General features: G+C 43.3%; 2 protein-coding genes across 3 annotated transcripts; one reads left to right on the top strand and one right to left on the bottom strand.

Moving 5' to 3' along the window:
• Window positions 1–13,769: 13,769 nt before the first annotated feature.
• On the top strand, window positions 13,770–37,914 carry LOC110525310 (hyaluronan and proteoglycan link protein 1). Of its 2 annotated transcripts, none has more exons than XM_036979441.1 (4): window positions 13,770–14,068; window positions 29,070–29,420; window positions 34,787–35,089; window positions 35,304–37,914. In XM_036979441.1, the coding sequence occupies exons 1-4, from the start codon at window positions 13,969–13,971 to the stop codon at window positions 35,591–35,593; spliced, it is 1,044 nt and encodes a 347-aa protein (XP_036835336.1). In that variant the 5' UTR covers window positions 13,770–13,968; the 3' UTR covers window positions 35,594–37,914. The 2 variants fall into 2 exon arrangements, with proteins under 2 accessions (XP_036835336.1, XP_036835335.1); XM_036979440.1 differs by having other exon boundaries at window positions 29,070–29,441.
• A 5,429-nt stretch (window positions 37,915–43,343) lies between these two features.
• On the bottom strand, window positions 43,344–69,531 carry LOC110525309 (mucin-19). Its single transcript, XM_021605320.2, has 8 exons — window positions 56,644–69,531; window positions 56,379–56,492; window positions 55,387–55,500; window positions 52,926–53,084; window positions 52,394–52,476; window positions 46,007–46,151; window positions 45,435–45,656; window positions 43,344–45,349 (listed from the first exon to the last, which is right to left on the bottom strand). Exons 1-8 carry the CDS (start codon window positions 69,284–69,286, stop codon window positions 45,144–45,146), a joined length of 13,686 nt encoding a protein of 4,561 aa, XP_021460995.2. The 5' UTR covers window positions 69,287–69,531; the 3' UTR covers window positions 43,344–45,143.
• Window positions 69,532–71,519: the final 1,988 nt, after the last annotated feature.

The following is a 71,519-nucleotide window of genomic DNA, read 5'->3' as shown; positions in this document are numbered from 1 at the left end:
AAAGTATAATCTTTGTCCCAATGTGCGGTTGCAAACCGTAGTCTGGCTTTTTTATGGATTTTGGACAGTGGCTTCTTCCTTGCTGAGCGGCCAAGCTGTTTAAAGACACAGTGAACTTAGCGTATGTAAACTTCTGACCGACTGGAATTGTGATACAGTAAATTATAAGTGACATTATTTGTCTGTAAACAATTGTTGGAAAAATGACTTGTCTCATGCATAAAGTAGATGACCTAACCGACTTGTCAAAACTATAATTTGTTAACAAGAAATTTGTGGAGTGGTTGAAAAATGAGTTTTAATGACTCCAACCTAAGTGTATGTAAACTTCCAACTTCAACTGTACTATCATAAGCAGTCATACGTGGTGTAATAACTCATGTTGGGCTCTTATCAATTATGGTGATGCTCCCACGGTCCTTGGCCAGAATGTTCGACATCTGTGGCCAAAGCAGAGCCGTATACTTCCATGCCCCCAAAGAAAACTCACAGTGGCCAAGGGAAAGAGCCAGGATTTCAGAAAGAGGAAGAAAGAGAGAGAAAGAGAGAAGAGAAGGGAGTTGGGAAAGCCAGGGAAAGGGAAAGGGGACTTTACACTGGGATCTTATAGGTGTGTTTTATGCCTTCTTGCGTGTTATGTGTATTATATATTATAAACTGGGTGGTTCGAGCCCTTAATTCTGATTGGTTGACAGCCGTGGTATATCAGATCCTATTCCACTGGTATGACAAAACATTTATTTTCACTGCTCTAATTACACAGGTAACCAGTTAATATTAGCAATATTAGCAATGCGTTGCACCGTGCATAACAACATCCCTTAGCCGTGGTATATTGGCCATATATCACACTCCTCTGACCCTATTGCTTATTTACAAGCTTTGTCGAGTATCAAAGACTGATCGGTGCTGTTATTGGAGGGAGTTGTGGGTACTTGCGCTCCATCCATTTGCCTTTGTTCCTCATGGAGTGGTGCTTTTATAACTGTAATGTATGGTTGTGTGTTTCCATCTGAAATAAAACAGATGAGCCAAATGAATCTTTAGCATTTGTTGCATTTGATATGATGTGCAGTGACAAGGAGCTGGCATGGGCATAGGACACTCCTGTTATTTCCACCCTGGATGCCAGGCATTGCGCACAGATGGCACATGAATGGGGACGCAGTGCCAAGGCAACTCTACCGTGCGTCGAGCCATCCTTAATAAGGATCAGATGACAAAGTACGTCCATTATAACATGGCGTAACAAAATACAGTGTTTTTGTTCCTCCCTGATCTGAAGCGAGGCTGAAACCATGATACACCATCTGTGAGGCGTCTCATCGCTTCTGCTCATGCATGGGTCCAGCCCTCTCCAAACACACTAAGCTCATCCTCCCCTTTTTGTCCCCATCCTGTCCTCATGTTGAGAGAAGCAGCACGTTGTCTGAGCGTTATTAACCAGCAATAGTCCTGTCCCCAATCACGTCGTGTCTGTGACGATGATTAGAAGCACATGTTTGGCGGTGGCTAAGATGGACACCCTTTCCTAGTTCAGCCTTGACCTGCTCTCCTCAGTTCTGTGTGAAGGCTTATGTAAAGAACACCAGGGGTCTGAGACGACCATTGTCCTGTGGCCCCCGATGGCAGGATCCCAGGAAACTGCTATATGTATATTAACGGGAACCATACCACACTGTCAAGTGCAGGAAGCACAGACCTCAGCCAGCTGGGAATCCGCTTATGGCCCTGACACTAGGCGAAGGGTCGTTGAGTGGGACATTCCATATATATCCTTTCAGGTCAGCATGTACTCTCCCACACAAACACTCCCACAAGTACACAGATGGACAAGCTAATGGACACACTAAGAAATACTTACGTATGCATAAACAATGAGTTATTGCAGGTAGTCATAAACACACATACACGTCGCACACACACATACACACCTACACATTCACATGCACACATACCCAGTACCCAACCACACAAATGACTCTGCCTATGCACTGTATATAACTGCCCCAACTGTCAAAGTGCTGATGACTACTTTCCATTGCAGCCTTTATTGCCACTTCGACTAGAGCTGGTTGAATTGTGTTTCCGTTGGACTTTTTCCCATTGCTAAGCAGTGCTATTAAATCAGGGGCGTTCAGCATTATTCATCCATCCAAATTAATGCATGAACCCTTTTTCTTCACGTATAGTTTTGTACTCTGCAGTCCCATACATATTCTGTGCTGATTACATCATTTGGGTCATGTCACGTCACATGGACACTCTGCAGGACATTTACGTTACTCGTGCTGTTGTCATGTCGCCCTAGCTGTGAGTTCATCTTTTAAATGGGTGGCTTTTTAACAGTCTTTCATCAGGTCTGTAATAGGTCAATTCGCCAGCACTGAACTTCTACACAATAAGTTGGTTTTCATTGCACTGTTAGGGAGGGATCTGTTTCATGGTCAGTGATCTTTGGCTTGAACACTCACATGAAGATCAATGTTGATGCAAAAAATCTGTACAACAGAAAGAAAAATGCCTGGGAAAATCAGATTTTTAAGCATTGACCTAATTTAAAATTCATGAAATGCCAAAGTAACCGAGAACGGCAATGTTTAGGGAACAGAAGTGATTAGTTGCGTCCTTAAACGTTGATTGTGTGTCCAAATATACTTACACCATTTTTCCAATAGAAAATTTGTTTGCAGCAATAATCTAGCAAAACAATACTGCTGAAATCTGCTCACATCCAAAATGAACTGGTTCAATGGTAAGTTTGGCTGCATAATGGTGGCTGTGTTTCTTGGATCTACGTTTGTCCCTGAGGTTTGTCTGCAAGTGTTTCCTTCACTGTGGGTGAAAAGTATCTCAATCATAGCTGTGCTAGCTAGCTAGCCTTCATTAGAGGAAAACACTATGTTGTGGTAAAATCCCCCAGAGTCATACATTATATCTACTTTCTAGCCTGGAGCAGGACTGAAGTTCTGCTGTACATACCCTACAAACTGCCAATCATTCTCCCCGTAAATACTTTGGAATTGCTGAAACTTAAACTACCACAGGACCAGAGTCTGTTGAAAGAATAAGCCTCACATAGTACCAAAACTGTCTGCGTGCATGCGCCACCGTGCGCCATCGTGCACCATCTTGCATAAATGGATTTTGTCCCCCCACACCAAACGCGATCACGACACGCAGGTTAAAGTATCAAAACAAACTCTGAACCAATTACATTAATTTGGGGACAAGTCGAAAAGCATTAAACTTTTAGCCAGCTTGCACTTGCTAGCTAATTTGTCCTATTTAGCTAGCTTGCTGTTGCTAGTTCATTTGTCCTGGGATGTAAACACTGAGTTGTTATTTTAAGGTCCTCTACTCCAACAATTAATCCACACATAAAACAGTCAACTGAATCGTTTCTAGTCATCTCTCCTTCTAGTCTTCTATTTTAGCCCTTGGCAACGCAGATGCTTGTTGGCTGCGTGCGAGCAGTGTGGGTGCAATAATTTAATAATATAGATTTCTACATTTATTTTGCAACGCTCGCGCACGCGATGCAAGCATTAAAGTCTGCCTGTCGGGCAGTAATCTATGTGATATTGCAACTCATGCACCGTACATTGAATTCCCTTCCATTTTAGGTCAATCTCAACTGAATCCCATGACTACCACTAACTTAGGTCCTGTGTGGCTCAGGTTGTGAGCTCGATTCCCACATGGGACCAGTATGAAATAATATGAAAACGTATGCACTCACTACTGTAATTCGCTTTGGATTAGTTTACGTTCGGGGTTCAGATCTTATGTAAGATATCTGGTGGATGGCGATCTAGGTGGGGAGGATGTCATTAACTAGGGCTTTAGTCTATACAACAGGGGCCCATAGGGTCTTCTGTGACAGGGGCATTGTCACATTTCAGGGGGTGTAAAAGAAAGATAGAGAGAGAAAAAGTTTCAATTTCCCCAGCTGTAGACACTCTTATGATCGAGGCCCAGGGCACCGTCTACAGGGTGTTCCTCCAATTCCAGTGCAGCTGTCACTCAAGTACCATCCGGAAAGCTGAGAAAACTATTAGAACAGACCACCCGCCCTCCTGACACCCCTCACCAACCACTCCTCACGCCCCTCAACCCCCCACTCACGTCTGTCACTCCCCCCCACACCCCTCACCCCCCTAAGTCCTGGAGGTGTTTCTTTGTTCAGTGAACTAATTCCTGGAAGTATTTCTTTGTTCAGCAAACTAAGACCTAGAGGTGTTTCTTTGTTCAGTGGACTAATTACTGGAGGTGTTTCTTTGTTCAGTGGACTATGTCCTGGAGGTGTTTGTTTGTTCAGTGGACTGTGTCCTGGAGGTGTTTCTTTTTCAGTGGACTAAGTACTGGAGGTGTTTCTATGTTCAGTGGACTAAGTCCTGGAGGTGTTTCTTTGTTCAGTGGACTAAGTCCTGGAGGTGTTTCTTTGTTCAGTGGACTAAGTACTGGAGGTGTTTCTATGTTCAGTGGACTAAGTACTGGAGGTGTTTCTTTATTCAGTGAACTAAGTACTGGAGGTGTTTCTAGATTCAGTGAACTAAGTCCTGGAGGTGTTTCTTTGTTCAGTACATTAAGTCCTGGAGGTGTTTCTTTGTTCAGTTCATTAAGTCCTGGAGGTGTTTCTTTATTCAGTGGACTAAGTCCTGGAGGTGTTTCTTTGTTCAGTGGACTAAGTCCTGGAGGTGTTTCTTTGTTCAGTTCATTAAGTCCTGGAGGTGTTTCTTTATTCAGTGAACTAAGTACTGGAGGTGTTTCTTTGTTCAGTACACTAAGTACTGGAGGTGTTTCTATGTTCAGTGGACTAAGTCCTGGAGGTGTTTCTTTGTTCAGTGGACTAAGTACTGGAGGTGTTTCTTTGTTCAGTTCATTAAGTCCTGGAGGTGTTTCTTTGTTCTGTTCATTAAGTCCTGGAGGTGTTTCTATGTTCAGTGGACTAAGTACTGGAGGTGTTTCTATGTTCAGTGGACTATGTCCTGGAGGTGTTTGTTTGTTCAGTGGACTATGTCCTGCAGGTGTTTCTTTGTTCAGTGGACTAAGTACTGGAGGTGTTTCTTTGTTCAGTGGACTATGTCCTGGAGGTGGTTGTTTGTTCAGTGGACTATGTCCTGAAGGTGTTTCTTTGTGCAGTGGACTAAGTCCTAGAGGTGTTTCTTTGTGCAGTGGACTAAGTACTGGAGGTGTTTCTATGTTCAGTGGACTAAGTCCTGGAGGTGTTTCTTTGTGCAGTGGACTAAGTACTGGAGGTGTTTATTTGTTCAGTGGACTAAGTCCTGGAGGTGTTTCTATGTTCAGTGGACTATGTCCTGAAGGTGTTTCATTGTTCAGTGGACTAATTACTAGAGGTGTTTCTCTGTTCAGTGGACTAATTACTGGAGGTGTTTCTTTGTTCAGTGGACTATGTCCTGAAGGTGTTTCTTTGTGCAGTGGACTAAGTACTGGAGGTGTTTCTATGTTCAGTGGACTAATTACTAGAGGTGTTTCTTTGTTCAATGGACTAATTACTGGGGGTGTTTCTTTGTTCAGTGGACTATGTCCTGGGGGTGTTTCTTTGTTCAGTGAACTAAGTCCTGGAGGTGTTTCTTTGTTCAGTGGACTAAGTACTGGAGGTGTTTCTATGTTCAGTGGACTAAGTACTGGAGGTGTTTCTATGTTCAGTGGACTATGTCCTGGAGGTGTTTGTTTGTTCAGTGGACTATGTCCTGCAGGTGTTTCTTTGTTCAGTGGACTAAGTACTGGAGGTGTTTCTTTGTTCAGTGGACTATGTCCTGGAGGTGGTTGTTTGTTCAGTGGACTATGTCCTGAAGGTGTTTCTTTGTGCAGTGGACTAAGTCCTAGAGGTGTTTCTTTGTGCAGTGGACTAAGTACTGGAGGTGTTTCTATGTTCAGTGGACTAAGTCCTGGAGGTGTTTCTTTGTGCAGTGGACTAAGTACTGGAGGTGTTTCTTTGTTCAGTGGACTAAGTCCTGGAGGTGTTTCTATGTTCAGTGGACTATGTCCTGAAGGTGTTTCATTGTTCAGTGTACTAATTACTAGAGGTGTTTCTCTGTTCAGTGGACTAATTACTGGAGGTGTTTCTTTGTTCAGTGGACTATGTCCTGAAGGTGTTTCTTTGTGCAGTGGACTAAGTGCTGGAGGTGTTTCTATTTTCAGTGGACTAATTACTAGAGGTGTTTCTTTGTTCAATGGACTAATTACTGGGGGTGTTTCTTTGTTCAGTGGACTATGTCCTGGGGGTGTTTCTTTGTTCAGTGAACTAAGTCCTGGAGGTGTTTCTTTGTTCAGTGGACTAAGTACTGGAGGTGTTTTTATGTTCAGTGGACTAAGTCCTGGAGGTGTTTCTTTGTTCAGTGGACTAAGTACTGGAGGTGTTTCTTTGTTCAGTTCATTAAGTCCTGGAGGTGTTTCTTTGTTCAGTGGACTATGTCCTGGAGGTGTTTCTTTGTTCAGTGGACTAAGTCCTGGAGGTGTTTCTTTGTTCAGTTCATTAAATCCTGGAGGTGTTTCTTTGTTCAGAGGACTAAGTACTGGAGGTGTTTCTTTGTTCAGTGGACTAAGTACTGGAGGTGTTTCTATGTTCAGTGGACTAAGTACTGGAGGTGTTTCTTTATTCAGTGAACTAAGTACTGGAGGTGTTTCTAGATTCAGTGAACTAAGTCCTGGAGGTGTTTCTTTGTTCAGTGGACTAAGTCCTGGAGGTGTTTCTTTGTTCAGTTCATTAAGTCCTGGAGGTGTTTCTTTATTCAGTGAACTAAGTACTGGAGGTGTTTCTTTGTTCAGTACACTAAGTACTGGAGGTGTTTCTATGTTCAGTGGCCTAAGTCCTGGAGGTGTTTCTTTGTTCAGTGGACTAAGTACTGGAGGTGTTTCTTTGTTCAGTTCATTAAGTCCTGGAGGCGTTTCTTTGTTCAGTTCATTAAGTCCTGGAGGTGTTTCTATGTTCAGTGGACTAAGTACTGGAGGTGTTTCTATGTTCAGTGGACTATGTCCTGGAGGTGTTTGTTTGTTCAGTGGACTATGTCCTGGAGGTGTTTCTTTGTTCAGTGGACTAAGTACTGGAGGTGTTTCTTTGTTCAGTGGACTATGTCCTGGAGGTGTTTGTTTGTTCAGTGGACTATGTCCTGAAGGTGTTTCTTTGTGCAGTGGACTAAGTCCTAGAGGTGTTTCTTTGTGCAGTGGACTAAGTACTGGAGGTGTTTCTATGTTCAGTGGACTAAGTCCTGGAGGTGTTTCTTTGTGCAGTGGACTAAGTACTGGAGGTGTTTCTTTGTTCAGTGGACTAAGTCCTGTAGGTGTTTCTATGTTCAGTGGACTATGTCCTGAAGGTGTTTCTTTGTTCAGTTCATTAAGTCCTGAAGGTGTTTCTTTGTTCAGTGGACTAAGTACTGGAGGTGTTTCTATGTTCAGTGGACTAATTACTAGAGGTGTTTCTTTGTTCAGTGGACTAATTACTGGAGGTGTTTCTTTGTTCAGTGGACTAAGTACTGGAGGTGTTTCTATGTTCAGTGGACTAATTACTAGAGGTGTTTCTTTGTTCAATGGACTAATTACTGGGGGTGTTTCTTTGTTCAGTGGACTATTTCCTGGGGGTGTTTCTTTGTTCAGTGAACTAAGTCCTGGAGGTGTTTCTTTGTTCAGTGGACTAAGTCCTGGAGGTGTTTCTTTGTTCAGTGGACTAAGTACTGGAGGTGTTTCTTTGTTCAGTTCATTAAGTCCTGGAGGTGTTTCTTTATTCAGTGAACTAAGTACTGGAGGTGTTTCTTTGTTCAGTACACTAAGTACTGGAGGTGTTTCTTTGTTCAGTGGCCTAAGTCCTGGAGGTGTTTCTTTGTTCAGTGGACTAAGTACTGGAGGTGTTTCTTTGTTCAGTTCATTAAGTCCTGGAGGCGTTTCTTTGTTCAGTTCATTAAGTCCTGGAGGTGTTTCTATGTTCAGTGGACTAAGTACTGGAGGTGTTTCTATGTTCAGTGGACTATGTCCTGGAGGTGTTTGTTTGTTCAGTGGACTATGTCCTGGAGGTGTTTCTTTGTTCAGTGGACTAAGTACTGGAGGTGTTTCTTTGTTCAGTGGACTATGTCCTGGAGGTGTTTGTTTGTTCAGTGGACTATGTCCTGAAGGTGTTTCTTTGTGCAGTGGACTAAGTCCTAGAGGTGTTTCTTTGTGCAGTGGACTAAGTACTGGAGGTGTTTCTATGTTCAGTGGACTAAGTCCTGGAGGTGTTTCTTTGTGCAGTGGACTAAGTACTGGAGGTGTTTCTTTGTTCAGTGGACTAAGTCCTGGAGGTGTTTCTATGTTCAGTGGACTATGTCCTGAAGGTGTTTCTTTGTTCAGTTCATTAAGTCCTGAAGGTGTTTCTTTGTTCAGTGGACTAAGTACTGGAGGTGTTTCTATGTTCAGTGGACTAATTACTAGAGGTGTTTCTTTGTTCAGTGGACTAATTGCTGGAGGTGTTTCTTTGTTCAGTGGACTAAGTACTGGAGGTGTTTCTATGTTCAGTGGACTAATTACTAGAGGTGTTTCTTTGTTCAATGGACTAATTACTGGGGGTGTTTCTTTGTTCAGTGAACTAAGTCCTGGAGGTGTTTCTTTGTTCAGTGGACTAAGTCCTGGAGGTGTTTCTTTGTTCAGTGGACTAAGTACTGGAGGTGTTTCTTTGTTCAGTTCATTAAGTCCTGGAGGTGTTTCTTTGTTCAGTGGACTATGTCCTGGAGGTGTTTCTTTGTTCAGTGGACTAAGTCCTGGAGGTGTTTCTTTGTTCAGTTCATTAAGTCCTGGAGGTGTTTCTTTGTTCAGTACATTAAGTCCTGGAGGTGTTTCTTTGTTCAGTTCATTAAGTCCTGGAGGTGTTTCTTTGTTCAGTTGACTAAGTCCTGGAGGTGTTTCTTTGTTCAGTGGACTAAGTCCTGGAGGTGTTTCTTTGTTCAGTTCATTAAGTCCTGGAGGTGTTTCTTTATTCAGTGAACTAAGTACTGGAGGTGTTTCTTTGTTCAGTACACTAAGTACTGGAGGTGTTTCTATGTTCAGTGGACTAAGTCCTGGAGGTGTTTCTTTGTTCAGTGGACTAAGTACTGGAGGTGTTTCTTTGTTCAGTTCATTAAGTCCTGGAGGTGTTTCTTTGTTCTGTTCATTAAGTCCTGGAGGTGTTTCTATGTTCAGTGGACTAAGTACTGGAGGTGTTTCTATGTTCAGTGGACTATGTCCTGGAGGTGTTTGTTTGTTCAGTGGACTATGTCCTGCAGGTGTTTCTTTGTTCAGTGGACTAAGTACTGGAGGTGTTTCTTTGTTCAGTGAACTATGTCCTGGAGGTGGTTGTTTGTTCAGTGGACTATGTCCTGAAGGTGTTTCTTTGTGCAGTGGACTAAGTCCTAGAGGTGTTTCTTTGTGCAGTGGACTAAGTACTGGAGGTGTTTCTATGTTCAGTGGACTAAGTCCTGGAGGTGTTTCTTTGTGCAGTGGACTAAGTACTGGAGGTGTTTCTTTGTTCAGTGGACTAAGTCCTGGAGGTGTTTCTATGTTCAGTGGACTATGTCCTGAAGGTGTTTCATTGTTCAGTGGACTAATTACTAGAGGTGTTTCTCTGTTCAGTGGACTAATTACTGGAGGTGTTTCTTTGTTCAGTGGACTATGTCCTGAAGGTGTTTCTTTGTGCAGTGGACTAAGTACTGGAGGTGTTTCTATGTTCAGTGGACTAATTACTAGAGGTGTTTATTTGTTCAATGGACTAATTACTGGGGGTGTTTCTTTGTTCAGTGGACTATGTCCTGGGGGTGTTTCTTTGTTCAGTGAACTAAGTCCTGGAGGTGTTTCTTTGTTCAGTGGACTAAGTACTGGAGGTGTTTTTATGTTCAGTGGACTAAGTCCTGGAGGTGTTTCTTTGTTCAGTGGACTAAGTACTGGAGGTGTTTCTTTGTTCAGTTCATTAAGTCCTGGAGGTGTTTCTTTGTTCAGTGGACTATGTCCTGGAGGTGTTTCTTTGTTCAGTGGACTAAGTCCTGGAGGTGTTTCTTTGTTCAGTTCATTAAATCCTGGAGGTGTTTCTTTGTTCAGAGGACTAAGTACTGGAGGTGTTTCTTTGTTCAGTGGACTAAGTACTGGAGGTGTTTCTATGTTCAGTGGACTAAGTACTGGAGGTGTTTCTTTATTCAGTGAACTAAGTACTGGAGGTGTTTCTAGATTCAGTGAACTAAGTCCTGGAGGTGTTTCTTTGTTCAGTGGACTAAGTCCTGGAGGTGTTTCTTTGTTCAGTTCATTAAGTCCTGGAGGTGTTTCTTTATTCAGTGAACTAAGTACTGGAGGTGTTTCTTTGTTCAGTACACTAAGTACTGGAGGTGTTTCTATGTTCAGTGGCCTAAGTCCTGGAGGTGTTTCTTTGTTCAGTGGACTAAGTACTGGAGGTGTTTCTTTGTTCAGTTCATTAAGTCCTGGAGGCGTTTCTTTGTTCAGTTCATTAAGTCCTGGAGGTGTTTCTATGTTCAGTGGACTAAGTACTGGAGGTGTTTCTATGTTCAGTGGACTATGTCCTGGAGGTGTTTGTTTGTTCAGTGGACTATGTCCTGGAGGTGTTTCTTTGTTCAGTGGACTAAGTACTGGAGGTGTTTCTTTGTTCAGTGGACTATGTCCTGGAGGTGTTTGTTTGTTCAGTGGACTATGTCCTGAAGGTGTTTCTTTGTGCAGTGGACTAAGTCCTAGAGGTGTTTCTTTGTGCAGTGGACTAAGTACTGGAGGTGTTTCTATGTTCAGTGGACTAAGTCCTGGAGGTGTTTCTTTGTGCAGTGGACTAAGTACTGGAGGTGTTTCTTTGTTCAGTGGACTAAGTCCTGGAGGTGTTTCTATGTTCAGTGGACTATGTCCTGAAGGTGTTTCTATGTTCAGTGGACTAATTACTAGAGGTGTTTCTTTGTTCAGTGGACTAATTACTGGAGGTGTTTCTTTGTTCAGTGGACTATGTCCTGAAGGTGTTTCTTTGTGCAGTGGACTAAGTACTGGAGGTGTTTCTATGTTCAGTGGACTAATTACTAGAGGTGTTTCTTTGTTCAATGGACTAATTACTGGGGGTGTTTCTTTGTTCAGTGGACTATGTCCTGGGGGTGTTTCTTTGTTCAGTGAACTAAGTCCTGGAGGTGTTTCTTTGTTCAGTGGACTAAGTCCTGGAGGTGTTTCTTTGTTCAGTGGACTAAGTACTGGAGGTGTTTCTTTGTTCAGTTCATTAAGTCCTGGAGGTGTTTCTTTGTTCAGTGGACTATGTCCTGGAGGTGTTTCTTTGTTCAGTGGACTAAGTCCTGGAGGTGTTTCTTTGTTCAGTTCATTAAATCCTGGCGGTGTTTCTTTGTTCAGAGGACTAAGTACTGGAGGTGTTTCTTTGTTCAGTGGACTAACTCCTGGAGGTGTTTCTTTGTTCAGTGGACTATGTCCTGGAGGTGTTTCTTTGTTCAGTTGACTAAGTCCTGGAGGTGTTTCTTTGTTCAGTGGACTAAGTCCTGGAGGTGTTTCTTTGTTCAGTTCATTAAGTCCTGGAGGTGTTTCTTTGTTCAGTACATTACGTCCTGGAGGTTTTTCTTTGTTCAGTGGACTAAGTCCTGGAGGTGGTTCTTTGTTCAGTGGACTAAGTCCTGGAGGTGTTTCTTTGTTCAGTACATTAAGTCCTGGAGGTGTTTCTTTGTTCAGTTCATTAAGTCCTGGAGGTGTTTCTATATTCAGTGGACTAAGTACTGGAGGTGTTTGTTTGTTCAGTGGACTATGTCGTGGACTATTTGGGGCGGCAGGGTAGCCTAGTGGTTAGAGCGTTGGACTAGTAACCGGAAGGTTGTGAGTTCAAACCCCCGAGCTGACAAGGTACAAATCTGTCGTTCTGCCCCTGAACAGGCAGTTAACCCACTGTTCCCAGGCCGTCATTGAAAATAAGAATTTGTTCTTAACTGACTTGCCTGGTTAAATAAAGGTAAAATATAAAATAAAAAAATGTCCTGGAGGTGTTTGTTTGTTCAGTGGACTATGTCCTGGAGGTGTTTCTTTGTGCAGTGGACTAAGTACTGGAGGTATTTATATTTTCAGTGGACTAAGTCCTGAAGGTGTTTCTTTGTTCAGTGGACTAAGTACTGGAGGTGTTTCTATGTTCAGTGGACTAATTACTAGAGGTGTTTCTTTGTTCAGTGGACTAATTACTGGAGGTGTTTCTTTGTTCAGTGGACTATGTCCTGGGGGTGTTTCTTTGTTCAGTGGACTAAGTACTGGAGGTGTTTCTTTGTTCAGTTCATTAAGTCCTGGAGGTGTTTCTTTGTTCAGTGGACTATGTCCTGGAGGTGTTTGTTTGTTCAGTGGACTATGTCCTGGAGGTGTTTCTTTGTTCAGTGGACTAAGTACTGGAGGTGTTTCTTTGTTCAGTTCATTAAGTCCTGGAGGTGTTTCTTTGTTCAGTGGACTATGTCCTGGAGGTGTTTCTTTGTTCAGTGGACTAAGTCCTGGAGGTGTTTCTTTGTTCAGTTCATTAAATCCTGGAGGTGTTTCTTTGTTCAGAGGACTAAGTACTGGAGGTGTTTCTTTGTTCAGTGGACTAAGTCCTGGAGGTGTTTCTTTGTTCAGTGGACTAAGTCCTGGAGGTGTTTCTTTGTTCAGTTCATTAAGTCCTGGAGGTGTTTCTTTGTTCAGTACATTAAGTCCTGGAGGTGTTTCTTTGTTCAGTGGACTAAGTCCTGGAGGTGGTTCTTTGTTCAGTGGACTAAGTCCTGGAGGTGTTTCTTTGTTCAGTACATTAAGTCCTGGAGGTGTTTCTTTGTTCAGTTCATTAAGTCCTGGAGGTGTTTCTTTGTTCAGTACAGTAAGTCCTGGAGGTGTTTCTTTGTTCAGTCCATTAAGTCCTGGAGGTGTTTCTTTGTTCAGTGGACTAAGTACTGGAGGTGTTTCTTTGTTCAGTTCATTAAATCCTGGAGGTGTTTCTTTGTTCAGTGGACTAAGTACTGGAGGTGTTTCTTTGTTCAGTCCATTAAGTCCTGGAGGTGTTTCTATGTTCAGTTCATTAAGTCCTGGAGGTGTTTCTTTGTTCAGTTCATTAAGTCCTGGAGGTGTTTCTTTGTTCAGTACATTAAGTCCTGGGGGTGTTTCTTTGTTCAGTGGACTAAGTCCTGGAGGTGTTTCTTTGTTCAGTGGACTAAGTCCTGGGGGTGTTTCTTTGTTCAGTGGACTAAGTCCTGGAGGTGTTTCTTTGTTCAGTGGACTAAGTCCTGGAGGTGTTTCTTTGTTCAGTTCATTAAGTCCTGGAGGTGTTTCTTTGTTCAGTTCATTAAGTCCTGGAGGTGTTTCTTTGTTCAGTGGACTAAGTACTGGGGGTGTTTCTTTGTTCAGTGCATTAAGTCCTGGGGGTGTTTCTTTGTTCAGTACATTAAGTCCTGGGGGTGTTTCTTTGTTCAGTGAACTAAGTCCTGGAGGTGTTTCTTTGTTCATTGGCCTACGTCCTGGAGGTTTTTTTTGTTCAGTGGACTAAGGACCGGAGGTGTTTCTTTGTTCAGTGTCCTAAGTCCTGGGGGTGTCATATCAACAAAGGGGACAATTTGAGGGCAATATAGTTTACCTCTTCTGCCCCTCTGAGAGGCCAAAGTGAAGGAACATAACGTTGTGGGGAGGTCTAGGAGAGTTGTTCATAAATGACGTGGCTGAGTGAAGCCTATACAGAGCTATGTCAAGCCAGAGCGATGGGGAGGGGGAGTGGTCTCAGCCATGCTGGGCTACAATAAAAGAGACCTCATATCTGAGGAGTCCAAACTGTCCAGTAGCACCACCGGTGGCTGCTGTTCCAGGGTTACTGGCACATCTCATAAAAGAAAGAAAATAAAGAAAATAAAGAAAACAAACAAAGAGCTTTTGATTCTGATTCCTTTGTTACCTTGCTAATTAGTGTGATTTTTATTTTTGCATTTCCAGTGAAGAGGCCCCTTGGTGTGAAAAAAAAAGAAAGAGAAAATGATCACCATGCTTTGCACCGTTTTTCTTTCCCTGACCCTGGCCTGCAGTGTGTACAGCGAGACCAACAGCCCTGCTTCTCCACCAGCCTACACAGCAAGTAAGATTCTCTCTCTGTGTGTGTGTGTGTGTGTGTGTGTGTGTGTGTGTGTGTGTGTGTGTGTGTGTGTGTGTGTGTGTGTGTGTGTGTGTGTGTGTGTGTGTGGGTGCAGGGGTGTGTATGTAGTGTCTGTACATGTGTGTGTGCTATGGGGCCTCAGTAAAGTGGTACCATAGACTTATAACAGCAGGGTAATTGTAGTGGTTGGTAATAGAAGCCTCTCTGGGCTGTCATACTCAGTCTGACTCACCATGCTGGCCACTGGCTGAGCACAAATCAGCCTGTCACTCACAAGGGCTCACTGTCCACACGTCACAATCTACTAGTTTTACACTGCATATTTGGACAAAACTATTATTTTCAGAATTTAAATGTGGACCAAACCCTCCTTTTTACTCTGAAAATTAGTCACTGTTTCCATTGTTCAAAATATTATTATTAGTATACCTTTATTTCAACAAGGAACACAGACTGAGGCCAAGGTCTCTTTTACAGCTGGTCCCTGCGTATACATGTTTACACATACAGTTTAGGTACAATGAATAAAAAAAACTAAACATTACAAACAAAACGATCACAGATAACACACAAAAAATACAGCTACAGATTACATTTACACTAAGGTTATTCTACTAACAGCACAAGAACTTGCATTACCCGAAGCAGTTGCAAGCAATACAAAAATAAAAATGCTCCAATAAATGTTTAAAATGAGCAAGGGGGACAAGAGTCTCAAGTTTAAGTTTAGTCTGCAGGCTATTCCATAGGCAAGGAGCGTAACAGGAAAAGGCAGCCATACCCAACTCTGTGGAAGTCACATGGGCCTCAAGTGTAATCCATGCTTGAAACCTGGTTTTAGGAATTCTAATTCTAATATTGATGAGTGATGATAAATAAGAAGGTAGCTTATTCAGAAGTGCTTTATAGACAAACACGAGAGCATGTTGTTCTCGTCTCATGGACAGCGAAGTCCAACCCACATTTTGATATTAAACACAGTGGTGAGTTCTGTAGCTAGCACCCGTAATAAACCTAAGTGCAATATGATAAGTAGCATCCAGCGATTTAAGTGTTAATGTCGTAGCATGAATGTAAATAATCCCCATAATCCATAACAGACATAAAAGTAGCTTCCACAATTTGTCTTCTATTTGTAGAGGACAAACATGTCCTGTTTCTATAGAGGAAGTCTAGCTTGATTTTGAGCTGTTTACAAAGTTCGTCAATATGCATTTTACAAATGGACTTATAGGTCAGAATTTGTCAAAATTGTGTTCTGATAAACTGCAGCTATGTGCTTATTATGTCTACAATCAGACCACTTGTTATTTTCTTTCCCACACTGCATTCCTATTAGGAGAGAGTGAGAACGGGGAAATTGGAACAGCACTTTTTCAGACTGCACCTGCTCCAGCTACATCCTTAAGTATTATTTGAAATAGCACCTGTAGTTTAAGTCAAATACTGTGGGATATCTTACTGCCAAATGCAATAGTCAAATACCACTAGAAACACATTGATCTAGCTCAAACCAGAGTCTCAATGGACAAGGTTAAGAGTAGTATGAAATGTAATTTCTTCAGTCTGTCAGGCTGACTCAGGGGATATGAGCAGTAGCACGGCAGACAGAGAACCACGGCCAAGTAGGAAAAAGGCACTTTCTCAGAATCTGTAGATGAGATACTGTCCTGTCTGTGCAAAAGTTTGTTCTACTCATGTGGGCTGATGATGTCAGAAATGTGTGTGTGTGTGTGTGTGTGTGTGTGTGTGTGTGTGTGTGTGTGTGTGTGTGTGTGTAGCCCCATGATGTCATAACCTTGGCTCTGGCCGGCACCCAGTCCAAATCTATACAGTAGATCTTTATTCTAACACTATGGAAAAAAAGCCTTAATGTACACTTATGCCAGGGGCATTGCCTGCTCCACTGACTCACCAAGGCCTCTGAGCCTGTGGGAATCCTTAGTGGTACATGCACAGGGTTAAGATTAAAAGCCACAGTAAAACATATAGAGCTGAACTCTAGCCAAATGACTCTCCCTTTCCCACTGAGGTAATGGTCTGTTAACTCTGGAGATTTTTGGGGGCTGGTGCTTAGACAGGACTGGGGATTGGACAGTGCTGGGGTTTGGATAGGGCTGGGGCTTGGACAGGGCTGGGGCTTGGACAGGGCTGGGGCTTGGACAGAGCTGGGGCTTGGACAGGGCTGGGGCTTGGACAGGGCTGGGGATTGGACAGAGCTGGGGCTTGGACAGAGCTGGGGCTTGGACAGGGCTGGGGATTGGACATGGCTGGGGCTTGGACAGAGCTGGGGCTTGGACAGAGCTGGGGCTTGGACAGGACTGGGGATTGGACAGAGCTGGGGCTTGGACAGGGCTGGGGCTTGGACAGGGCTGGGGATTGGACAGAGCTGGGGCTTGGACAGAGCTGGGGCTTGGACAGGGCTGGGGCTTGGACAGGGCTGGGGATTGGACAGAGCTGGGGCTTGGACAGAGCTGGGGCTTGGACAGGGCTGGGGATTGGACATGGCTGGGGTTTGGATAGGGCTGGGGCTTGGACAGGGCTGGGCATTGGACTGGACTGGGGATTGGACTTAAGTAGGGTTTTGTTGGAACTGGGCCTGGGATGGGACTTATACAGGGTTGGGGGTGAGGTTGTGGCTTTGACGTAGTTGGTGCCTGGGAAGGGGCTTGGGCTCGGGCTTGTTTGGGAGGTTGGTGCTGTGTCAGGAGGGGGCTGTGATGCTGTTACAGCAAGTGAAGTTTAATGTGAAAGTTTAAAGTAACTGTCCAGTTTTTCCACATTTCTATGAAATATGACCTATAATTACTTAAAATATGAGTGAAAATGTTTCCTTTCCCAAAAGTATAATGAACTATTTTAAAAAGCAGATTTTCTGTGTTGTAATGATACGGGCCGACCCCAACAACAGAATGGTGTGGACATATACGGTCATTAAAAATATTATTGCGAGTAGACCGCTGATTGGCCATCTCAGCCAATGAGGCACGAGACATCATTCTCTATGAGGAAATATCAAGCATTTTTTAAATCGTCTATTTGAGATACAAGTTTGAGCTGTTTTTTAATAAATGTTTTATTTATGCTTTGGCCACAAATACCAGTATAGGATGAGTCAACAACATTATTTGGGTATGAGTTAAGAGAATATTAACTTTGAAACGGGAGCTTTTCACTGAACAATTACTTCAAGACAGGTCTGATTTATAAGGCGATGGCAACAGCCATGGTGACATCATAGTACCATTCCCAGAGTATGTGTGTGTTTAAGAGAGTTGAGGTGTGTATGTGTGTGCATGTGTTCGTACACACCTGTGTCCGTGTATATGAGAGTGAGTGCACGTTTTTTGGGCACGTGCGGGGGTGTGTGTGTAGGCGTGTACCTTGGTCACAGCTGCCTGTTAACTAGATCTCCCTGTTGTCTGAGGAGCATAGCTGCAGAGCTGCAGGATGTTGTAAAGGATAGCATGTCTAGCTGGTCGGGGTGGGTGTGGTTTTACACTGGATGACACACATGTAGTTACAGCTGTGTAACATACTCTCTGTATACATACTGTTGCTCCTTCAATGTCTCAAAGACCACAGTAAAACTAAGTTAATGAACACTAGGTTAGGATAACATTATGAAGTGCCTGTAGACTCTAAACATGTATGTCACATGGCAACGTTGGACCATTATGATGTTACTGTCAATGTATTACTCTCTCAGATACAGCTGTTTTCAATCACTCAGTACTATAACATTTTACGGAGTGAGAGAGAATTGTATATGATCGTAAAATGGCAGTAGGTCATGGCTACCACGGTACTTTTTATTGTCATGCACATGTGGTCATTTACTTATTCTCTTTCCTCTTTTTCATTCAACCCCCACCCTCAAAACCCTTAGTTCTAAGGGCCCGGGGCTGGGTTTCTACCAAGCTAACATGTGGATGGTCATACCCAGATCATTGAACTATTTTATTTAACATTTTTGGACCCCTATAGGTACAAAAAATAAATGAGAAAAACCTATTTGATGAAGCATTGAATTTGGCCTTATTGCTGTTAGCCCCGTAGAAACACACTGAAGATGGAGCAGACGGAGAAGGATGACGTCTTACGACATGTATCATGTTTATCTTAACTTTTTTTGTACAGTAAGTTCATACTATTACCACATATGACTGCGAAGCACTTCTGGACATCAGATTGCCAGTTACTAATCCTTAATTTCGACTTCAACAAGAGTCTTCTGTCATAGAGACTTGAAAGCTGCTATATTATATGTCTTACTGCTGAAAAGTGGCTGGATGATGAAGCTATGCACGTAGTACTCAGTGGATTCTCCATCCAGTGGCAGGATCGGTCGGTGGATTTAGGGAAATCGAAAGGAGAATAAGTGTGTTTTTTTAAATAAATAACAACTGGTGTGCTACTTCCAGTGCAAGGAAATCTCTAGCTTTGGCTCACCTGATACCATCCTACTGCAACAACCCTCACACGGCAGCCCCTCAGGGGTGTGTGCTTAGTCCCCTACTGTACTCCTTGTTCACCAACAACTGTGTGGTCGCACACGACTCCAACACCATCATCAAGTTTGCTGATAACACAATGTTGATAGGCCTGATCATCGATGGCGATTAGTCAGCCTACAGAGAGGAGGTCAGCGATTTAGCGGTGTGGTGCCAGGACAACAACGTCTCCCTCAACGTCAGTAAGACCAAAGAGCTGATCGTGGACTATATGAGAAAGTAGCCTCCCGAGTGGCGCAGAGGTCTAAGGCACTGCAGTGCTTGAGGCGTCACTACAGATCCTGGTTTGATCCCGGTCTGTGTCGCAGCTGGCCGCGACCGAGAGGCCCATAAGGCGACGTACAATTGGCCCAGCGTCATCCGGGTCATGGGAAGGTTGGTGCCTCTTTAATTTGCTCTAAATCTCTCTACATCTGTCTCTTCCTCTATTTGAGAGATGAGAGAGGGCTGTAATTTTCATCATAGGTACACTACAACTATGACAGACAAAGTGAGAAAAAAAATCCAGAAAATCACATTGTAGGATTTTTAATGAATTTATTTGCAAATTATGGTGGAAATAAGTATTTGGTCAATAACAAAAGTTTATCTCAATACTTTGTTATATATCCTTTGTTGGCAATGACAGAGGTCAAATGTTTTCTGTAAGTCTTCACAAGGTTTTCACACACTGTTGCTGGTATTTTGGCCCATTCCTCCATGCAGATCTCCTCTAGAGCACTGGACAGTGTTTTGGACCCACTGGATTTGTAAATTATAAGTGAAAAAATCTGTCTGTAAACAATTGTTGGAAAAATTACTTGTGTTATGCACAAAGTAGATGTCCTAACCGACTTGCAATTGTTGGAAAAATTACTTGTGTTATGCACAAAGTAGATGTCCTAACCGACTTGCCAAAACTATAGTTTGTTAACAAGAAATTTGTTGGAGTGGTTGAAATACGAGTTTTAATGACTCCAACCTAAGTGTATGTAAACTTCCGACTTCAACTGTATCTACCTCAAGTACCTCATACCTCTTCACATTGATCTGTTTTTTGTACTCCTTGTATATAGCTCCATTCTTGTGTATTTTATTTTATTCCTATTTTATTCCTCTTACTCAGCATGGAAAAGTTTGTAAGCAAGAATTTCACTATAAAGTCTACACCAGTTGTATTCGGCGCAAGTGATAAATACAATTTGATTTGAATAACAGATTCATACATGGAAAGAAAGATGGGTGTCATAGAGAAAAACAGAGAACACCATCATATTCGTGAGAGTCTCGTCTTTCCATCGAGGGGCCATATTCATTTGTACAATTCAGATGTTTTTTGGAGAAGACCAAACAGTGCTGTAGCTCTGCCACCTCCCACAGACAGATTTTGATGGTGATTGTTTTATTATGTTATTTCGATTAGTAAATAAGTGGGGGGGAAATGGTTGGTAATGGTTTCATGAAATTTTTGTATATGTTACATTGACATTTTAGTCATTGAGCAGATGCTCTTATCAAAAGCGACTTAAAGGAGCAATAAGTGTTACGTGCTTTGCTCAAGGGCACGTTGACAGATTTTTCACCTAGTCGGCTCAGGGATTTGAACAAGCAACCTTTCCGTTTCTTGCCCAACGCTCTTAACTGCTTGGCTACCTGCCACCCCAATTAGGGGGAACCCTTGACCCCAAACAAATAGCCCTGTGTAAATAAGCTAAGGCTTGATATACACTGAGTGTACAAAATATTAGGAACACCTTCCTGATATTGAGTTGCACTCGCTTTCCCCCTCAGAACAGCCTCAATTCGATGGGGCATGGACTCTACCAGGTGTCGAAGGTGTTCCACAGGGACGCTGGGGTTATGCACGCCTGGTGCTTTTGATGAGGAGCCATTGTGTCATTCTATAGCAGAAGTGGGATAAACTCTTTGGCGTGCGTTTGGTGGGTAATGAGGGGAGGGGTGAAGGAAAGAGTGGTTGGATTTAGGGCTATAGGGGAAGATTAAATGTGTAAGGCAGCCCCACTACTAATCATTAAATCAGTCTACAGGATAGCTTGCAACTGATAATGTATAGGCCATGCTAGTAAATCCAGCCACGCGTCGACTATGTGCTCTGTGTGCATAGAAGAATTGGGTTGAGGTGGGAAACAGGGGTGGAGGAAGAGGGGTGGGGGTGGGGAGATGACTGAACCGGGAGGCAGTTAACCTGGAGTGCCTGGTAGTGATTCTTGCATCCATGTTGAAAAGTATTTTCCCGTTGAAGAGCCAGTGGAACCGTTTTCAAGTCATGGCTTTGGTATTGCTCAAGAAGCCCGCGGTTGTACGACTCTCTGAGTGAGCCTCTGCCAGACAGATGTGGAACAGAACCCAAGAGAGATACAAAAGAGGAAGAAAAATAGAGGAAGAGACAGATGTAGAGAGATTTAGAGCAAATTAAAGAGCCACCAGGAGATAGTCAGGCACAGAAGGAGAGGGAGGAAGGGATACTGGCTAGGATGCCACTGGGGACACCAGTTAGTACTGACATAATTTGATCTATCACTCAAAAAGGGACTTAGTTTTTACCAAATGCTGCCGATTATTTCTCCAGACATATTCTGCTCAAAGGGAAGGGGATGTGAAAAGTCTGCTTTGCATCAAATCAAAGTTTATTGGTCATGTACACAGTTTGGCAGATGTTATAGCAGGTGCAGTGAAGTGCTTATGTTTCTAGCGGCAACAATGCAGCAATATCTAGCGATACAATAACAATACACACCTAATCCAAAAGTTAATCCAAAAAGAACAAGAAATGAAGACCTATCAGAACCAGGTTGGTGGAATGTTAATGTTGGTGTCACCTTAATTGGGGAGAACTAAGTGGAATGGTAGCTAATACATCAAACACATGGTTTGCATGGTTTCCATCTGTCTGATGTCATTCCATTTGCTCCATTCCAGCCATTATCATGAGCTGTCCTCCCCTCAGCATCCTCCACTACAGCAATATCAGAACAAGCAATGTCAGCAGAGGTGTGATACCCATAGGGGGCACAGGGGCATGTGCCAACAGATATGTCCTGTTTAAAAATATATATACACCAAGTGTAGAAAACATTAAGGACACCATGACATAGATTACCCATGTGAATCCAGGTGAAAGCTATGATCCCTTAATGATGTCACTTGTTAAATCCATTTCAATCAGTGTAGATGAAGGGGACGAGGCAGGTTAAAGAGGGATTTTTAAGCTTTGAGCCAGTCGAGACATGGGTTGTGTATGTGTGCCATTCAGAGGGTGAATGGGCAAGAAACAATATTTAAGTGCCATTGAACGAGGTATGGCAGTGGGTGCCAAGCACACCGGTTTGTGTAAAGAACTGCAACGCTGCTGGGTTTTTCACACTCAACAGTTTCCAGTGTGTATCAAAAATGGTCCACCACCCAAAGGACATCCAGACAACTTGACATAACTGTGGGAAGTATTGAAGTCAACATGGGCCAGCATCCCTGTGTAACGTTTTTGATACCTTGTAGTCCATGCACCCGACAAATTGAGGTTGTTCTGAGGGCAAAAGAGGGGGTTCCTTGGCTGAGATGAACCTGCCATAAGAACAACAGTCTCCACAGCACTTCACCAATCTGGGCATTATGGGAGAGAGGCCAGAAGGAAGGCACTTTGGCCTGAATGAAAAGCGCTATGTCTGGAGTAAACCAGACACATCTCATCACCCGTCTAACACCATCAGTACCGTAAAGCATGGTGGTGGCAACATCATGATATGGGGATGCTTTTAAGGAGCAGGGACTGGGAGGCAGGTAAGGATAGAAGGAACAATTAATGGAGCCAAATACAGGCAAATCCTTGATGAGAACTTGATTCAGAGTGCAAACTACCTGAGACTTGGGCAAAGATTTATGTTCCAACAGGACAATGACCCCAAGCATACAGACAAAGCAACGCTGGAAGGCTTCAGAACAAGAATGTGAAAGTCCATGAGTGGCCCAGCCAAAGCTGACTTGAATCCCACTGAAAATCTCCCCCATCTAATTTAACAGAGCTTGAGAAAAGCTGTGAGGAATAATGGGAGGAAATCCCCAAATCCAGATGTACAAAACAGATACAGACATACCCAAGATGACTCAAAGCTGTAATTGCCGCCAAAGGTGTCTTGACAAAGTATTGACTCAGGGATGTACATGAGATATTTCTGTATTTCCTTTTCAATACACTTGCAAAAATGTCTAAAAACATATATTTAAAAAAAATATATTTAATATATTTTGAATTCAGGCCGTAACACAACAAAATGTGGAATAAGTCAAAATACATGACACAAGTAATTTTTCCAATAATTGTTTACAAACAGATTATTTTACTTATAATACCCTGTATCACAATTTCAGAGGGTCAAATGTTTACATACACTAAGTTGACTGTGCCTTTAAACAGCTAGGAAAATTCCAGAAAATGATGTCATGTGTTTAGAAGCTTCCGATAGGCTACTTGACATCATTTGAGTCAATTGGAGGTGTACCTGTGGATGTATTTCAAGGCCTACCTTCAAACTCAATCATGGGAAAATCAAAATAAATCAGTCAAGGTCTAGTTCATCCTTGGGAGCAATTTGCAAATGACTGAAAGTACCATGTTCATCTGTACAAACAATAATACACAAGAATAAACACCATGGGGCCACGCAGCTGTCATACCGCTCAGGAAGGAGACGTGTTCTGTCTCCTAGAGATGAACATACTTTGGTGCAAAAAGTGGAAACCAATCCCAGAACAGCAGTAAAGGACCTTGTGAAGATGCTGGAGGAAACAGGTACAAAAGTATCTATATCCACAGTAAAACGAGTCCTATATCGACGTAACCTGAAAGGCCACTCAGCAAGGAAGAAGCACCTGCTCCAAAACCGCCATAAAAAAGCCAGACTACAGTTTGCAACTGCACATGGGGACGAAGATCATAGTTTTTAAAGAAATGTCCTCTGGTCTGATGAAACAAAAATAGAACTGTAGAACTGAGGATTGCAAGCTGAAGAACACCCTCCCAACTGTGAAACACGGGGGTGGCAGCATCATGTTGTGGGGGTGCTTTGCTGCAGGAGGGACTGGTGCACTTCACAAAATAGATGGCGTCATGAGAAAGGAAAAGTCAGGAAGTTAAAGCTTGGTCTCAAATGGGTCTTCCAAATGGACAATGACCCCAAGCATACTTCCAAAGTTGTGGCGAAATGGCTTAAGGACAACAAAGTCAAGGTATTGGAGTGGCCATCACAAAGCCCTGACCTCAATCCCATAGAAGATTTGTGGGCAGTACTGATAAAGCATGTGCGAGCAAGGAGGACTAGCAACCTGACTCGGTTACACCAGCTCTGTCAGGAGGAATGGGCCAAAATTCACCCAACTTATTGTGGGAAGCTTGTGGAAGGCTACCTGAAACATTTTACCCAAGTTAAACGATTTAAAGGCAATGATACCAAATTCTAATAAATCATTCTCTCTACTATTATTCTGACATTTCACAATCTTAAAATAAAGTGTTGATCCTAACTGACCTAAGTCAGGGAATGTTTATTAGGATTATAAGTCAGAAACTTTGAAAAACTGAGTTTAAATGTATTTGGCTAAGGTGTATGTAAACTTCAGACTTCAACTCTATCTTTGGCTAGCGAGTGTATTTAAGAAGAGAATGATGTGTGGTGACCATTGACTGCTCTGTCTGGCCCAGGGTGCTGTATTTCCTGGGAATCTTGCCACGGCTTTATTGATTGACACCAGTGGTGAGGGGGTCATGGACCAAGTGCATCCATCATGCCTTGGCATGGGCTTAGAGAGATGTGTGTAGGCAACCACTAGCTGGAATCCCCACAAAGCACCACTCTCATGAAGACTTAACAGAGGTCAGGGAGATTGTGGGAACTCACATGGAGTGACTAATAGCACCTACTTCTCTGAACTGAAGGGTAGCATGACTAATTGCACCTACCTATCTGAATTGAAGGGTGGCATGACTAATAGCACCTACCTCTCTGAACTGAAAGGTGGCATGACTAATAACACCTAACTCTCTGAACTGAAGGGTAGCCTAATTAGGAGGGAGCCCCGGAAGAAGGGAGGGATGGAGGGAATAGTTGTCACCTTTTTCTGTAAACTGATGAATGGAAGACTTTGGTTCCTGCCCTGGTGGGATGCCCAACATTTTTTTTACATAAGTCACCTGGGCCGGATGAAAGATAGCCAGCTCGGGGGCCAGAGCTGGCGGTGGTATACAGTTTGGTAACTGCCAGAACTGGCGGTGGTATACAGTTTGGTAACTGCCAGAGCTGGCGGTGGTATACAGTTTGGTAACTGCCAGAGCTGGCGGTGGTATACAGTTTGGTTACTGCCAGAGCTGGCGGTGGTATACAGTTTGGTAATTGCCAGAGCTGGCGGTGGTATACAGTTTGGTAACTGCCAGAGCTGGCGGTGGTATACAGTTTGGTTACTGCCAGAGCTGGCGGTGGTATACAGTTTGGTAACTGCCAGAGCTGGCGGTGGTATACAGTTTGGTAACTGCCAGAGCTGGCGGTGGTATACAGTTTGGCTACTGCCAGAGCTGGCGGTGGTATACAGTTTGGTAACTGCCAGAGCTGGCGGTGGTATACAGTTTGGTAACTGCCAGAGCTGGCGGTGGTATACAGTTTGGTTACTTCCAGAGCTGGCGGTGGTATACAGTTTGGTAACTGCCAGAGCTGGCGGTGGTATACAGTTTGGTAACTGCCAGAGCTGGTTGTGGTATACAGGTTGGTTACTGCCAGAGCTGGCGGTGGTATACAGTTTGGTAACTGCCAGAGCTGGCGGTGGTATACAGTTTGGTTACTGCCAGAGCTGGCGGTGGTATACAGTTTGGTAACTGCCAGAGCTGGCGGTGGTATACAGTTTGGTAACTGCCAGAGCTGGCGGTGGTATACAGTTTGGTAACTGCCAGAGCTGGCGGTGGTATACAGTTTTGTAACTGCCAGAGCTGGCGGTGGTATACAGTTTGTAACTGGCAGAGCTGGCGGTGGTATACAGTTTGGTAACTGCCAGAGCTGGCGGTGGTATACAGTTTGGTAACTGCCAGAGCTGGCGGTGGTATACAGTTTGGTAACTGCCAGAGCTGGCGGTGGTATACAGTTTGGTTACTGCCAGAGCTGGCGGTGGTATACAGTTTGGTAACTGCCAGAGCTGGCGGTGGTATACAGTTTGGTAACTGCCAGAGCTGATGGTGTTATACAGTTTGCCAGAGCTGGCTGTGGTATACAGTTTGACAACTGCCAGAGCAGCAGGTGGTATACAGTTTGATAACTGCCAGAGCTCAAATCAAATCAAATCAAATCAAATTGTATTTGTCACATACACATGGTTAGCAGATGTTATTGCGAGTGTAGCAGAATTCTTTTGCTTCTAGTTCCGACAATGCAGTAATAACCAACAAGTAATCTAACTAACAATTCCAAAACTACTGTCTTATACACACAAGTATAGGGGGATAAAGAATATGTACATAAAGATATATGAATGAGTGATGGTACAGAGCGGCATAGGCAAGATACAGTAGATGGTATCGAGTACAGTATATACACATGAGATGAGTATGTAAACAAAGTGGCATAGTTAAAGTGGCTAGTGATACATGTATTACATAGGGATGCAGTAGATGATATAGAGGCCTTCCTGTAACATCGGGTGGTGTAGGTGTCCTGGAGGGCAGGTAGTTTGCCCCCGGTGATGCGTTGTGCAGACCTCACTACCCTCTGGAGAGCCTTACGGTTGTTGGCGGAGCAGTTGCCGTACCAGGCGGTGATACAGCCCGCCAGGATGCTCTCGATTGTGCATCTGTAGAAGTTTGTGAGTGCTTCAACCCTCCTGAGGTTGAAGAGGCGCTGCTGCGCCTTCTTCACGATGCTGTCTGTGTGGGTGGACCAATTCAGTTTGTCTGTGATGTGTATGCCGAGGAACTTAAAACTTACTACCCTCTCTACTACTGTTCCATCGATGTGGATAGGGGGGTGTTCCCTCTGCTGTTTCCTGAAGTCCACAATCATCTCCTTAGTTTTGTTGACGTTGAGTGTGAGGTTATTTTCCTGACACCACACTCCGAGGGCCCTCACCTCCTCCCTGTAGGCCGTCTCGTCATTGTTGGTAATCAAGCCTACCACTGTTGTGTCGTCCGCAAACTTGAGGATTGAGTTGGAGGCGTGCGTGGCCACGCAGTCGTGGGTGAACAGGGAGTACAGGAGAGGGCTCAGAACGCACCCTTGTTGGCCCCAGTGTTGAGGATCAGCAGGGTGGAGATGTTGTTGCCTACCCTCACCACCTGGGGGCGGCCCGTCAGGAAGTCCAGTAACCAGTTGCACAGGGCTGGGTCGAGACCCAGGGTCTCGAGCTTGATGACGAGCTGGCTGATGGTGTTATACAGATTGGTGAAAGCCAGAGCTGGCAGTGGTATACAGTTTGGTGAAAGCCAGAGCAGCAGGTGGTATACAGTTTTGTGTAAGCCAGAGCAGCAGGTGGTGTACAGTATTGTGTAAGCCAGAGCAGCAGGTGGTATACAGTTTTGTGTAAGCCAGAGCAGCAGGTGGTGTTATACAGTTTGTTGAAAGCCAGAGCAGCAGGTGGTATACAGTTTGGTGAAAGCCAGAGCTGATAGTGGTATACAGTTTGATGACTGCCAGAGCTGATGGTGTTATACAGTTTGGTGAAAGGCAGAGCAGCAGGTTGTATACAGTTTGGTGAAAGCCAGAGCTGGTGGTGTTATACAGTTTGGTGAAAGCCAGAGCAGCAGGTGGTATACAGTTTGGTGAAAGCCAGAGCTGGTGGTGTTATACAGTTTGGTGAAAGCCAGAGCAGCAGGTGGTATACAGTTTGGTGAAAGCCAGAGCAGCAGGTGTTATACAGTTTGGTGAAAGCCAGAGCTGGCGGTGGTATACAGTTTGATAACTGCCAGAGCTGGTGGTGTTATACAGTTTGGTGAAAGCCAGAGCAGCAGGTGGTATACAGTTTGGTGAAAGCCAGAGCTGGTGGTGTTATACAGTTTGGTGAAAGCCAGAGCAGCAGGTGGTATACAGTTTGGTGAAAGCCAGTGCAGCAGGTGGTATACAGTTTGGTGAAAGCCAGATTAGCAGGTGGTATACAGTTTGGTGAAAGCCAGAGCTGGCAGTGGTATACAGTTTGGTGAAAGCCAGAGCAGCAGGTGGTTTACCGTTTAGTGAAAGCCAGAGAAGCAGGTGTTATACAGTTTGGTGAAAGGCAGAGCTGGTGGTGTTATACAGTTTGGTGAAAGCTAGAGCAGCAGGTGGTATACAGTTTGGTGAAAGCCAGAGCAGCAGGTGGTATACAGTTTGGTGAAAGCCAGAGCAGCAGGTGGTATACAGTTTGGTGAAAGCCAGAGCAGCAGGTGGTATACAGTTTGGTGAAAGCCAGAGCAGCAGGTGGTATACAGTTTGGTGAAAGCCAGAGCAGCAGGTGGTATACAGTTTGGTGAAAGAATGAGCAGCAGGTGGTATACAGTTTGGTGAAAGCCAGAGCAGCAGGTGGTATACAGTTTGGTGAAAGCCAGAGCAGCAGGTGGTATACAGTTTGGTGAAAGCCAGTGGCTGGTGATTTGCTCCAGAGGCGGGAGACTGGCTGGTGCCCCAAAGTGGAATCTAGTCAGGACTAGAGGCCCACTTTGATGATAGAGCTTACTGGACCCAACAGAAAGGCGTGTGTGTGTGTGTGTGTGTGTGTGTGTGTGTGTGTGTGTGTGTGTGTGTTTCTGTGCATATGTTTTATAACACAGAAACACCATAAATTATTCAAATAATAAGCCTACAGTATATAGTGTGACCCAATTGTGTAACAAGCAATATGTTACCTACTGCACGACCCAGATTGTGCTAAGGAATCTTTGGTGACAGTCAGTTTCACGCTGGTACACCCCTACCACAAGACACTGTACAGATAAGCTTATACTGTAAAGTCCATTTAAACTGCCCCCCATTCCCCTACTCAACCACTAGTGCCAGGAACATGGAATATTGCTCTGCAAATTATAGCAAGGGACAGAGCCATGCCACAATGGGAAAGAGGTTTTGAGACAAACAGTCTGAAGTTCCCATAGCTATATTAACATTGTTCAACTCCAAGCCACAGTCATTATGGGTTTTAAAAAGTGGTTTATAGGCAATGTAGAGAGGTGCATTTTTCAGAGATCCTTTAATACTTTTTTGCTTGCCAACCAACCACATGCAAAGCCACAATTCATGTGGGCCATCTTTATTCTGGTACACTTGAATGTCCTCGAACGTCAATCATTAATACATATGCATAAACCCATTACTCACTCAAAACATTACCAGACATGTCAGTCTGCTTTTTGGAAGCGGTCCTTTCTGAACTGACACCAGTAATTAATACATTGTTCAGTATTCTACCCTGTTGTCCAGATGCCTTTGAATCTGAATCCTAACACACTCTACATCTTCTCTTGTCTTTCACAGAGACTGAACTAGGTGATCAGAACCGGGTGTTTGCCAGCCGTGGCTCCAACGTCACTCTACCATGCCGGCTCCACCGCCAGCATGGGATGTCCTTCGGCAGCGTGGGCATGAGAATCAAGTGGACCAAGCTGTCTGCAGACGAGTCTCTGGAGGAGGATGTGCTAGTGTCCATGGGCTTCCACAAAAAGAGCTACGACAGCTTCCAGGGTCGCGTCCACCTGCAGGAAGCCGACGATGACGACGCCTCGCTGGTCCTTAGCGACGTGTCCCTAGCTGACGTGGGAAAGTTCCGTTGTGAGGTCATTGATGGCATTGATGATGTCATCCATGAGGTTACCTTGGAGGTGCAAGGTAGTGTAGGCTACAGCGATGGTAAATCCTTCTCTCTTTACTTCTGCCCCCGGCTCTGCGATGGGCATCATCTCATCACATCATCCCACATTTCCTCATCACCCCCCACCATTTTATCTTGTCTTTTTTGTCTTTATGTTGTGGTTATACTTTACACCGTAAATAGAGAGGAGTTTTTCAAGACCAAGTAGCCTGACCTGCAGGGGGAAAAAGTATTTTGCATTTTAGCAGACACTCTTATCAAGAGTGACTTACAGGAGCAGTTAGTGTTAAGTGCCTTGCGCAAGGGCACATCGGCATATATTTATTTTTTTACCTAGTCGGCTCTGGGATTTGAACCAGCGACCTTTCGGTTACTGACCCAACGCTCTTAAGCCGCCCTAGTCCTACCCATGAACTACTGTCTGGTGGAAATGAATGGTTTAAAGACCAGAGCCAAGAAATCTCTTTCACGGACTGGCTGTTCCCTTATTTTCAACACCTTACCACCACATTATTGATTTCTTTGCAGAGAGACAAAAGACAAAAGAGCTGACATCTTTTGTTCATTTATTCAGATCTTGTGCTGAATACATTCACACAGTCTAACACTGCAGTAAACTAAAACACATTTTCCAACTGAACTAATACCACTCCACATCTATCCAGACATCCTCATTACTTATACCATTTGTATAATGATGAAATGAGTCCTGTTCTTCCTTTTAATATGTGGCACAAATACAACCACATGGCAAATTATCTATCGGTAAAAGTGAGTCAGCCTAAATGCATTCAATACTATTATATGGTCCTCGTTCCTATTTGGGCCAAGACCGCCAAGAACGCCTGAGCAAATTTGGGTCTTGGGTAAGAAAAGGGATCTTTAACAGAGAGAAGCTAGTTCGCCAGCCATAATGAAAACATGCTGGTACAACTAGCCATTGTTAACATCGGAACAAAATAGTCCAATAAAAAGCCTTAATGTTGATTGTGATTTTTCTTCAAAGTACCGGTAATCAAATCAAAATGTTATTCTGTTTGCGGCTGTGCACATATGACAATCCAGCACTCGGGTACTTAGGCTACGATGGGATGCAGGGTTTTGTAACAGATGTAACTACAGATGCTGATATAGCAATGCCAGGATAATCTACTGTCTTACAGGGATGGTTCTTGCTTTATCGGCTCCTAATCATTTCTTAACCATTCCCAAAGGGTAAAGAGAGAAGTGGTTGATTTATCTTGGGATTAACAGGCAGTGGTCAAATGTCACCCTCTCTGTTAGCTACAGTAGCAGTGACACAAAGCAAAGATGGGGGTTAAATGCAGATGTCTTACTCAGGCCGTTTACGATTGAAAGAAATTAAGGGGTGGCTCTCCCTTAGGCATCAATACAATAGCATCGGGGTCTGGTCTACTTAGTTCATTGACTGTACATGAACCAGATAAAATGAGGGAGTGGAATGTCTCTCTTCCTCTTACATCTCTGACACAAAGAACATTAATGAAGGCTGAAGAAGTGATGTTGAGGTCAAATTCTGTGCTCTCCAAGAACATGTCAACAATCACTAAAGCCTGATGATAACCACCTTCCCCTCAGGATTTTCACATTTATAAGGGATTACATTTGGGTGAAGGCCGCACAAATAAAATATTTAACAGGACAATAGAGGAGTGGACCAGCAAAGTCTGAGTCAAATGACTTACTTCTATTACAAAACCATCACACTCAAGGTGCTGTTTTACAGCTGTTAATTACATAACTGAACCACCCAATGATTGACACCAGAAGTTCCATTTGTACTTTGTATTATAGTGCATTCAGGTTGTTTTGGCCTAACATACTTACATACATACTTAAATACATAGATCTTAATGTGAGCCAGTTTGCTACAGCAGGAAAATAATCCTGCAGCAACAGGAAATGTGAATTTTTATGTGGATTATAATTAATAGACATTTTTGTAGGAGTTGACACATTTTTCGTAAGGGTATATCAAGTCTGAAATTTCAAAGAAGAAATTACAAACTTCTGAGGCCTTTTAAACCTCAAATACACTACACGTTTTAGATTTAGATCTCAAGCCACAGGGAGATCAAATCAAGGTCATGCATCTGTAGCTTGGCAGTTGCAGCCTAATTAACATGAACAGCTTGTCTGGTAAAAGAGCAGAGATCACACCTAGCTTGCGTGAGATGAATCTCCCTTCCCTGCTGAGGGGCAGACAGCCACGAAGTTAGATAGTTAGCGAAGTCTGGAGATTCTCTGTCTCTCTGGAGACGGCTGCTTTTTTAACACTCACCAGGAGCCGAACGACCAAGAACGGTAATGGCTTACACTCACTAACATATACTATCAGATCGTATGTCAGAAACCCCCATTCCCTCATGACTGGTCCGGTCTAGACCCAGGACCACACACATTCTTCATCCCACTGGATGTCTGGGTCTGTAAACCAACAGTAGGAGGAGTGTGTTAAACATAAATCCAAAATCCTTTGCTCCATACACTTCCTGAAACTGGAATTACAAACATGGTGCCACTGGTTTAAAAGGAATAATGGTCAGCTTTAGAATCATATTCCTCACCTCAGTATGTAATGATGTTTTATGTGTATCTGCATGTTTACGGTATATTTCTATCTACTGTATGTACAGTTGAAGTCGGAAGATTATATACACTTAGGTTGGAGTCATTAAAACTCGTTTTTTAACCACTCCACAAATTTCTTGTTAACAAACTATAGTTTTGGCAAGTCGGTTAGGACATCTACTTTGTGCATGACACAAGTAATTGTTCCAGCAATTGTTTACAGACAGATTATTTCACTTATTTCACTGTATCACAATTCCAGTGGGTCAGAAGTTTACACACACTAAGATGACTGTGCCTTTAAACAGCTTGGAAAATTCAAGAAAATTATGTCATGGCTTTAGACAATTCTGATAGGCTAATCAACAAAATTTGAGTCAATTGGAGGTGTACCTGTGGCTGTACTTCAAGGCCTACTTTCAAACTCAGTGCATCTTTGCTTGACATCATGGGAAAATCAAAAGAAATCCGCCAAGATTTCAGAAAAAAAATGGAGACCTCCACAAGTCTGGTTCATCCTTGGGAGCAATTTCCAAATGCCTGAAGGTACAAATTAATCTGTACAAACAATAGTACGCAAGTATAAACACCATGGGACCTTCATACAGCCTTCATACAGCTCAGGAAGGAGACGTATTCTATCTCCTAGAGATGAACGTACTTTGTTGCGAAAATAGCGAATCAATCCCAAAACAACAGCAAAGGACCTTGTGAAGATGCTGGAGGAAACAGTACAAAAGTATCTGTATCCACAGTAAAATTAGTGCTATATCGACATAACCTGAAAGGCCGCTCGGCAAGGAAGAAGCCACTGCTTCAAAACCACCATAAAAAAAGCCAGACTACGGTTTGCAACTGGACATGGGGAAAAATATTGAGAAATTACCTCTGGTCTGATGAAAAAAAAATAGAACTGTTTGGCCATAATATCGTTATGTTTGGAGGAAAAAGGGGGAGGATTGCAAGCTGAAGAACACCATCCTAATCGTGAAGCATGGGGATGGCAGCATCATGTTTTGGGGGTGCTTTGCTGCAGGAGGGACTGGTGCACTTCAGAAAATAGACGGCAAGGTAAATTATGTGGATATATTGAAGCAACATCTCAAGACATCAGTCAGGAAGTTAAAGCTTGGTCGCAAATGGGTCTTCCAGGTGGACAATGACCCCAAGCATACTTCCAAGGTTGTGGCAAAATGGCTTAAGGACAACAAAGTTAAGGTATTAGAGTGGCCATCACAAAGCCCTGACCTCAATCCTATAGAGATTTGTGGGCAGAACTGAAAAAGCGTGTGCGAGCAAGGAGGCCTACAAACGTGACTCAGTTACACCAGCTCTGTCTTGAGGAATGGACCAAAGTTCACCCAACTTATTGTTGGAAGCTTGTGGAAGGCTACCCGAAACATTTGACCCAAGTTAAACCATTTAAAGGCAATGCTACCAAATAGTAATTGAGTGTATGTAAACTTCTGACCCACTGGGTATGTGATGAAAGAAATAAAAGCTGAAATAAATAATTCTCTCTACTCTTTTTCTGACATTTCACATTCGTAAAATAAGTTGTTGATCCTAACTGACCTAAAACAGGGAATTTTTACTGGGATTAAATGTCATGAAATGTAAAAAACTGAGTTTAAATGTATTTGGCCAAAATGTATTTGGTGTATGTAAACTTCCGACTTCGACTGTATAATGCATGGGTAACTATGCACTGGGTTTCTATCCACTGTAGTGATTACATTACAGGATACATTCAAAATAGTACATGTCATAAAAAGGATAAAAAAAATATTTTCCACCTTGTTAAAAGAGAACAATTAATCTTCTATTATACAATGGGGGATCTAATCCTGGATGCTGATTGGTTAAATCCGCGTTCCAACCAGTGTCTATTCGTCAAGATACCGCCCGGCTAAAGCTGTGACGTTAAAATGCCTATTTACTGTTCCATCTGACTGCGCAATCTACTGTTTCATCAGACCAGCCAGGCAATTTATGAAGTTAATCTCCACTCTAAAAGGCATTTAGACATTATCTCCCATTTCTTTTAGACTAGCATTTGGTTTTCAACAGCGGAGATTTGTATAAACCTTACTGTCTGTCTCTCTCCAAATTTTGAAACGTTGTTTCAATCCTAAAATCCGGCCGAGACAGACAGGCTGGCAGCTTTTTTCAGCCAGTTGAAATCATGAATCAGCATTATTTTTATGGATGTAAACAAAGAATTGTCAATATGAAAATACGAAACGCAGCTAGTTTGCTGTCATTTCAGTTTCAGTTTGAAGTGATTGTGTTTGCTGTGTAGTTGGCTAGCGCTTCCGGCGAGAAAGCAAATGTTCTATGCCAGGCGATATCGTGCATCATTAGCTCATTGTTATGGATACATCCCCCAAAAAATCACTAGAAAACAGCTTAACAAACACAAATGCAGCTACTTTGCTTGTTTTCTGGCTGCACTGTTTGTCATGACTGTGTTAGCCGAAATTGGCTAGCTGGCAAGCAAGGGATAAGAACGTTAACAGCCATCATGACAACGGAACATTTAGAACGACTGGGTCACGTCCATCGATTAAGAACAAAAATAAATTAATGAAAATATTATTTTTATCAATAATTATTTGAATATGTTGTTAACCTGTTGTATACACGTGATAATGCCCTCGAAGCCAGTTGTTTGGAGGATATATTGGCACAGTTTGCCGGGCCCTGAGCGAAACAACCCCCTTGTCAATATATCCTCCAAACACCGGCTTCGAGAGCATTTTCACTTAACCAGCTCCTTTCTCATTCCCAGGTGTGGTGTTCCCTTACTCCCCACGGCTGGGCCGATACAACCTCAACTTCCACGATGCCGAGCAGGCTTGCTTGGACCAGGACTCTGTGGTGGCCTCCTTTGACCAGCTCTACGAGGCCTGGAGGAGTGGCATGGACTGGTGCAATGCCGGCTGGCTGAACGACGGGTCCGTGCAGTACCCCGTCACCAAACCTAGAGGGCCCTGTGGAGGTGCCAATGCCAGGGCAGGCCTGAGGAACTACGGCCAGCGTGAAAAGTCCAAGAGCCACTATGATGTCTTCTGCTTCACCTCTGGCCTCAAGGGTGAGTCTGTGTTTCCTTTGTGTGGTTGTTTTCCTGTTGATCATTAAAAATGCAGTGTGTTATGTATCATTGAGACACAATTATTCAAGTAGCAGAAATAGATGGGCATACATTCCAGTAGAGCAGAGTTCATCAACATAGCTAATATACCTTTTTTAAAGTGAGGCAGAATACCCCCAACCCAAATCCTCTGTTGACTTTTGGCCGACCTCAGGTCGTCTCTACTGGCTGGTGCAACCCGACAAGCTGACCTTCACAGAGGCTGTTCAGGCGTGCCAGGATGACGGGGCTGAGATCGCCAATGTTGCCCAGATGTACGCTGCCTGGAAGCTGAACGGTTATGACCGCTGCGACTCTGGCTGGCTGGCTGACGGCAGCGTCCGCTACCCCATCTCCAGACCCCGCAGGAACTGCAGCCCAACAGAGGCGGCCGTGCGCTTTGTGGGATTCCCTGACAAGAAGCAAAAGCTCTTTGGTGTCTACTGCTTCAAGGGCCAGCAGTGAAGAGGGAATGCCAGGACTTAGCCCTGTGCACAAAACCAACTTAACCACCAAAGAAAAATAATGACAACAACACCAATAACACCAATACATGTCGGGAATTAATTCGCATGAACTAGCATGACCTTACCAAAACTGTGCTCATTTTTTTTATTCTTACAAACTATGAATATTGTAAAAACTCATTTTCATACTGCAATGACCTAAATATATTTTGTAAGCTGAAACAAGAGTTATTCCTCGTCATGTAATAACACAGCACCATGGTTGAAATTGTGACAGAGACAAGGCCTGGATGAGTTACATCATCTTCGTTTGTTTTGTCCTCCACAAATTGAGTGTGTGAAGAAATAATGATTGGAGCGTTTATGCTCTATTTGGCCAGGGAATGCTTTTGAAGTTTCAAAAAATGAAAAAAATTGTCTGTGACAAAATGCATCAGGTCTAACTAACATGCATATCAAGCAATTTAGGGACTAAATTTCATTAACATAATAACCACAGTTTGACAATGGAAGTTCTGTTTTCAGTAACACTTGCACAGTAATGCTACCACAAACTACGACAGACAAAAAACAAAAACAACAACAACAACAAAATCAAATTTCAATCCCCATCTCAAGTGAATCTTCATCTAACATTTGACAAAGGAGATTCAAGTCAGCAAGCTAACTTTCCTGTATGTCCTAAAACGATAAACCACACCCATAGAAAAAATGGTTCCAAAAGGGTTCTTTGGCTGTCCCCATAGGAGAACCCTTTTTTAGTTCTAGGTAGAACTATTTTGTGTTCAATGTAGAACTCTATGGGGAAAGGGTTCTACGTGGAACCCAATAGGGTTCTTCCTGGAACCAAAAATGGATCTTCAAAGTGTTCTCCTATGGGACAGCTGAAGAATCATTTTAGGTTCTAGATGGCACCTTTTTATCTAAGAGTGTATTGTTCCAAAGTTTTTAAAAGTTTCAGAAAAATGTGTCTACTCATAGACCCTTGTCCCTTCACTTTGCAAGTGTTACTTTAATAATGCATGTCTCTCCTCAACATCTAAATACTCCCCCCTCTTACTAAGAAACCTCCGGGGTACTTTTCAACTTTATGAACTGTGATCCGATCTGTTAACATTTCTGTTTAAAGCATAGCATGAATGTATGTGTCCCGGACTGTCACTCCTCTTCATAGATAGTTTAGATCAATAGATCTAAGTCATAAGTCATACTGAGCAATTATTGTAACTAATATAACCTGTTTTGTTATTCTTTACAAAGTGTTTGTATTGCCTTTTTCTAATGTTATTTTTATGTCACTATGTGTGGCATATTGCTTCGTCAAATTGTTTTTAAGAATTTTTTTGTAACTCTTTTGAGAGAATCTTAATATGTACTCCCCACACTTGCCCCTCACCCAAACCTTACTTAGTGTACAGTATTATATTGGACAAAATTCTCAGATTGAAATCGCTACAATTCCTAGGTATAATTTCAGCTAAATTTCAGTGAAGGAAAAATCTCAACGTACCATAGTGTTGATTGTACGGCATCACATAAGAGGCATCCACTTTGAGAGTTTCCAATTGGAGAAAAAAAAACGTAAACAATGTTGAACAGTTTTTGTCTTCAAATCAATGAAACGCAGGGTCTGACTTAAATCCTGACTCGAAGAAGTTGGTCCAGTCCAGTCCAGTCCAAAAAATCACAAAGTATTTGCTACCAATTTTAACTCAGACTTGAGATTAGCCTCTTCTGAAGTTAATACTGGAACGATAATATCCAAGGGCAGTAACCAGATTAATTGTATATAAAGTGCATATAAAGTGGTAAATAAAGAGAGTGATTAGAAATACCACGTGACTTCTATGTCTCCATATTATGTTAAATGTTTTAGTGTTCCCTCAGAATTACTACACTAAAATGGTCCCATTGGATAAGCAGGAGGTTGACAACTGAGATGTGTGTTGACTATAGCCATAACCACTAGCCTAGTGGAGACAATACTGGTCAGTAAAACTGAATATACAAATGGAGAAGGTGATCTTTATTTTCTTTTTGTGTTGCATTTAGGCTTACCTTTCTCTCACTCTCCTAGATGGCATTGACACAGTAGCATGTGGTTATTTGATTGAACCTGGTTTACTAACTGCAGTCACATAAAAAAGAAACAGACTTTTCTAAAGCATGATACACATAATTGGTGTTTTTCACATTTGTGTTACCTTTGTATGTACACATCCCTTGGTGGAGGTGTTTTTTGTTTTCTAATGCCATTTACCATTTTGAACATAAGACCAAACTGAAAATAAAGACTTGGTAATAAACTTTTGACACTGACTTTTTCCCCTCCATTTAATGGTAGTTCTGTGTATTTCTGTTGTCGTTGGATCTGGACCAACATACATGGATTATGTTTCTACTTTCTATAAATGCAGAGGTTGACATTGGTGCAGCAGAAAGCTGCTGGAAGGAGCAAAGGAGTTGGCAAATGAAGGGCACTCTCCTGTCTCCATGTTCTGTGTACAATGGTGTTTTATATTGAAAGTAAATTGCCTGCATAAGGCTTTAATATTGCATGTGTATCAAACACTAGGGGGCCCCTCAGGGGTGCATGCTTAGTCCCTTCCTGTACTCGCGCATTCATGTGTGTGTGTGCGTCAGGGCTAAATCCTCTCCATGTTTCATGCTTGTTACTGATATCCAGATTATGTTACATGGCTGAGGAAATGCCAAAGTAATGAATAAACGATGGACATGGAGCATTAGACTGAAACAGACCCTGAGACTATCAAGACAATCCAGCGCACATTTCCTTTTCAAAATGTTTCTCTTTTTTTCTATAGAGGGAAGAAAGACTCCGATATCCCAGAGAAACCAGCCGAGAGAGTGCTCTTTTCCTGAGCTTATTAACGGGATGTCTGTTTCATGAGGAAGATTGAAGGATTTCTCTCCGTGGGACATCCAGCCAGAGGCCTGTAATGCTAATGACAGCTAGAGCAGCAATGTTCACAATAAGAACTGTACACAAACCTCAATCAATACAAAGATTGCATTCATCTACTCACTGTTATTGTATGTAATAATGGTGAATTGGTAATGGTGTTTCACACCATTGCATCATCGTAGAGCAGGGCTTCCCAACTGGAGGTCTGTGGATGGTTTTATTTGGACCTCCAAGTTTTCTGAGGATTGATATGTTTTTTTTAGGACTATTTTTTACATTATTTTTTAGATCGTTTAATTTTTTTATTGTTGGACATAAAATACTGTACAAACACCAGGAAATCACGTTTGGAATGATTGTATTTTGGGCAAACGTTTGAGCTTCTTGCGGTAAATTTGGTCAGGAGCAAAGGAGTTGGCAAATGAAGGGCACTCTCCTGTCTCCATGTTCTGTGTACAATGGTGTTTTATATTAAAAGTAAATTGCCTGCATAAGGCTTTAATATTGCATGTGTATCAAACACTAGGATATAAATGTAGGGATTGATCTAAAAAAAAGGCTCCACTTACATTGCAAAGGCCCATTCAGAAACCAGTTACAAATCAATATTTTGTGATATGAAAATGTGCAAACTTGGTATAGATTTAATAATAGCCTATAAAGAGTGGGGGTGGTTTGTGTAAGCTATAAGACACTCAAGACCAGGCCTACAGGTAACCTGTCTAAATTACTATCGCCCCGTAGCACTCACGTCTGTAGCCATGAAATGCTTTGAAAGGCTGATCATGGCTCACATAAGCACCATCATCCCAGACACCCTGGACCCACTCCAATTCGCACACCGCCCCACCATATCAACAGATAACGCAATCTCTATTGCTCTCCACACTGCCCTTTCTGGACAAAAGGAACACCTACATGAGAATGCTGTTCATTGGCTACAGCTCAGTATTCAACAATATAGTGCCCTCCAAGCTCATCACTAAGCTAAGGACCCTGGGATAAAACACCCCCCTTTGCAACTGGATCTTGGACTTCCTGACTGGCCACCCCCAGGTGGTGAGGGTAGGCAACATCACCTTTGCCATGCTGACCCTCAAAAGGGGGCCCCTCAGGGGTGCATGCTTAGTCCCTTCCTGTACTCCCTGTTCACCCATGACTGTGTGGCAGCTCACAACTCCAACGCCGTCATTAAGTTTGCAGATGACATGACGTTGATAGGCCTGATCCCCAAAGTCGATGAGACAACCTACAGGGAGGAGGTCAGAGACCTGGCAGTGTGGTGCCAGGGCCACAACCACTCCCTCAACGTCAGCAAGACAAATGAGCTGATCGTGAACTACAGGGAATGGAGGGCCGAGCACACCCCCATCCATGTCGACGGGGCTGCAGTGGAGCAGGTCGAGAGATTCAAGTTCCTCGGAGTCCACATAACTAAGGAATTATCATGGTCCACACACACCAACACAGTCGTAAAGAGGGCACGACAACGCTTCTCCCCACTCAGGAAGCTGAAAAGATTTGACTTGGGTCCTCAGATCTTCAAAAAATTCTACAGCTGCACCATTGAGAACCTCTTTACTGGCTGCATCACCGTTTTGTATGGCAACTGCTCGGCATTCAACCGCTAGGCGCTTCAGAGGGTAGTCCATACGAGCTCCCTGCCATCCAGGACCTCTATACCGGTCGGTGTCAGAGGAAGGCCCTAAAAATTGTCAAAGACTCCAGCCATCCAAGTCATAGACTGTTCTCTCTGCTACCACACGGCAAGCAGTACCGATGCACCAAGTTTGGAACCAACAGGACCCTAAACAGCTTCTACCCCCAAGCTATAAGACTGTTAAATAGTTAACCAATAGCTTCCTGGACAAATCTGCATGGATCCTTTTTTGCACCAGCTCTTTTGACTCATCACATATGCTGCTGTTACGGTTTATTGTCTATCCTGTTGACTCACATCAATTCAGTGCTGGTACCCAGTGTATATAGCCACGTTATTGTTACTCATTATGTATTTATTATGTTTCTATTTTCTGTTAGTTCTATATATTCTCTCTGCGTTGTTGGGAAGGGCCTGTTACTAAGCATTTCATTGTTAGTCTACACCTGTTGTTTAAGCATGTGGCAAATAACATTTGATTTGATATATAGAAAATAAGTGTATTTCCCCTTAATCTTCCCTGGCTGTTTATTCTTGTCTAAAGAAGACCTACCGGCTGTTTATACTTCTCTATGGGAGACCTGACAGCTGTTAATACAGTACTTCTCCTTGGGAGATCGGCCAGCTGTTGATACTTCTCCATGGGAGAGCTGCCAGCTGTGCTTCAATTGACTATTATTTAAGAAGTGAGAGAGCAGCAGGACAGACAACTTCTACCTCCTTTGCTTTGGTATGCTAAGTGTTGCCTAGCCAACCAAGTAGATTAGAGGGGGCTGTCTCTCCAAGTGGTTCTGTTTGTGGTATATTTCAGCGGGGAGACATTTACTGTGTTAGCAGAAGGAAACGCCAGACAAATGTAAGGGTGTTGTTTGACTAGCCCAAGAACCCATTGACATGCCACTTCCAAAGGTTGTGTTAGAGACTCCTTCAAGACTACTTCAAAATACACTGCTGCACACGCCAGGGAGATGGCAGGGAATATCACTAAAGCCACAAAAAACAATGGCGGAGAGGTGAAGAGCAATGCTGTTTTATTGTACAAAGCAAAGCAGTCATACAGTATACAGACAACGTGGGGGCTTGTTAAATGTCTGTGCGTATGTGTGCATGTGCGTGCATGCGCTTGCGCATTCATGTGTGTGTGTGTGCGTCAGGGCTAAATCCTCTCCATGTTTCATGCTTGTTACTGATATCCAGATTATGTTACATGGCTGAGGAAGTGCCAAAGTAATGAATAAACGATGGACATGGAGCATTAGACTGAAACAGACCCTGAGACTATCAGGATAATCCAGCGCACATTTCCTTTTCAAAATGTTTCTCTTTTTTTCTAAAGAGGGAAGAAAGACTCCGATATCCCAGAGAAACCAGCCGAGAGAGTGCTCTTTTCCTGAGCTTATTAACGGGATGTCTGTTTCATGAGGAAGATTGAAGGATTTCTCTCCGTGGGACATCCAGCCAGAGGCCTGTAATGCTAATGACAGCTAGAGCAGCAATGTTCACAATAAGAACTGTACACAAACCTCAATCAATACAAAGATTGCATTCATCTACTCACTGTTATTGTATGTAATAATGGTGAATTGGTAATGGTGTTTCACACCATTGCATCATCGTAGAGCAGGGCTTCCCAACTGGAGGTCTGTGGATGGTTTTATTTGGACCTCCAAGTCTTCTGAGGTTTGATTTGTTTTTTTTAGGACTATTTTTTACATTCTTTTTTAGATGGTTTTATTTTTTATTGTTGGACATAAAATACTGTACAAACACCAGGAAATCACGTTTGGAATGATTATATTTTGGGCAAATGTTTGAGCTTCTTGCGGTCAATTTGGTCAGTCTACAAATGATTTGTTAATATGTTCTGGCCTGCGACTGAATCTACTGTAGTTGATGATTCCTGTGTAGACAGAGCTTCTCAATAAGCAGGCACTGGGGACCAATGGCGTGATGTTCAGTGGAACTGAAGGGGGCACTGGCCCCCCTATTTTAAACCGTTATTTGTACTGAATTATTTTTAAGGCATTGCATAGGTAGAAAAGTAAAGCCCCCACACGCAGATGCTCCAACAAAACATTGAAGGCTCCAACCCATACCAACTTTTTGAGCCTCACTGATATTTCCTGCTCAGTACCTGAAAAGACATATGCTTCTGACCTCATATGTTAAAGGAATTGAGTATGGTCACCTTTGTCCCCTGTGGAGACAGGGCGGTGATATATCCTCTGTTCTGTACTGTCTTTGACCTCGGGTCACTGGCCAAGGTTTGAGCATCAGCCTGTTTTCTCTGTGTCTCACAGCACAGACCAGCGCTCTGGAGCCAAGAGGAACAATTTACCACGTTAATGAAACAAAGTGTATGATGTATGAACACTACTCTTTCTTCAATGTCATTCATTTGGACATGAGTGGCAATTTCTCATCTCTCTGTTCCATATGCTGACCATAATTCAAACTCAGTCTACCAATGACCTCTCCCTGAATGTATGTCAGTAGAGGGGCTTGTGGAATAAGTGTAATACACTTTACAGATTCACATGTAATGTTTCTCCCTGCGAGGATGTGTGCACAAAAGCGCTGGTGAACTGTAATAGCGTGCTGTGCATGGCTCCAACCCATCAGGGATTTGTGTTCAGATGATAATGGTATGGAAAGCAGAAGAATACCTTAAAGGTAATGACTTGTGAGAGGGTTGTGTTACAACGTGAACTGTACAACAATATGGAGTCTTGCTTTGGTAGCCATCATATTTTCTCTAATTCAATACATTTCTTTTCTCATCTCTCACACTTTCATATCTATTTTAATTCAAACATTCAGGCAGCAATAGGACACCTCCTGCATACATGTTGCATTGTCGCAAGGAACAAATGTTCAAGAGTTACTCAAGATTTTCAAGTGAAAGTAGCCATCCCAGTTCATTGACAGCAACTGTTTCTGAAGACAAAGCTTTGAGCAGTAAATGGCATGTCTTGCAACTAGTTCAATGTTGAACAGCGCTACCTGCTGGTAGTAGGACTGTACTACTAACAAAGTGAAGTCCTGTTGACCACCACGATCACAGTAAAAGTCAAAGCTTACTGTTGAACGTTAAATCATGGATTGTAACATGGTTTGAAACGTAGCCTGCCCCAGACTGTTAATACAAAAAGGAGACGTGAGTAAAATTGGCAAACTTTTTATTTTATTTCTTTGGCGACTGAGAGCAGGTAAAACAGTTTTGTTTCATTTAGAAATGTATTTCTCGAACATCCCAGACTTTCACATTGTAAAAAAAAAGTTATACTGTAAATGTTATTATGTGCACTTTGATGCTAAAACACAAATAAAAAAAGACAAACAACAACTGCTGGATGACCGTCATCAATTGTGCAACACTAAATCTGTACAAAGTGTTTTGTGACAGAAACACTGCAATTTCAGCTGATTGAAGCCCTACTCTTTGGTCCATTGTTGACCCCTAAATGTCATACTATAAGGCCTATCTAGCGTAGTGTGTAATAAAGGAATATCTTCATCACATTGACTCAGATACTGCGATGTTAGCTGTCTCCTACAAAGCATGTAAATACATTCTAGTATTGAGACAAGTAAGACCAAGTGATTGCATCGTCAGAATATTTCACTTACAAAACAATTACGTAGCAAGAAGAGCAGCTTGAAAAAATAAATTATTTGTATCTTTTATTAAAAAAGGTGTTGGTTCAAGTCTTTCGAAGTGTTTCACTAAGTACATTCTCTCAATAGTAGTTTTACATTGACCTAAGAAAACAGCACATGGAAGCGAAGAGCTTGAGTCGCCTACAGTGTCAGGAAACAGAAAAGTTACCCCCTCGGGCAGAACAGAAGCAAAGCTAATTTTTTAAAGGATTTTTATAACATTGTTTTAGTAACATTAAAATACCTCGCATTTGTTGTAAACGTAGCAAGGAATTCCAGGTTATATTGTCTAGAAAACATACATTCCATAACCCTCCTTTCCCTTCTATAGTTTCATTCAACACAGTCAAATAATTTACAGGTCGATGGCTTCACTTCAATGTATAAGGCCTTTAGGGCTTAGGAGGAGACACTCATTTGGCCCTCAGTCAAATAATACTTAGAAATCTCCTCTCTAGTTTCTCAACATACAATAGAAAGCAAAAGTGTTAAATGGATGTGCACAAATATTAACCCATCATCATCGCATCATATATTCTTTATATATCTATGGATGAGACGGGATGAAGACCGCAGCTGATGACAAAGAGCTAGTGATAAAAGGACTCCAGCTATCTAAATTCTGATTGGATGGGCCTTCGCCATGTTTCAGTTTTTCTTTCTGTGATCTGAAATCTGGCTGGTCAGTGACGTGTGTCATCGGATAGTCCCAAGCGTGGTATTGGTATTGCATACAGTAATCATGTGTAACAACAAGATAAACACAAGTATAGAACCTCTTTCTTTGAAATGTCATTCCCGGAATAATGTTGAGAAGAGAGAGATGGATTGCGTACTGTGGATTCATTTGATTGTCAGTGCCTGAGTAGCACAGACGATTTGTAAATTAATTGTATTCTTTTGCATAACATAAGCGCTATAATTTCACAAAAGCTGGAATTTGACGGTATCTTTTTCCCAATGTAAGAGTTGAACGCTCTCCTGTCTGTATAAAATGGAGAAAATCGTATAGTTACGGATGAATGCATTATTTGGTCCAAAGTACATCTCCAGCACACTTTCCCAGTAGCCAACTGAAGGTATCCACTTTGGCTTTGTTATAAAATAGTGTCCCTTTATAAGAATATTCTTTAAAATCACATCATTCCAAGATTCCACCATCAAAATAGCAAGAAAAATTGTAAATATCCTTTGGGTTTCTTCTTTTTGTCCTTTCATTCTTTAAAGTTCTTAAAATGTTTTAATTCGATTAAAAAAAATATATATATATCCACATAACTAACAGTCCTGCGTTCCTATGGTTTAGGCTCTGCTAGTTCTGAGTAAACGTAACCTAGCGTAACCATGGCGATCATTGTATTCTGCTTGTCTTTTGCCTCTCCGCTCTCTCCTTCCTCGATGGTGAGGATGATGTCGGGCCGCCGCCTCGTCAGACCGCCGCTTATATTTGTTGCTACTGAACAGGCTGTAACTCTGCCTCCTCGCAAAGGCCCTCTGGAAGTTTGATGCTGGGGAAGAAACAATAGCATTTGGTCAGAAAATGTGGAAAGATCCTCACTAGAATTAATCAATCAATCGATCTACTGTACTCACGACTGATGCAGGCGATTTTGGGGATGTCCCATCGACCGTCTTCACGGCAACGGATGGTTGGCACGTGCCTCTGGATGAAACCGTCCCTACACTGGTACCTCACTAGTGCGTTGATCTCATAGCGTGACCTCTTTCTGCCGAAGGTACGAGTGTTCTGTACCAGAGGGGGCTGGTTACAGGCCACTGGGAAGAACACACAAGGGTTGATGGGAGAATGAATGGCTGAATGGATGGATGGATAAACAAATGAATTAATGGATGGATGGATGAATGGGTGGGTGGAAGAATGAATGAATGAATGAATGATAGATTAATAGATAGATAGATAGATAGATAGATAGATAGATAGATAGATAGATAGATAGATAGATAGATAGATAGATAGATAGATAAATGTACACTGTTAGTGGATTGAAATAGCTCTCAACATTTCAGTCATTTAGCAGACGCTCCTGTCCAGAGAGACTTAAAGTTAGTGCATCCATCTTAGGATATCTAGGGGGGACAATTATTATGGGACAATTATGGCTAAAATACTTTTGTGGCATTTTTAAACTGTATTTCTGTCTTACCTGTGCCTTTCTTGCAGGTGAAGGTGAGATGGTAGTTGCAAGGCACGTCATTCCACTGGCCGTCCTCGTGCCAGATCATCACCACACAGTCCTCTCCAGATGAGAAGAAACTGTCTGGCTGGTTGGGACGCCAGTTCTCATATTGCTATGGGAAAATAAGAAGAAACAGACCATCACGATTGGATCATCATCATCATTATAAGAAGGATCGGACCAGGATCACAGTAAAGACACTTTAGTAAATTTCCTCTAGCAAGTGCCTCACTTTGTCCGAGCTGAAATCAGTACAGATACACACTCACTTTATTTTAGAATAACAGCTAACAACATGCTGGCAGCACTCGTTATCTCTGGGGTATAATTGGAACAATAGATATGGTCAGTGATAGTCCAGTCTCAAGTCTCCTCTGGGGTAAAGGCCATTACATTGGTTATCAAAGAGGTTAAAATAGCTTTCCAGTGTGTAGTTAGGTTGGTGGGGCCATTTCTGAATGACTTATAAGTGGCAGCTTAATGTAATGCTGATATCATCCACTGGAGGGCTCTATGTTCCTTCTGCCTGTTCATTTTTTACTTTCTCCTACTTTCAAACAGACTATCCTACTCATCTGTCTCTCCAACCACCTCTCTCCCTACCCCTCCTCCACTCTCCCCTCATCCTCTCCACCTTCTCTCCTCACCCTCTCCACCCCCTCTCCTCTATCCCCACCTCCTCCACCCCTCTCCCCCTCAATACTCACCCCCTCTACACTTCTATACTCCACCTTCACCTCTCCACAGTGCTGCCTCAGTTCCCAAAGGACACTGTAACCCACTGCTCAGCTACACTATGACATCACCCTCCAGACTTTTCACTGGGACCCTGTGAGAGACTTTGCTCCAAAGCCAAACAAAGGAACAGAAAAGAGGCCAAATCACTAAATAAACTGAGCCTGTGAGTCCTGCTCAGATAAACATTATACTGGTACAGTTGTGCTGTGGAGGATGGAAACAGTCATGGGAAATAAAATGTTTCTAACACATGTACACTGTCATATTGCACATTTGTAAGACGGAGGAAATATTGATCCATAGCATTTCAGCTGTGTGTACACCGTGTGTACAAAACATTAAGAACAGCTGGTCTTTCCATGACATAGACTGACCAGGTGAATCCAGGTGAAAGATATGATCCCTTATTGCTGTCACTTATTAAATCCACTTCAATCAGTGAGGATAAAGACAATAGAGACAATTGAGACATGGATTGTGTATGTGTGCCAGTCAGAGGGTGAATGTGAAAGACAAAAGTTTTAAGTGCCTTTGAACAGGGTATGGTAGTAGGTGCCAGGCGCACCAGTTTGTGTCAAGAACTGCAATGTTGCTGGGTTTTTCACGCTCAATAGTTTCCCGTCTATATCAAGAATGGTCCACCAACCAAAGGACATCCAGACAATTTTTTAATTGCAGATAAGTTATCCAGAAATAGGGCGTGTACGACAATTATTGTGTGTTGAAGCAGAGTTACACTATTAATGCCAGGCATGTATTGAATGACACACCATTACTGTGTAATGTGGAGGGACCATAGCAAAGCACTGAGAAGCCTCCTCTTAGCTCCTCTCCCACCTTGTTAGAAATACAATTGTTCCTGTCACAGGGAAATTATATTATTAATGTGGCATTATAAATATACTTTACTTGGATGAATAGAGAATTAAACAATATCTCCCGAGGGGTATGCTACAGTGCCTTTGGAAAGTTTTCAGACCCCTTGACTTTTTCCACATTTTGATAGGTTACAACCTTATTCTAAAATGAATGCAATTGTTTGTTTTTTCTCATAAATCTACACGCAATAGCACATAATGTGAAAGCAAAAACTGTTTTAGAAATTATTGCTAATCTTTTTAATGAAAATATCATGTTTGCATTGGTATTAAGACCCTATACTGAGTATTTTGTTGAAGCACCTTTGGCAGCGATTACAGTCTTGAATCTTCTTGGTTATGACGCTACAAGCTTGTATTTGGGGAGTTTCTCCCATTCTTCTCTGCAGATCGCCTCAATCTCTGTCAGGTTGGATGGGGAGTGTTGATTCACAGCTATTTTCAGGTGTCTCCAGAGATATTCGATCCGGTTCAAGTCCGGGCTCTGGCTGGGCCACTCAAGGACATTCAGAGACTTGTCCCGAAGGCACTCCTGCGTTGCCTTGGCTGTGTGCTTAGGGTCGTTGTCCTGATGGAAGGTGAACCTTCGCCCCAGTCTGAGGTCCTGAGCGCTCTGGAGCAGGTTTTCATCAAGGATCTCTCTGTACTTTGCTCCGTTCATCTTTGCCTCGATCCTGACTAGTCTCCCAGTCCCTGCTGCTAAAAAACAACCCCACAGCATGATGCTGCCACCACCATGCTTCAACGTAGGGGTGGTGCCATGTTTTCTCCAGACATGACGTTTGGCATTTAGGCCAAAGAGTTCAATCTTGGTTTCATCAGACCAGAGAACCTTGTTTCTTTAGATCTGAGAGTCATTTAGGTGCCTTAGGCGAACTCATAGCGCGCTGTCATGTGCCTTTTACTGAGGAGTGGCTTCCGTCTGGCCACTCTACCATAAAGGCCTGATTGGTGGAGTGCTGCAGAGATGGTTGTCCTTCTGGAAGGTTCTCCCATCTCCACCGAGGAACTCTAGATATCTGTCAGAGTGACCATCGGGTTCTTGGTCACCTCCCTGACCAAGGCCCTTCTCCCCCGATTGCTCAGTATGGCAGGACGGCCAGGTCTAGGAAGAGGCTTGGTGGTTCCAAACTTCTTACATTTAAGAATGATGGAGGCCACTGTGTTCTTGGGGACCTTCAATGCGGCAGAAATGTTTTGGTACCCTTCCCCAGATCTGTGCCTCGAAACAATCCTGTCTCGGGGGCTTTACGGACAATTCCTTCGACCACATGGCTTGGTTTTTGCTCTGACATGCACTGTCAACTGTGAGACCTTAAATAGACAAGTGTGTGCCTTTCCAAATCATGTCCAATCAATTGAATTTACCACAGGTGGACGCCAATCAAGTTTTAGAAACATCTCAAGGATGATCAATGGAAACAGGATGCACCTGAGCTCAATTTTGAGTCTCATTGCAAAGGGTCTGAATACTTATCTAAATAAGGTATTTCTGTTTTAATTTTTAATTAGTTTGCTAAAATTGCTATAAACCTGTTTTTTCTTTGTCATTATGGGGTAGTGTGTAGATTGCTGAGGGAATTGTTTTATTTAATCAATTTTAGAAAAAGGTTGTAACGTAACAAAATATGGAAAAGGTCAAGGGGTCTGAATAGTTTCCGAAGGCCGTTATAAAACGGGTTGGTTCGAGCCCTGAATGCTAATTGTCTGACAGCTGTGGTATATCAGACTGTATACAAAGGGTATGACAAAACATTAAATATGTATTGCTCTAATTACTTTGGTAACCAGTTTATATTAACAATAAGGCATCTGGGAGTTTGTGGTACACAGTATGCTCAATATACCACGGCTAAGGGTTGTCTCCAGGCACTCCGCTTTGTTCCTGCGAACAGCCCTTAGCCGTGCTATATTTAAGAAATAAGCCCCGAAGGGGGTGAGGTATCTGGCCAATTTACTACAGCTACGGGCTGTTCTTATGCATGACGCATCATGGAGGGCGTGGATACAGCCCTTAGCCGTGGTACAGTATATTGGCCATATACCACAAACCCCCAAGGTGCCTTATTGCCATCATAAACTGGTTACCAATGTAATTAGAGCAGTAAAAAGGAATGTTTTGTCATACCCGTCGTATATGGCCAATGTACCATGGCTAAGGGCTGTATCCAGGCACTCTGCGTTGGGTCGTGCTAAGAACAGCCCTTAGCCGTGTTATATTGGCCATATACCACACCCCCTCGTGCCTTATTGCTTAATTCTCTATTCATCCAAGTAAAGTATATTTACAATGCCACATTAATAATATAATTTCCCTGTGACAGGAACAATTGTATTTCTAACAAGGTGGGAGAGGAGCTAAGAGGAGGCTTCTCAATGCTTTGCTATGGTCCCTCCACATTACACAGTAATGGTGTGTCATTCAATACATGCCTGGCATTACTAGTGTAACTCTGCTTCAACACACGATAATTGTCGTAGACACACACACATACAGATGTAAGATCTTAATTTGATCACTCTGTTGCAGGATAACTGTTGCAGGATAGTTGTCTGGAAGTCCTTTGGTTGGTGGACCATTCTTGATACAGACAGGAAACTATTGAGCGTGAAAAACCCAGCAGCATTGCAGTTCTTGACACAAACCGGTGCGCCTGGCACCTACTACCATACCCTGTTCAAAGGCACTTAAAACTTTTGTCTTTCACATTCACCCTCTGACTGGCACACATACACAATCCATGTCTCAATTGTCTCTATTGTCTTAATCTACACTGATTGAAGTGGATTTAATAAGTGACAGCAATAAGGGATCATATCTTTCACCTGGATTCACCTGGTCAGTCTATGTCATGGAAAGACCAGCTGTTCTTAATGTTTTGTACACTCGGTGTACACACAGCTGAAATACAATTTCAGCCTACCAGCATCCAGGACCCAAACTACCCGGTTTATAATATCATACAGATGTAAGATCTTAATTTTATCACCCTGTAATACTAGAGTATTTGAGCTACAAAAAAAGCTTCTGAATTGTCTAATTTCCTCTTTGAAATGTCAGACTTGATTTTCCTAATTGAAAAATGTGTCAACCCTACATATCCAAAACTTACATTAAATATAATCCACATAATAATTCACATTTCCTGTTGCTGCAGGATTATTTTCCTGCTGTAGCAAACTTGCTGCAGCTGTATACACACAGCTGCAGAGCTGCGTGGAATGTACCGCTGCATTGATCAGAGCTACCATCTTTCAGCTTGGCTTTAGGTTCAAACAGTCTGTTCAAAGACTTGACCCCCCCCTCCCCCCACCTTGTTCCTCCCCCGAGGCCCCATGCAAGATCCCACAAGGAACCTTGTTATTACGGTTAGCAAACACAACCTCAGCTTCCTGTTCAGCTGACTGACGTAGCAAATGCCCACAACAGCCCCCACGCATCCTCCCCAAAATAATCAAACAGCCTCTCCCTCCCACAAAACCAAAATGACCCCAAACATGCAAATTATAATTCCTACATTTCCTGAATGAATTGGGAATCAATGTGTGTTAAATGTGTTTGTTGTTTTACACAAGAGAGAATGTAATACTGTTAAGGTATATACACTCTGTTTCCACATAAAGCCGCAATACAGTAATGCTGACCACCCACCCAGGCCCACTACCCTACCCCACCCCCCTCCTATCTCTCTCTGCTGCCGGGGACAGGTGCTGCCCATCTGTGTGTCTGGCTGCCTGATGTCCTTCCTGAGGAGAGGGGGAGGCCTGTACCTGTCTGCGCCTGTCAGCTCCTCTCTCTGCTGCGTCATTGACACCTTTATTCCCATCTCTCTCAACTGAGAGGGGGTTCAATCTGCCCGCAAAATGACACCGCTTATCTCCTGCCCCCCAGGCCCTCTCGGTCCTCCGCCCTTCCCCCCACCCCTCTCTCTCTGGTGATGGTGGGGTCTTATCTTTGAAGTGAAGAGCCAATCTGTACAACCTGGCCGAAAGTAGTAATTAACCACTTTCCTGTCTAGTGAGGGGAATCTGCAGTGCGTTTACATGACCACAAACAAACATGCTTCCACTTGTGCAGACACATACACTACATATACTGAGGCTCATTATGTCTATTTTTCTCCATCTCTTACAATCAACAGACACACACAATTCAAGCCAGTGTGGTTATTGTTATAGTTTGTGAATGACAGAGATTGTTGTTAGTGAAAGGCACCACATGTCACTGGACATGTAGAGTAGCATTTCCATAGCAATAGAATGAAAAGAACGGTCTTGGAACCTCTAACCCTGGCAATTTGACTGGGAAACTCATGGGTACACTTGCAATGCCTGCCTGGTATTATGATGCAATAATTCCCATGGTAATGTAGAACGGTCATTCAAATGATGTTAACTGATGTGACTCATGCAATGGAATGTATTTTTTTGTAATGTCAGTTGATTCAACAACTCACAGCACCGATTATTTTTTATTTTATTTTTTATTTGTTTTACTGGGGACGCCTGTTCTATTCATTATATTTCTATGAGCATGACGCCAAGACAGTGAGCTTGTCCAAAGGGTGTAGAGGAGATAGTAGGGTATGTCATGAGAAAGTGACCAGAGAGTTTCCTCATTTACCACTGCAGGAAATGACATCTCCTAGATGACTGTGTTTGTCAGCAGTATCCCTGTAAATATTTACCGGGATTCAACACTTTGTCGAGGCTAAAAAGTGTGAGAACCTCTTCTTACCATGGGCGTGCTGTCGGTCCAGCGGAAGTCATTCTCGTACATCTTATCGTTCAAGCCGATCCACTGGTAGTCCTGTCCAAGGCCTGCCGTGAAGGGCACAACAGAACACAGGAGGTCAATGAGTTGATTCCAATGCCTTATTAGGCGCTTTTCAGTCCCTCCATAAAGAGAGAGCGAGAGAGGCATTTTTCTACACATGCATCACTCTTCCTGTTCCAAATGCCTGCGTTTTCTTTCTCTTTCAGCCAAGACATTTGTCGTCTACTCCACTGTTGCTGCCAACCACCCCAAAAAACCTACTGTAGTAATCCACTATGCCTCTCTGCTCCACAGCCCATATTCATTTAATGAGATTAGTGTATACTGACTTTAAGACGAGACACTTGTGAAATACTGTAGTCACTTTCAGACGGTTAAGACTGTGTCATTGAGCATTATTTTCTGGTTGGCTTTGTGTCTTGTGTTGTCTTGTGTACAACTAATAGCATTGTTTTCCTGGCGTGTACGTGCATGTGTGTGATAACACACTTACGGTTGACAAACTGCTGCTCATCATGGGAGAGGATGCTGGCCAGGTGTGACCCCTGTACCCGGCACTCTCTCTCCGCTGTGTCCCAGTTCCTCCTCTGGGGGATGTACTTGTAGCAGTGGCCCTGGAACTTGTGCCAGCCATAGTCACACGTCTCAGTGTCTGAGGAGAGAGAGAGAATGGATGTGTATCACAGACATTTGTGCTTCAACGGTACAATAAAAAAGATAACAGCAGCTGAGAATCCGCGGACAATGACACAATAACATTTTCAAAAACTGTTATTGATTGAGGGGGGGGGGGGAATTGTTAACAATGCATGAGTCTACAACTTGGCAAAAAAAGGTAATGTGATTAATGAATAAAAGGGGTACACACATTGTAATACCTTTCACTATATTTTCACTGAAAATGAAAAAGAGACTATCCCCTAAGAATGTCTAATCCACCCAACACCTGTAGGTACATGGTCCTATCTGCATGTTGATCTAGGTTTCATCCCTATCATCCAGTGCACACCAATTAGTTTCAGGAGATAACTAGGAGACAGAGAGCGGGGTACTGTGTGTCTTTATAAGGTCACCCTGAGCCCCCTGGCTCTGCTGTTATCTCAGACTGCTCTCTAATCAGAGCCCCCACCCCCCCCCCCCCCTCTCAATTCAATTCAAGGGGCTTTAAAAGTGAAATAAACAATACAAAGTGGACAGTAAACATTACACTCACACAAGTTCCAAAATAATAGAGACATTTCAAATGTCATATTATGTCTATATACAGTGTTGTAACAATGTGAAAATAGTTAAAGTACAAAAGGGAAAATAAATAAATAAACATAAATATTGTATTTTCAATGGGGTTTGTTATTCACTGGTTGCTCTTTTCTTGTGGCAACAAGTCACACATCTTGCTGCTGTGATTGCACAGTGTGGTATTTCACCTGATAGATATGCGAGTTTATCAAAATTGGATTTGTTTTCGAATTCTTTGTGGGTCTGTGTAATCTGAGAGAAATATGTGTTACTAATATGGTCATCTCTCTCTCTTTCACTCTCTCTTTTGCTCTCTCTTTTGTGCGCTCACTCTCTCACTCTCACTCTCTCTCACTCACTCACCTCACTCTCTCTCACTCCCTCTCTCTCTCTCCTCTAGCCCCCAGAGAAAGAATCTGGAGTGTCGACACTAGTGGTTATCTAAGTATATGTCTACAACATCAGATTTCATTAACCATTTTGATGGCAACCCTGTCATGATGTGTGTGCTTGTGTTTGTGTTTGTGTTTGTGTTTGTGTTTGTGTGTGTGTGTGTGTGTGTGTGTGTGTGTGTGTGTGTGTGTGTGTGTGTGTGTGTGTGTGTGTGTGTGTGTACTACTGTGAAACATCTATTTACTTATATTTACTACTTACCTTCTCACTCTTCCCTTAATACAGCTGTATATGGGCTAAACAAAGAGTGTTATCATAGCCTTTTCTCTGTTTGTCTTCTGGCAAGAGACCCTGAGAAAACAGCTGGATCTAAGCATACGGGATCCAGCCCTGACTCAGTGATGAGTAATGGCAGCAACATTCGGAGTATGGTCAGGACAGACTGGCCAGCATGTATAATGCCCTGGGTCAACACACCAGGGACAAAATGGGGTGCAGTCAAGCTATAGACTCAATAGAGAATAAGAGGCTATGAGTTGGTCTGAATGACATAATCAGGCATTTCACCGTACTTGTGCATGTGACATTAAACCTTCAAACTTTAAACATATAGCTTGAGAGGCTCAATCCAGGTTCTGTTGAAAAAATGCAGTGACATACCCTGCTTAGGGCCAGTGAACGATTGGATCATTGTTGAGCTGAACAAGAGAGGACATGAAGTCGAAAACACCTGTACTGGAAAATTACTTTACACCTGGACTCGTGGGTATTAACCAATTGTCTGTGATTTCTTTAATAGACCATTGTGTTTGCAGACATGGAAAACTGTGACAATCTATGGTCTGTCTGATATGTGAAGAGACTGTAGCCCCTGGCTTTCTGACCACACATTTCTACGCTGCCTCCAGTATCTGAATGACTCAGAGTCTAAGAGTCTCACTCTATTTCCCAAGGGCTCAGGTAACTGATCATATCACACACAGCTATCTGGAGATCTATGACTTTCCACCAACAAAGCCAACTTCCATTCCTCTGTGATCTAAATTCAATGATCAGTGATGTATTTTTGTGTGAAATACAGGCCAGCGTTGGAGCGCCTCACACCGTTGCTAAGAACACTGCCATTGTTTATTTTACTATGTCATATTCTCCTTTGCATGGCAAGCCTTTATAAGTACTAGTGCCTGAATGATGGAGAAAAAGCTGGAACAACTTTTAACAAATATCTACTCGAATGTTTTCATTCAGCTGATGTTTAATGAGGATAGAATCCTAATGACAGAGTTTACTGACAGATCCCATGGATATTCTAACTAACCTACCTTCTTCACAATAGAGTCCAGCGTAGCTTGAGAGGCAAACACAGGTGAAGGAATTCAGGCCGTCAACACATGTAGCTCCGTTGTGACAGGGATTGGACTGACATTCATCAATGTCTGAAAAGAAACGTGAAAAAGCATGGGTAAATTATACTGCACGAGATATAAAACAAACTGAAAGAACAACTGCATAACCATTCAGATGTGGAGGAGATGGACATGCAAAACAAATGCATGTCTGATGAACTCGGAATTCAAATTACAACATGTAGACAATGGTGGAAAAAGTACCCGATTGTCATTTTTACTTGAGTAAAACTGAAGACCATAATTGAAAATGACTAAAGTAAAAGTAAATGTCACCCAGTAAAAGTCTAAATGTTTTAAGTTTTAAATATACTTAAGTACTAAAAGTTAATGTAATTGCAAAAATATGCTTAAATATCAAAAGTAAAAGTATAAATAATTTCAAATTGCTTTGAAAGCGAAACAAAATCAGATTTACGGATAGCCAGGGGCACACTTCAACACTCCACATATTTTACAAACGAAGCATTTGTGTTTAGTGAGTCCTCCAGATCAGAGGCAGTAAAGATGGCCAGGGATGTTCTCTTGACAAGTACTTGAATTTTACCTTTTTCCTGTCCCACTAAGCATTCAAAATGTACATACTTTTGGCTGACAGGGAAAATTTATGGAGTAAAAAGTACAACAAAAGTTGTGAAAAATATAAATAGTAAAGAAAAGTACAGATACTCCAAAAAACTACATAAGTAGTACTACGGGTATTACTGCATGCAGATAATACCTGTTGTCTAATTTTGGCACATGGCTACTGCACCAGTAAGCCAACAAAATGAAAGGCCTACACATAAATATGGCCTTCAGGAAATAATTGGTCCTTTTGTTGAGATGAATCTCATTAGCACATTGAGACTAAAAGCTTACTCTAAAATGCCTAGTCCTCCACTGACTGAAAACGATTTTTGGCATACCTGTTTCACAATGATCTCCACTGTAGCCAGGGGCACAGCTGCAAGAGGGGAGACTTCCGCGTCTGTAGCAAGAGCCCCCATTCAGACAAATGTTCTCAGTGCAGGAGTGGATGCCTGTGTTTTAAATAAGAAGTAGAAAAAGGAAAACAAACATTCAATTGACTTCACATTCTAGAGAAGATAAACGTTAAATGACAAACGTTTAAAATTATGATATGATATTTCCATAGCACACAATAACATTGTAACATTGACAACCACATACCTGCAATTTCAATTGTCTCGCCAACGATCGTGTGCCCCAAATCCAGTCTGGTCTCAGCTGAAGTGGTAGTTTCTACTCCCTTGATGGGGGGTTCACCCTCGACTAACGTAGGTCCTGATACATTATCATAGTCCATGGTTTCCTCCTCCGCAGACACAGATGAAGGAATACTGTGGATTGTAGCAACTGATTCTGGCTGGTTCTGTGTTCCTGCTGGCGATTCAGTTGTGTACTCTGGCTTTTCCCTCGTTGGCATCTCCGTGGTAGGAGTAACAACTTCCTCAATTTCACCCTGTGCTTCATGTTTCTCAGAGGAGCTTACGACACTAAGGGACTCCGCTCCGGGGTCGGCTGGAGACTGGCGAGATGGTGGACTGGTGACACCTGGCAAAACCCCGGTCTGAATCTGTGCCAACGATTGGGTGGTTTCCTCCACAGTGTCAATCTCTGGCTTCTCAGAAACTGTATTTTCTTCTGGACTGCTCTCAGAACCGGCTGACTTAATTTCAACACTAGAAGTCGTGAGAGAGGGTGAACCAGTGACGGCGGCTGTCAGTTCTGTCTGAGTCACAAAGAGGGATGGGGTGGTCTCCTCTGTTGTGTCATTCTCTGGCTTCAAGGTTGAAGCAATTGTCAACTTTTCCTCCAAACTGCTTTCTGAGCTATAGGAGGATAATACTGATTGAGTCACAGATGGGCTGGACAGTTCATCTGATCTGCTCTCTGAACTCGATGACACACTCTGAATATTCTGTGTTGGGACAGTCTGTGTTGGGACATTCTGCGTTGGGGCAGTTCTGAGCGCTGTTGCTTCCACCTCAGGCTTTGTGGTGGTTATAACGACGGAAGGTATAGATTTAACCTGTACTGGCTCTGAGGTACTTTCATAGTCCACCATTTCATAAATGTATGTCATTGCAGATGGTGTGCTGTTCACTTTAGTTTCTAATACCTTCTCAGTTAGCGGAGAAACAATGATAGGAACGCTTGTCTCTTCAACCGCAGCCTCTTGTTCTGCCTCCTCTGTTGTAGGTACCTGGCTTGAAGCTTCAACTTGTTCCTCTGCCTCTGGTGTGGGTAAAACAGCATCAGTCACTGAAGAAGCAGTAGAGACAAAAGTTGATTCTGAGCTCTGTGCAGGTGCAGTTATAGTTTCTAAAGACTGGCTTGAATCTTCCTTAGGCAGCATGGGACTGGTTGTAGGCAATGCTGTTTCCTCAGAAGAGAGATCAGTATGAGGACGATGAGTAAATGTTATCTCCGACCTGGCCTGTTCAAATGATTCCTCTGGTGTTGTCATGTCTGGTATGGGGGCAAATGTTGTGACAAACTGGACCACCACGTCAGACTCTGATGCTGCCTCAGTGGAATAGACAGAGGCAAATGCCTGCACTGTGCTAGCCAAGAGAGGATCTTCTGTTGAAGAATCGTCTGTAGTGAAACCCTCACTTGTCTGGTGACCTGAGCTCTGGTCATCTGTGGAAGGTAAGACAGAGATGGTAGCTGATGGTTTTCCAGAGCCTGATGGTCTCTCAGTTTGCTCAGTGACTTCACTCTCCTCTGTTACAGTTTCCTGTGATGTTGTTGTAGGTTCCTCTGGACTAAACAGAGAGGAAACTGTAGTAGTTGGTAAGTCTTTGGTAAAAATGTCAAGGGTTTGGTCACCTGAGCTCTCCTTATCTTTATCAGGTAGGACTGAGATCACTGTGCTTTTCACTGAACTGGCAATATATGATGGCTGTCCTGTGTTAGATAGGTCTGTCTGTTTGGTTTCTTCACTATCAGCAGTTGTTTCAGGAGAGGTAAGGTCAGCCACGGATTCATAGACAGCTGATGTTGATGTCTGCAATGGCTTGGCTGTGCTACTGTGTAAATGAGCTTCTGTTACAGGAGACTCCTGGGTGGTCATCGGACTTGTCTCATCTCCAGAACTCTCTTCATCTGTAGAACCTGTTTCTATGTCATCTGTTGGTGTTTCTGTCGGATCAATGGCTGCAGTCTCTTCTGGTGACATCACATGTGGCCTTACCGTGGTTGTCACTTGTTCTGCTTTGACAGTGCTGTGTACAGAAGAAGCTGTTGTAGTGACTGACATAGCAGAGGTATGGGTAGATGCATGTTGGGTAAATGCAATCTCAGACCTAGCCTGTTGGAAAGATTCTTCAAGTTTTGTCACGTCCACCTCGGGGACAAAATCTGTGACAAACTGGTCCACCACATGGAGCATTACAGATGGCGCAACAGTGGAATGGACAGACAAACTTGCCTGGGAGGAAGCTTTCTCTGTTTTCTCAGTCCTAAACAGAGACGACCCTGTAGTAGTTGTAGTCTTTTCAATCTCTGCTGTTGCTTTTTCAGGTGACATTGTTGTGGCTGTTACCTGCTCCATTTTGACAGTGCTGTCAACTGGAGAAACGGTGGTTGTTTTAGACGCTTTACTAAAATTCTCAGGGGTATGGTCACCAGAGCTCTCTTCGTCTGTGGAGGTTATATCCGAAATGGAAGAAAGTGAAGGTTTCTCAGTGCTAAACAGAGAATAAACCGTAGTTGTGGATGTCATTTGTAAACGTACAGTAACAGACTCTTTGGTAAACGTTTTAGGGGTTGGGTCACCAAAGCGTTCTTCATCTGTGGAGGTTAAATCCAAAATGGAAGCAACTGATGGTTTATCTTTGCTATACAGAGAGGAAGTGGCTTCAGAGGGTTTGGGATTTGAAGTCTTCATGTCATCCCCAGAGATGCCCTCCTCTAAAGATGAAGGTACTAGAATGTTAATCTCTGTCGCGTCACCCTCCTTAGCAGCTGTTGAGGTGGGGATTGTGGTTTGGGAGGTCTCCACTACAGAGGTGAAGGTCTCAGATCCAGAGCCTTCAGAGTCGTCTTCTCCTGAAGACTCATCAACAGGCAATGGGCTGGTTGGTTTCACAGTCCCTTTGTCTTCTTCAGTGGACACTGGCGTATGTTGTGTAGGAGTGTCAGACACCTTGGTGGCTTGGGTGGAACTAGATGAAGTTGTTGTGGCCTCCACTTCAGAATGCTCATCAGATGTGTCTTCTACTCTAGCTTTAACAGTAATAGGAGAAGGGGTGGTGGATAATTCAATTGCATCTGTCGGGAATTCCTCACTGCTAACTGTGGTCTGTGAGCTTGTATCTATGGGGAGAGTTGATGCTTGGGATGATACAGGGGCAGAAGGAGTAGGCTCTGTATCAGACTCCTCACCAGTGACACCATCTCCGGAGAACTCATCAATAAACACAGTTGGTGTGGTGAATGCCGTCTGAGAGCTGGACTCCGTGGATAGAGCTCTGGTTTGGGTGGTTTGAGCTACAGAGGACACAAACACTGAAGTAGACACCTCACTAAAAACATCCTCTACAGATGACGAGGTGGTCGTTCTCACAATCTCTGAATGTTTAACTTTTGCAGACCTTCTTGTTGTCTTAGCACTTGCCTCTGCAGATATATCTACAGAGGTGACTGATGGGATTTGTGTTGTGGCCAGACTCAGTGAGTCAATTGTGGAAGACAAACAGTCATCTGTCCCAGACCCTTCAGGTTCTTTTGTCATTGTAATTGAGGACTGTGGTGTCATGGTAATGGCTGTGACTCCCCATGCTTCCTCTGTAAAGATGGTGGGGTAGAGAGGTGAGGAGAGTTCAACCATTGCCACAGTATCAGCGTCAATTATGGTTTCATCTTTAGTGATAATCTCAGGGGTTGTGGTCATGCTCTCTGTAACAGTGGAGAACAGTGTGTCCTCATCTCCGGCCTCCTCTGTAAATATGATAACTGTGCTTGTTGATGGTTTCGTACCGTGCACCACCATGGTGGGGGTCTGGTCAGTTTTGGTTTGGCTGCTTGTTGAGGTGACCTGCTGGTCAGTAACACCCTGGTACATAATAGAGGGGAGAGCAGTGAATGTGGATGACTGTAATCTAAAAGGCACTGTTGTATGGTCTCTGACAGTTGTGTGGTCTCTTGCTACTGTGTGGTCTCCAACAGTTGAATGATCACTCACTGTTGTACGGGCTCTCGTCGTAGTATGGTCTCTTTCGGTTATATGGAATCGGTGTGTTGTACGGTCACTCATAGTTGTGCTATCAGTCATAGTTGTGCGATCATTCACAGTAGCAGGGGGCTGTGTAGCATCTGGACTGATGGGGGTTTCAGTATCTGGGCTGACATGACCCTCATCATCTGGGCCTGGTGTGTTTGACACAATGGATTCTGTTTGGGCTGTTTCCTTGGTAAACATATCAGAGGTCTGGTCACCTGAGCTTTCATCTGAAATTAAGGCAACTGATGATTTCTTTGTACTGCTTGTTTTTCTTTCTGTCACCTCACTTTCCGGGGTCTGAGCTGTGATAGAAATAAACTTAGGTACCTCTGCAGTTGTGCCAGATGATAGGGTTTCATCGACCTCAACAGCTGTTTCTAGGCTGGTGACACTGCTGACAGACAATGTGGTAAATTCCTCCATTGTTGTTGCTGGACTAGACAGGAGATGAGCAGTCGTGCTTGCAGGTTGCTTAGTGGACACGTCTAAATTGTCTTCACCTGAACTCTCATCCTCTGTACCATCATTCTCAACTGTAGAGTCAATTGTCAAGTCACCACTACCATTCTCTGTGAAAGAGACTGTGGAAGCCTCTGATGGTTTACCTGTTATTAACATGGAAGGAGATTGGGTTGATGTGGATTCCTGTGACTGTGTGAACTCTTTTGAAGCATCAACATTTGATGTCCAAGATGTGCTTTCAGTCTCTCTAATTTCGGTCTCATCTGTGGCTACCGTGAATAGGTCATGTGGTTCAGTGGCGGTCTCAACTACTACCTCCTCACCTGAACCCTCTGCCTGAGTTGTCTCTTGGTCATCCTCTGTCTTTGAGATTCCAGATCCCTCCAAGTCCATGGGTGAAGAGGTGAGGTGGGTAGAATGTGTTGATGCCTCGGTTTGTTCCATCAACTGTCCAGTCGATGTATGAACAGTGGTATAACTACTGATAAACTCCATCGTTGAGACTGGTGCCTTGGTAAACGTATCAGAGGTCTGGTCACCAGAACCATCCTCCTCTGTAAGGGTCAAGATTGAACTTGTGGTCTCTTTTGGACTTGATGAGGTGAAAGCACTAACTGACTCTGATGTGGATGCAGTTGTTGCAACAGAGTCCTTGGTGAGCATCTCAGTTGTTGCTGCAGCTGAGCTTGTATCCTCTTCTGAAGTAAGGATGGTGCTTGTCTCTGTTTCATAAAAAATGGGAACAACTGATGTTGTTCCTTTTGCTCTAGTCTGTCCAGAATCTGTTATATCAGTGAGTGCTTCCTGTGAGATTCCGATCACTGTAGCTGATGTCTCCATTGGTTCCCGTGTCTGATCTATCAGGGTAACAATGGGAGTCATAGATGATTCTTCAGGAATAATTTCAGCTGTGTCCCCTGATCCCTCATCTCTGAGGGTATAAATCAAACCTGTTGTTTTCTCGACAATGGCAGTGACTGAAGGCAGGGCAATTGCAATTGTTGTCTGTGAGGTGACATCCAGAGATGTTGCAATAGTAGATACCTTGGCAAACATATCAGGGGTCTGGTCACCAGAACCATCGTCTTCTGTAATGGTCAAGATTGAACTTGAGGTCACAGTTGGTCTTGTTGTAGTGAAAGCACTAACTGACTCTGATGTGGATGCAGTTGTTGCAAATGACTCCTTCGTGAAAATCTCAGGTGTTGAACCACTTGACCTTCTATCCCCTTCTGAAGTGGGGGCGGTGCTTGTCTCTGTTTCATCAATAAAAGGAACAACTGATGGCATTTCAGAACTTGATGGTGCCCCTGGCTGTTTTGGTCTGACTGTACCATACACTGGAGAAAGAGGGGTGGCAGCTGACTGAGTAGTAAACATATCAGAAGTCAGATCTCCTGAGCTCTCCTCCTCTAGGATGGTAGTCTGAAAATGAGCAATTTTCTCTGTACTATGTAGAGAAGAAAATGTATTAGCAGCAGCAGTCATTATTGACTCCACTGTTGCAATTTCCTTTGATACTGAAGTCGTTATATGACTTGGTTTCTCAGTGCTAAACAGAGAAGTTGCTGAAATTGTAGCAGTCTTTTCACTGTCTTTTGTTGCAGTGTCCTGTTGCGCTGTGGTAGGTTTCTCAGTGCTATACAGAGAAGAAGTTGTATTTGTAGCATTACTTGCAGTCTCAGCTGTTGCAGTTTCATGAGGTTCTCTGGTCAATATTTGTTTTAGCTTCTCAGGGCTAAACAGAGAAGAAACTTTAGTCGTGGACGTCATTTGTTCTGCTTTGACTGTGCTGTATTCAGAATAAACTGTTGTAGTAACAGACTCTTTGGTAAACATATCAGGGGTCTGGTCACCTGAGCTTTTATTGCCTGTGAGTGTTACATTTGAAATGAAAGCAACTGATGGTTTCTCTGTGCTGCTTGCATCTTTTTCTGTCACCTCACTTTCCGGTGTCTGAACTGCGCTAGAAATAAACGTAGGTACCTCTGCAGTTGTGCCGATTGATAGAGTAGCAGCAACCTCAACAGCTGTTTCAAGGGTGGCGTCACCACTGACAGACAATGTGGTAAATTCCTCCTTTGTTGTTGCTGGACTAGACAGGAGAGGAGCAGTCGTGCTTGCAGGTTGCTTACTGAACACATCTGAGATGTCTTCACCTGAACTTTCATGCTCTCTCAGTTCATCCTCAGCTATAGAGTCTATTGTCAAGTCACCACTACCCTGCTCTGTGAAGGAGGCTGTGGAAGCCTCTGTTGGTTTACCTGTGCTTGACATGGAAGGAGATTGGGTTGATGTGGATTCATGGGACTGTGTGATCTCTATTGAAGAAACATTACTTGAACTCTCAGATGTGCTCTCAATGTCTCTGATTTCATTCTCATCGGTTGCTACAGTGAACTGGTACTGTGGTTTAGTGGTGGTTTCCACTGGTGCCTCCTCAACTGTCCCTTCAGGTTTACTTGTCTCCTGGTCGTCATCTGCTGCTGAGATTCCCGAGACCCCCATGTCTACGTAACTGAATGCAGTGAAAAATGGTGATGATGTGCTTGCTAGTCCAGCTGCTTGGTCCACAGAAGGCTCCAAAGTCTCAACTGCTGCAGTGGGAGATTCTTTGGGTGATTCATCTATTTCCTCTGTGGGTGTGATGACTTTTCCTACAGTTGTGCTTTGGAATTGGTCAATGCTGATGATCACATCTTCCTCCGCAATCATCAAAGCTTCTGACCCTAGTGATGTTGGTGTAGTAGTTTCCTTGGTAAACATTTCAGGTGTCAGGTAGCCAGAACTCTCCTCATCAGTGAATGTGACCACTGAGGCTGTCACACTTGAGACAGGGCCAGCTGAAGGTCCATCTGTGTCTGTTGGTTCTTCTGTCTGCTCAACCCCCTTGGTTCCATTAGTTACTTCAGTGCTTACTGATTTTGTAACCAATGAGTCTGTTGAAGATGATGTAGTATGCAGTGGGACTGTTATAATAGCAGATGTGTCATCACCTGAACTTTCACCCTCTGTGGCATCACTTTCTGAAATAGAGGGTTCTGTCAAGTCTCCACTTCCTTGCTCAGACAATGAAGCAGTAGCTGATTCTATTGTCTCAGCTGTGCTAGTGGATAGAGGGTTTTGGGATGATGTAGATTCTTGGCTGAGCTGTGTGGACTGTGTTGAGGATGCAACACCTAGAGCCTCAGATTTACTCTCGGTCTCTTTGATTTCTGTCTCATCTGTGACTACAGAGAACAGGTCCTGTGGTTTAGTGGTGGTCTCATCTGCTACCTCCACACCTAATCCCTCTACCTGAGTTGTCTCTTGGTCATCCTCTGTCTTTGAGATTCCAGATCCCTCCAAGTCTCTGGATGAAGAGGTGCTGTGGGTATACTGTGCTGATGCACTGGTTTGTTCCATCACCTGTCCAGTCGACGAATGAACAGTGGTATAACTGCTGACAAACTCAATCGATGAGACTGGTGCCTTGGTAAACATATCAGTGGTCTGGTCACCAGAACCATCTTCCTCTGTAAGGGTCAAGATTGAACTTGAGGTCACTATTGGTCTTGATGCAGTGAAAGCACTAACTGACTCTGATGTGGATGAAGTTGTTGCAACAGAGTTCTTGGTGAACATCTCAGTTGTTGCTCCAGCTGAGCTTGTATCCTCTTCTGAAGGGAGGATGGTGCTTGTCTCTGTTTCATCAATAATGGGAACAACTGACGGCATTTCTGAGCTTGATGGTACCTCTGGCTGTTCTGGTCTGACTGTACTATACACTAGAGAAAGAAGGGTGGCAGCTGACTGAGTAGTAAACATATCAGAAGTCAGATCTCCTGAGCTCTCCTCCTCTAGGATGGTAGTCTCAAAATTAGCAATTTTCTCTGTACTATGTAGAGAAGAAAATGTATTAGCAGCAGCAGTCATTATCGACTCCACTGTTGCAATTTCCTTTGATACTGAAGTCGTTATATGACTTGGTTTCTCAGTGCTAAACAGAGAAGCTGCTGAAATTGTAGCAGTCTTTTCACTGTCTTTTGTTGCAGTGTCCTGTTGCGCTGTGGTAGGTTTCTCAGTGCTAAACAGAGAAGAAACTTTAGTCGTGGACGTCATTTGTTCTGCTTTGACTGTGCTGTATTCAGAAGAAACTGTTGTAGTAACAGACTCTTTGGTAAACATATCAGGGGTCTGGTCACCTGAGCTTTTATCGCCTGTGAGTGTTACATTTGAAATTAAAGCAACTGATGGTTTCTCTGTGCTGCTTGCATCTTTTTCTGTCATCTCACTTTCCGGTGTCTGAACTGCGCTAGAAATAAACTTAGGTACCTCTGCAGTTGTACCGATTGATAGAGTAGCAGCAACCTCAACAGCTGTTTCAAGGGTGGTGTCACCACTGACAGACAATGTGGTAAATTCCTCCTTTGTTGTTGCTGGACTAGACAGGAGAGGAGCAGTCGTGCTTGCAGGTTGTTTAGTGGACACATCTAAGATGTCTTCACCTGAACTCTCGTGCTCTCTCTGTTCATCCTCAGCTATAGAGTCTATTGTTAAGTCACCACTACCCTGCTCTGTGAAGGAGGCTGTGGAAGCCTCTGTTGGTTTACCTGTGCTTGACATGAAAGGAGATTGGGTTGATGTGGATTCTTGGGACTGTGTGATCTCTATTGAAGAAACATTACTTGGACTCTCAGCTGTGCTCTCAGTCTCTCTGATTTCATTCTCATCGGTTGCTACAGTGAACTGGTACTGTGGTTTAGTGGTGGTTTCCACTGGTGCCTCCTCAACTGTCCCTTCAGGTTTACTTGTCTCCTGGTCGTCATCTGCTGCTGAGATTCCCGAGACCCCCATGTCTACGTAAGTGAATGTAGTGAAAAATGGTGATGATGTGCTTGCTAGTCCAGCTGCTTGGTCCACAGAAGGCGCCAAAGTTTCAACTGCTGCAGTGGGAGATTCTATGGGTGATTCATCTATTTCTTCTGTGGGTGTGATGACTGTTCCTACAGTTGTGCTTTGGAATTGGTCAATTTTGATGATTGCGGAGAAAGATGTGATCATCAAAGCTTCTGACCCTAGTGATGTTGGTGTAGTAGATTCCTTGGTAAACATTTCAGGTGTCAGGTAGCCAGAGCTCTCCTCATCAGTGAATGTGACCACTGAGGCTGTCACACTTGAGACAGGGCCAGCGGAAGGTCCATCTGTGCCTGTTGGTTCTTCTGTCTGCTCAACCCCCTTGGTTCCATGAGTTACTTCAGTGCTTACTGATTTTGTAACCAATGAGTCTGTTGAAGATGATGCAGTATGCAGTGGGACTGTTGTAATAGCAGATGTGTCATCACCTGAACTCTCACCCTCTGTGGCATCACTTTCTGAAATGGTGGGTTCTGTCAAGTCTCCACTTCCTTGCTCAGACAATGAAGCAGGAGCTGATTCTATTGTCTCAGCTGTGCTAGTGGATAGAGGGTTTTGGGATGATGTAGATTCTTGGCTGAGCTGTGTGGACTGTGTTGAGGATGCAACACCTAGAGCCTCAGATTTACTCTCGGTCTCTTTGATTTCTGTCTCATCTGTGACTACAGAGAACAGGTCCTGTGGTTTAGTGGTGGTCTCATCTACTACCTCCACACCTAATCCCTCTGCCTGAGTTGTCTCTTGGTCAGCCTCTGTCTTTGAGATTCCAGATCCCTCCAAGTCTCTGGGAGAAGAGGGGCTGTGTGTATACTGTGTTGATGCACTGTTTTGTTCCATCACCTGTCCAGTCGATGTATGAACAGTGGAATAACTGCTGACAAACTCAATAGTTGAAACTGGTGCCTTGGTAAACATATCAGTGGTCTGGTCACCAGAACCATCTTCCTCTGTAAGGGTCAAGATTGAACTTGAGGTCACTGTTGGTCTTGATGCAGTGAAAGCACTAACTGACTCTGATGTGGATGAAGTTGTTGCAACAGAGTCCTTGGTGAACATCTCAGTTGTTGCTCCAGCTGAGCTTGTATCCTCTTCTGAAGGGAGGATGGTGCTTGTCTCTGTTTCATCAATAATGGGAACAACTGATGGCATTTCTGAGCTTGATGGTACCTCTAGCTGTTCTGGTCTGACTGTACTATACACTAGAGAAAGAAGGGTGGCAGCTGACTGAGTAGTAAACATATCAGAAGTCAGATCTCCTGAGCTCTCCTCTTCTAGGATGGTAGTTTCAACATGAGCAGTTTCCTCTGTACTATGTAGAGAAGAAACTGTAGCAGCAGCAGCAGTCATTTTCGACTCCACTGTTGCAGTTTCCTGTGATACTGACGTCGTTATATGTCCTGGCTTCTCAGTGCTAAACAGAGAAGTTGCTATAGTTGTAGAAGTATTTTTACTATCTGCTGTTGCAGTTTCCTGTGACGCTGTGGTAGGCTTCTCAGTGCTATACAGAGAATACGCTGAAGTGATTGTAATCTTTGATATTTCAGCTGCTGCAGTTTCATGCGATGCTGTAGTCACTACTTGTATTGGCTTCTTAGTACTGAACAGAGAATAAACTGTTATTGTTCCTGTGTCTTTGGTAAACATATCAGGTGTCTGATCACCTGAGCTCCCTTTTTCTGTGGTGAGGACTGAACTTTTGTCAGGGGCTGTACTGAGGAACGTAAGTTCTCCCTCTAGTTGTTTGGTAGTTTGAGCAGTTGAAGGTTTATCTTCAACGAGTGAAGCCTCTGCGGTACTGTCATTGAACACCTCTTCAATGTCTGGAGATGTGGATGATGTGACAGCAATGTTAGCTAAACCTGTTTCTTCTGTGCCATACAAAGAAGATATAGGTGTCACAGAGGAAGTCATCGTAAATATCTCAGTTGTTTGGTCACCTGAGCATTCTTCACCTGTAGAGGTGAGGAATGAACTTATCTCTATGTCACCGGTAATAGGGATAACTGTTGATTTTTCTGTTACTTGTCCTGCTTTCTCTGTGCCATATAGAGACAAAGCAGAAGTAGGAGCTGTCTTTGAGGTCTCATCTGTTGCAAATTCATGTGATGCTGTCATTCCGACATGTCCTGGTTTCTCTGGACTGAAAACAGCGGAGACCGTGGTGGTTGCAGCGTCTTTGGTAAACATATCAAGAATTGAACTTTTCTCTGTATCATCAATAAGGGGAATACCTGATGTCCTTCCTGTTTCTCTAGTCTGTCCAGATTCTGTTATATCAGTGAGTGCTTCCTGTGAGGTTCCGATCACTGTAGCTGATGTCTCCATTGGTTCCCGTGTCTGATCTATCAGGGTAACAATGGGAGTCGTAGATGATTCTTGGGGAATAATTTCAGCTGTGTCCCCTGATCCCTCATCTCTGAGGGTATAAATCAAACCTGTTGTTTTCTCGACAATGGCAGTGACTGAAGGCAGGGCAATTGCAATTGTTGTCTGTGAGGTGACATCCAGAGATGTTGCAATAGTAGATACCTTGGTAAACATATCAGGGGTCTGGTCACCAGAACCATCTTCCTCTGTAAGGGTCAAGATTGAACTTGAGGTCACAGTTGGTCTTGTTGTAGTGAAAGCACTAACTGACTCTGATGTGGATGCAGTTCTTGCAAATGACTCCTTAGTGAAAATCTCAGGTGTTGAACCACTTGACCTTCTATCCCCTTCTGAAGTGGGGGCGGTGCTTGTCTCTGTTTCATCAATAAAAGGAACAACTGATGGCATTTCAGAACTTGATGGTGCCCCTGGCTGTTTTGGTCTGACTGTACCATACACTGGAGAAAGAGGGGTGGCAGCTGACTGAGTAGTAAACATATCAGAAGTCAGATCTCCTGAGCTCTCCTCCTCTAGGATGGTAATCTCAAAATGAGCAGTTTTCTCTGTACTATGTAGAGAAGAAAATGTAATAGCAGCAGCAGTCATTATAGACTCCACTGTTGCAATTTCCTTTGATACTGAAGTCGTTATATGACTTGGTTTCTCAGTGCTAAACAGAGAAGTTGCTGAAATTGTAGCAGTCTTTTCACTGTCTTTTGTTGCAGTGTCCTGTTGCGCTGTGGTAGGTTTCTCAGTGCTAAACAGAGAAGAAACTTTAGTCGTGGACGTGATTTGTTCTGCTTTGACTGTGCTGTATTCAGAAGAAACTGTTGTAGTAACAGACTCTTTGGTAAACATATCAGGGGTCTGGTCACCTGAGCTTTTATCGCCTGTGAGTGTTACATTTGAAATTAAAGCAACTGATGGTTTCTCTGTGCTGCTTGCATCTTTTTCTGTCACCTCACTTTCCGGTGTCTGAACTGCGCTAGAAATAAACTTAGGTACCTCTGCAGTTGTCCCGATTGATAGAGTAGCAGCAACCTCAACAGCTGTTTCAAGGGTGGCGTCACCACTGACAGACAATGTGGTAAATCCCTCCTTTGTTGTTGCTGGACTAGACAGGAGAGGAACAGTCATGCTTGCAGGTTGCTTAGTGGACACATCTGAGATGTCTTCACCTGAACTCTCGTGCTCTCTCCATTCATCCTCAGCTATAGAGTCTATTGTCAAGTCACCACTACCCTGCTCTGTGAAGGAGGCTGTGGAAGCCTCTGTTGGTTTACCTGTGCTTGACATGAAAGGAGATTGGGTTGATGTGGATTTTTGGGACTGTGTGATCTCTATTGAAGAAACATTACTTGGACTCTCAGATGTGCTCTCAGTCTCTCTGATTTCATTCTCATCGATTGCTAGGGTGAACTGGTACTGTGGTTTAGTGGTGGTTTCCACTGGTGCCTCCTCAACTGTCCCTTCAGGTTTACTTGTCTCCTGGTCGTCATCTGCTGCTGAGATTCCCGAGACCCCCATGTCTACGTAAGTGAATGTAGTGAAAAATGGTGATGATGTGCTTGCTAGTCCAGCTGCTTGGTCCACAGAAGGCGCCAAAGTTTCAACTGCTGCAGTGGGAGATTCTATGGGTGATTCATATATTTCTTCTGTGGGTGTGATGACTGTTCCTACAGTTGTGCTTTGGAATTGGTCAATGCTGATGATTGCGGAGGAAGATGTGATCATCAAAGCTTCTGACCCTAGTGATGTTGGTGTAGTAGATTCATTGGTAAACATTTCGGGTGTCAGGTAGCCAGAGCTCTCCTCATCAGTGAATGTGACCACTGAGGCTGTCACACTTGAGACAGGGCCAGCTGAAGGTCCATCTGTGTCTGTTGGTTCTTCTGTCTGCTCAACCCCCTTGGTTCCATTAGTTACTTCAGTGCTTACTGATTTTGTAACCAATGAGTCTGTTGAAGATGATGTAGTATGCAGTGGGACTGTTGTAATAGCAGATGTGTCATCACCTGAACTCTCACCCTCTGTGGCATCACTTTCTGAAATGGTGGGTTCTGTCAAGTCTCCACTTCCTTGCTCAGACAATGAAGCAGGAGCTGATTCTATTGTCTCAGCTGTGCTAGTGGATAGAGGGTTTTGGGATGATGTAGATTCTTGGCTGAGCTGTGTGGACTGTGTTGAGGATGCAACACCTAGAACCTCAGATTTACTCTCGGTCTCTTTGATTTCTGTCTCATCTGTGACTACAGAGAACAGGTCCTGTGGTTTAGTGGTTGTCTCATCTACGACCTCCACACCTAATCCCTCTACCTGAGTTGTCTCTTGGTCATCCTCTGTCTTTGAAATTCCAGATCCCTCCAAGTCTCTGGGTGAAGAGGTGCTGTGTGTATACTGTGTTGATTCACTGGTTTGTTCCATCACCTGTCCAGTAGATGTATGAACAGTGGTATAACTGCTGACAAACTCAATCGTTGAGACTGGTGCCTTGGTAAACATATCAGTGGTCTGGTCACCAGAACCATCTTCTTCTGTAAGGGTCAATATTGAACTTGAGGTCACTGTTGGTCTTGATGCAGTGAAAGCACTAACTGACTCTGATGTGGATGAAGTTGTTACAACAGAGTCCTTGGTGAACATCTCAGTTGTTGCTCCACCTGAGCTTGTATCCTCTTCTAAAGGGAGGATGGTGCTTGTCTCTGTTTCATCAATAATGGGAACAACTGATAGCATTTCTGAGCTTGATGGTACCTCTAGCTGTTCTGGTCTGACTGTACTATACACTAGAGAAAGAAGGGTGGCAGCTGACTGAGTAGTAAACATATCAGAAGTCAGATCTCCTGAGCTCTCCTCCTCTAGGATGGTAGTTTTAACAGGAGCAGTTTCCTCTGTACTATGTAGAGAAGAAACTGTAGCAGCAGCAGCAGTCATTTTCGACTCCACTGTTGCAGTTTCCTGTGATACTGACGCCGTTATATGTCCTGGCTTCTCAGTGCTAAACAGAGAAGTTGCTATAGTTGTAGAAGTATTTTTACTATCTGCTGTTGCAGTTTCCTGTGACGCTGTGGTAGGCTTCTCAGTGCTATAC

Source organism: Oncorhynchus mykiss, chromosome 6, assembly GCF_013265735.2.
Source record: "Oncorhynchus mykiss isolate Arlee chromosome 6, USDA_OmykA_1.1, whole genome shotgun sequence".
Taxonomy (NCBI): domain Eukaryota; kingdom Metazoa; phylum Chordata; class Actinopteri; order Salmoniformes; family Salmonidae; genus Oncorhynchus; species Oncorhynchus mykiss.
The sequence above is the reverse complement of the archived record's forward strand: the minus strand, read 5'-3'. Positions and strand labels throughout refer to the sequence as shown.

Coding starts and splice junctions, on each gene's coding strand:
- LOC110525309 (XM_021605320.2), bottom strand. CDS start 69,286: ATGTTTACCAAAGAGTCTGTTACTACAACAGTTTCTTCTGAATACAGC. Junction 46,152..52,393: donor GGACCGACAGCACGCCCATG/GTAAGAAGAGGT, acceptor ATTTTCCCATAG/CAATATGAGAACTGGCGTCC. Junction 45,657..46,006: donor CACCTGCAAGAAAGGCACAG/GTAAGACAGAAA, acceptor CCATCCATTCAG/CCATTCATTCTCCCATCAAC.
- LOC110525310 (XM_036979440.1), top strand. CDS start 13,969: ATGATCACCATGCTTTGCACCGTTTTTCTTTCCCTGACCCTGGCCTGC. Junction 29,442..34,786: donor TAGTGTAGGCTACAGCGATG/GTAAATCCTTCT, acceptor TCTCATTCCCAG/GTGTGGTGTTCCCTTACTCC. Junction 35,090..35,303: donor CTTCACCTCTGGCCTCAAGG/GTGAGTCTGTGT, acceptor GGCCGACCTCAG/GTCGTCTCTACTGGCTGGTG.